We start from the raw sequence: 72,089 nt of genomic DNA on the forward strand, positions 1-72,089 counted from the left end.
ACTTAGTGATGAGAGTATTATTCTGGTCTTCAAACCGAAGTCTGAATTCGTAGTCATCAGAAGTTCAAGGAGCTTTTTATGTGTTTCTCTACGGTATGTCTTGTTAAATTATGTTTTTAATTTTCATTTTGGGGGGGCACCTGGGTGGCCCAGTGGGTTAAATCCTCTGCCTTCGGCTCAGGTCATGGTCCCAGGGTCCTGGGATCAAGCCCCGCATCGGTTCTTTCTGCTCAGCAGGGAGTCTGCTTCCTCCTCTCTCTCTCTGCCTGCCTCTTGCCTCCTTGTGATCTCTGTCTGTCAAATAATTAAATAAAATCTTTAAAAAAAATTTTTTTTTTCATTTTACGATTTACAGTCTTATACTAGATATTCTCTCTGCCTGGAATGCTTTCATCCATGATCACAGCTGGCTGGCTCCCTGTTGTTCAGTAGACCTTGGAGAGACCTTCCTTGATGATCTGTCTAAAATAGCCCCTGATCTCTCCTTTTCCCCTTTTCTGTGTTAAATCTCTGTGTAGCACTATGGTCCTTGCGTATTTTCCTTTCCTTTCTTCCCTCCTTCTTTCTAGTTTTAGATGTTTGTCCGAGTTGAGATGTTTGTCTCCCAACTACTCATGGGATGGTGTAAATGCCAAGGAGTTGGAAACTTGTCTGTGAGAGTCACCTCTGTTTCCAGTGTTTAGAGGAGGACCCAGAATAGGTCATTGTGAGACGTTAAATGAGTTAATGAGGAATGAATTGGAAGTCCCTGATTATTCCAATGAATACAATATTAAAGGAATTATAATTAGTGAACATTCTATAAAGCATCATTTAATATTTGAATGAGTGTCTGAATGGTGAACTTCTGTGTCCTTAGGAAGATGTTTCTTTGATCCCTTGTGTAAATGTTTAATAATTCTTTGTCATTGAAACAATTTGCTTTTTCCCAACATACATCTTCTCTCTTGATGCCATTCTTCAGTTTATTCTGAGCTCAGTCCCTTGCTCTTTTCTTACTTTAACTGGGCACATCTAAAATATGATTATTAAAAAAGATGGCTATAAAGGAAAAAGATAATAATAAATGGCTGTGGTTCTTCTCATATAACAAGAGTAACCTAAAACAATGATTAATTAATTAATTAATTTGCATGTTGAATTGCCTTATATTTTGGCAATTAACATACTCAGGTGATAAATTCATGCTTATGATGTGCTGGGCACTGGGGATACACAAATGAGAAACGTGAAGTTCTTACCTTTGAGAAGCTCACATACGGTTGCGGAAGATAAACTTTTTTTTTTTTTTAAGATTTTATTTATTTATTTGACAGAGATCACAAGTAGGCAGAGAGGCGAGCAGAGAGGAAGGGAAGCAGGCTTCCCGCTAAGCAGTGAGCCCAATGCAGGGCTCAATTCCAGGACCCTGGGATCATGACCTGAGCTGAAAGCAGAGGCTTTAACCCACTGAGCCACCCAGGCACCCTGATATACACTGTTCTTGAGAATTGCATGGACGTTCACAAAGAAGGGATGAGAAGAACATTCTTAAGCATGTGCCTGAGGTCTCTAAGGCAGCAGGTTCTAACCAATTCCAAGCCATTCTGCAACAGACGCCTACCCTGTGCCGGTACTTCTACGCAAGGGGGATGCTTCTTAACAGTATCTGGCATATGGGTCTCACTCAAAAAATATTCAGTGAATAAATAATAACTTTGTTCTTTGGATGACAAAGATCCATCAAGAGTTTCCTAGTGGGTATACATGAGTAATCATTTTGTTTGTTTGTTTGTTTTTTGTTTATTTATTTAATTTTTTAAAAAGATTTTATTTATTTACTTGACAGACAGAAATCACAGGTAGGCGGAGAGGCAGGCAGAGAGAGAGAGGAGGAAGCAGGCTCCCCTCTGAGCAGAGAGACCAACGCCAGGCTGGATCGCAGGATCCTGGGATCATGACCCAAGCCGAAGGCAGAGGCTTAACCACTGAGCAACCCGGGAGCCCGTTTGTTTGTTTTTTAAATGCTCACATGGATATGGGGATGGGAAGACCTAAATTTGGCAAGAGCCTGGTCCTTGTGGGACCTGTGGGGATAATCCAGGGAATCAATGACTCTGGCTTTTCCTTGGCGGATCTGAGCTGGAGCTCTCAAAGCACATATGTAAAATAGGGGGGTGTGCTGGATTCAGGAAAAAGAAATATGGAGTAGAGGAAGGGACAAGCACTGTTTTGTTCAAGAACCAGAAGCCAATGCCTTTTGCATTAGAATCATTGGGTTGTTATTGTTACTCTCTTAAGTTACAGCTTAAGAGAAATGAAACCTGATTTTCTCTAAGACCTGGTATTTGTCTCTTAGCTCCTGCTCTAGGGCAATTTGGTTTCTTAATTGTTTTTTTGTTTTTGTTTCCTAAGAAAGAAAGATGCTGCTCTATCCTCCTTCAGTAAGAACTTGTCTGTGATGGAAAATTGTCTCCCCTAGAACTTTTCCTACACTGACAGAGATTGAACTCAGGGCAGAATCCATTTGTCAGGGCAAGTTTGGTAAAAGGACTCTTGCTTTCCAGGCTGCCGCTGAAGTCTCTCCATTTAAGATTCTGTGGTGGTGCCCATCTGCAAGGTAGTGTTGCTTCCTGAATCTCAGGTAAAACCTCTCGCATATATGAGAGGTCCCCATGATATGATTAATGCTGTTTTTTATTTTTATTTTATTTATTTATTTTTTAAGATTTTATTTATTTGACAGACAGAGATAACAAGTAGGCAGAGAGACAGGCAGAAAGAGACAGGAAAGCAGGCTCCCCGCTGAGCAGAGAGCCCGATGTGGGTTTCCATCCCAGGACTCCGGGATCATGACCTGTGCTGAAGGCAGAGGCTTAACCCACTGAGCCACACAGATGCCCTAGATTAATGCTGTTTTTTAAATGAAACTTTAGATTCAGCAAAATGTATTAAAAAATTAGGCTGATTCTAAGCAAGCGCAGTTAAGGAATCACAGATTTTGTGTGCTACGTTTTTTCCTCCTGATGGACGTTAGCATTAATTCCTAACCCATAAACAATGTATGTTCTCTTATCGGATAAAATGATCTTGTGTTTCCCTAATGGCATAGGATTTCCATTTCAGGAAACTCTGGCATAGTGTTTCCAAGCTGCCACAAACCTTTGTGAGCCACAGCTCCAGCTAAAATCTAGAGATGAGTAAAAAAAAATTAAAAAAAAAAAAAATCTAGAGATGAATAAAGAATGGTGGAGGGGGCCCCCTACCTCTGCCCCCGGCAGCTGTTTCAGTCTGCTGATCTATTTGAGGGGAAGTAATAGGGTCCCTGTGGATGAGGAGCCAAGAGTACACATTTATCTTCCCAGAAAGAGGAAGGTAAGCTCCGGTTTTGGTGTGACCAAGGAAGACATGGTACCAGAGGCTGAGAGATAAGCTACAAAGAATGCCACAGGAGGGGGCGGTGTACAATGCTGCAGGTGGTGTGGGATTCTGGGAGGAACTCATGATGCATAAGAGGTCTGGGGTTTCTCTGAAACCCTGCCCCCCACCGTGGGATCTTAACTACTGGGAATTACCAGATCTCCAGGAAACTGGGGCTTACCCAGCCATGTTGGCCAAAAGTGAAGGACGTACAGCTTTTATAGCTCCTGTTCCAGTGAAAAATCAAGATTCTCAGGGACCGAGCCATCACTTTGTTACATGTGTTTTGAAAATTGAAAAGTGGAGAAAGTCTACAGCTTTTAGCTGCCAGCACAGGAAGAATTCAGAATGACAGAAATGTAGTTACAATGGCACTTCAATTAATAAAGCCCATGGGAAACATGACCTTTTACAAGGAAATCATCATGTTTGAGAAAATACAAAACAAAAACAACTATAAATCACAAAGTTGCTGTACGCGCTTTTATTTGACTGAGGAAAACCGACCCAACACACCCACAATGAAAAATCCAAGCAATCCACCAGAAACCTCTCTTTTGCAGCTTGTGTTGTTTCCTCATAGTTTAAAGTAGAGAAAGAATTCTTTGAGCAGAAATTCCTTTGAATATCCAGCCTCGTCTTTCTGCATTTGCCCCAGCAAAAGCCCGCTGGCTCCAGCGTGCCCACTGGCTCCAGCGTACCCCCTGCCTGAATTCCCAGGTTATTCCCTCCTCTTCCCCCCATGGGCAGGACCTCCTTTCATTTCTTCTTCTTCCTCATTGAAGTTGAGGAGAGCCTTGAAATCCAAACCATTTATCCTCATTGGTTATTGATTTATTATATTTTAACTCAGCATTTCTGTGAATATGCCTCAGGGACTACAGTTTTCTTAGATGTCAGTGAGTGCTTTATAACCAAAAGGAAAAAGTTGCAGGTCAGATTAATTTGGAAAAATGGGGGATGGAACACTTAAATGGACTTCTCAGAAACTTTATTGGGTAAATGTAAATCGATTAGGATAAGAAGGGTATATAGCATGCTCTGCTTCCCAAACTTATTTGATCGTGGTAGAAATTTATTTTTGAGCATCTCTGGGAACTTAAATTTGTCTAACATACTCTGGAGAATGCTGTTTTAGCTGAAACACATCTAAGTATGCCTAAGCAGAGTGTATCTAAACAATCTGTTTACATTTTACTCCTATAGTAGGTTGACTAGTGGCCCTAAAAAAAATGGGTCTAAGTCCTAACCCCTGGAACTTGTGAATGTGGTATGATTTGGAAATAAGGATTTTACACAGGTAATTAAGGGTCTCAAAATGAGATCATCTGAGTTTTAGGGTGGGCCCTGAACCTAATGACAGTGTCCTTATAGGAACACAAAAGGAGAGGACACAGAAAGAACACAAGGAGAAGGAGGTCCTGTGAAGAAGGAAGCAGAGACTTGTGGTACCATAGCCAATGAATGCCAGGAACCAAAAGAGCTTGAAAGGCTCAAGGAGGGATTTTTCCCAGGAACCTTCATTGGAAGCACGGCCCTAATGACACTGATTTTGGACTTTTAGTCTTCGGAACTGAGAGGGAATAAATTGGTCTTGTTTTAAGCCTCTTGGTTTCTGGTAATTTGTTGTGGCAGCCCTAGAAAAGTAGTAAGTAGTATAATGCCATTTATTTCTAATTGTGGAGTATGGCAACTAAGGCTTACTTTTTATTTTTTAAGAATAGATTAGGCATCAGAGAGCAGCAATGGACAGATATTTTTGAAGGCAGAGACAGACCCTTTGTTTTGATCCCTGAAAATAAAGTTGATTTCATCTTTTGATTTGGTTGATTGGTGGGCGGGAGGGTAGGTATATTAGAAGAAATAACCGTGATTTTTATTCAATAGACAGTTTCCTTCCTTTTGGGTCCCTTTCCGTTGTTTTCCTGTCTTGGTAATGGGCTCCTGCGTTCATCTGTTATGATGCAAGGTAATGCTCCTGCATTCATCTGTTTCCACACCTTCCGTCAGTTTCCACACCTGAGCAGTCAGAAACTCTGAAGATGGTAACTGACAAGTACTGCTCTGGTCCATCCTCTTACTCATCTCTTTAATGCAGCACCTGAGTCCAGGCTTCATCAGTTCTTGTCTGGGCTCCTAGAGCGCCTAACTGCCCTCCATGTATTTACTTCAGCTGTACTCCAAAACATTTTTATTCCCCAAGCATGTTATGTATCCTCTTCTCTTCCATCATTTTAAATACTGCCCACTTAGATGGCCTCCCACTTCATCTAAAATGGTCTTTTTAGATGAAGACCAATATCCTTAATATGGGCAGCAAGGTTTGCTATCACCTGATCTCTGACTCCCTAAACTCATCTCACACCCCATTTCCCTCTGCTCTCTTCTCCTTATTGTAGAGGATAGAAGGAGTCTGTATTTTTGAACCCACACTTAACTTCCATGCCTGCCTCCACAGCCATCTTTTCATGAACTCAGAGAGTAAGCATGGGTTGGTGAAGGAAGGAAGCTAACACAATAGCTGTTGAAGAAAGCCTCTTTGCCTCTGGAGGTTCTTTGGTCATTATTTATATGGGACAAAAATATCCTTGCACTGTGGGTCCGTTCTGATAGTCTCTATACATAGAGAGCTCTTTCCTGAATCCCCTTTTCCTGAATTTCCCAAGGAACTTCATCCTTTCAAGTTCCTGACAGTCTCGATCAACCACTAAACACTGTCCATGACCATCAGGACATGATGAATTTAGAATTCATAAAACTCAGAATTTATATATTCTCACCTTAGGTCTTGTCTGCTTCTAGGCAAAGTAACCCGCAGCAAGAGCTACTCGAAGACCTACTCTGTGCTATAGTCTGCTTCTGGTGCCAGCGGTATGGACAGAAGTGTCTCTAGGTCAGGCTTAAATGCCTTCTTGGTTAAGTGATCATAGAGCATGTTTTCCTGAACTTTAAAAGTAGGCTCACGGAAAGGTGGTTACATAGTCTTCAGGAGCAGCTAAAGCAGCAAAGTGAGCCGCCTGCTTAGGCGTTTAGGACGTGCTAAGCCTGATCTCATGGACACCATGTCCACCTGATAACTGGGTGCCGCTGGACTTACGTACATTTGTGGGTTGTTAAAAATCAAAGAACAGATAGTTCGCATGTCTCCTGGTTTTCCATTATAAGATAGTCTTCGGACACCTGGGTGGCTCAGTTGGTTAAGCAGCTGCCCTCGGCTCAGGTCATGATCCCAGCGTCCTGGGATCGAGTCCCACATCGGGCTCCTTGCTCGGCGGGGAGCCTGCTTCTCCCTCTGCCTCTGCCTGCCATTCTGTCTGCCTGTGCTCGCTCTCTCTCCCCCTCTCCCTCTCTCTGATAAATAAATAAAATCTTTAAAAAAAAAAAAAGATAGTCTCTACCAGGGCTCCATTGCAAGTCAAGAATGGTTTCTTAAAATGTGAATAGTTATTTAACAGAGTACGTGATTCTACTGTAAAATTCATGAGGCCATTTCCCCCAGTGGAGAGAACTGTAGTCTCCTTACAATATACTCTTCTGCTACAGACAGTCTAAATAGCTTTGGGTCTTCTGGGTCACAACACCAGGGGACCCCCCTGGGTCCCACTGACTGCACACCCTTTGGGAGCTCCCAGTTAGTGGCATAGAGAGAATCCTGGTATGGGTCTTTTTTTCTTCCCTCTTTCCATCCCTGTTTCCTTCCTTCCAACCCCTTTGCCTTTCTACCTTCCCTGCTACTTACTGAGCTCTCTCTGTTGCAGTCGGCCCTGCCTAACCACGGAAAGAAACTGTCTCCTTCTTCCTTCTCAGACTTAATGCTGTCCTTGCCCTTTTCTCCTTATACCCCAAGACTCCCAGATATAACTTTTATAATTCTGTCGCTTTTGACATTATAATAGTTAGCACTTAATTCATTTTTTTTTAGTACTGTAACTCTTCTTTATTCTGGAGTTCTGGAACACATCGTTGACTCTGCTACATCGTTTGACCTTTGTCAGAAACTTTCTAAGTAGAAAAAGTGTGTGGAAGCCACATGTCCTCTTTGCTAATGGCAGTGTCACAAATTAAGCTGAATTTGCCTTGGGATTTGGGTCGCTGCTGCAACTGGTTCTTGGGACACGTAATAACTGTAGGGAGCCAGGATTTTTGCTTTATTCTTATTTGAGAGATGTTCCCTCTGAGAGCAGGACATATGTTTCTTCCTATCATAAACCTTTTCTCAGGAAGGGCTTGATAGGTCATTTGGTCCATTGCACCAGCAAGACCATATCTCAGGAGGAAGGATGCTCTCTGGCATCCGAGCCCAGCTGGTTTAGAAGCCTGGAGACATGGCCTTGCCCTTGTTTCTTGGGCAGCACTAGATTCATGGCTTCACTCTTTGTGGGTTTACCAAGTTATTACACTTCATTTCTCTTTTGAAAATTCCTCCTCTTTCTTAATTTCTCTTCGGACAAAATGCCATCTCCCATTACATTTCGTTCTCACATATTTATGGACTAATTTCATGTGCTTCTCATTTTTTAGGAACCACTCAGCTGCCCTTGTTTATCTTCCTGGGAACTATCATTTCCCTTATTATAGCATTTTTTATTCCTTGTCACTCTTTTCCCTCACTTTAGACATAATTCTGTAACCTTCCGGATCCCTAAACTTGGTACTTCATGCTCAGAGCAATCTCAGTAGATGCATGCAGTTATTTTTCTTTTTTTTTTTCCTCAGTGGAAAAAGAATTTTGTACATGTACTCAAACAGTGGTGTTTATTCTCCTCCCTGGCAGAGCTCATAATAGAAACTTCTTTCTAATTTGCTATTCTTGTTTGCCTCTCAGTGTCTTTTTTCATTATTAGTTCCCTATGTCCTCTGGTCCCTTGGGCATCACAAGCTTCTCTGTTGAATGAGTTAGCATTTTTCACGTTGAGTTTTATATAGCTACAGCTTGCTTGTGTTTCCAAACTTATTTGATGTTTTCGTATTATTTTATCTTTGCTTACTGTTATTTGCAACATCCCTCAGATTAGTAATATCAGGAAAATCTCACTAACTTGCTGATAACTCTTGCTCCCAGATCTTTATTAAGATACAAAGATTTAACACCATTTCCTTGGCACCCAGCTAGTCATTTAGCTTTCACACCAGTCTTTGAGCCAAAATGAGAAAGGACCCTGGAGGTGTGTCTGTCAGTTCTATTAATATTCTACCTTGCGTGCCTTCTGAATCTGCTGATTTATACATGCTCCTTAGATTTTCTAACTCTTCTTTCACTTCTACTTTTCTATAAGAAACTCTGTCATTTATTCAATGTCTATATGTAGAGTCTTTCAAAGTTAAAGATGGATTCCCCCATCTCCACAAGTTGTTGTAGAAGGTGGGGGTTACCAACATGTATTGAATTCTTATTATCTATTTTAATCCCCTTAATATTATTTTATTCAATGGGCAGCACTCCTGTTTTTGTATATTTTGAAGCTGACTGCAGAGAACTTAAGTAACCTTATTACTGGCACACGGTGGAGAAGTGGCTGGGCTGGAATTTGAATACAACCAACTGTAGAGGGTCAGTCCGTCAGGCGGCCATGTTGGTCTGTGGTCTGTTGGCTCTTTGCCAACGGTTCTGGTGTATGTGGTGGAAGCTGAGATAAAATATTTGGTGACAGAGTAGTTAGGTTGCCACTGAGGGTGAAGCTACCATGATATGCTCTGGAAGGATTTCAGGAATCTTATAGGGAAAGGTGATGCAATCCTAAAAAGCACCTGTGTGGCAGCCTTTTCCTTTTGTGACCTCCCTTGGTGACCTCTCATCACTCCCTACAACTTAACGCAGACCTTCTGACTAGAAGGTGGCTCCCTGTGTCTGCTGCAGTGAACTTTCAGCCTGTTTAACAGAGGACCACCTTGGGATATGGTATCATTCTTTAAGGATCATGGCTCTCTTTTCCTACCCTGTCTCTGGTGGGCCATGAATTTGGAAAGACAGCCATTTCACTTTCTCAGGAGAAAGCTAGCATACAGCAGTGTGACGAAGGGCGCAGAGACAAGTCATGGTGAGTGTATAAAAGATTGACTTTAGTGAACTCGAGGGAGGAATTTTGTCCAAATGGACTCAGTATCTTGGACAGTCTCCCTGTTAGGAGTCTGGCTGGAGCTACTCTGTGGGATTCTCTCCGTCACACATCCTCTCCGCAACAGACCTTTCTCTTAAGACCTACATCTGATGGTTGGGTGGGGGCTTGTAGAGCCTGCTTGCCTGGGGCCTGGGACTTGCTGGCCCAGCCCTCTACCTTCCTCGTTGCCCCAAACAACTGTTTGGAACTAAGCCAGTGGAGCTGGATTCCTGATTATCCTGCTAACCCAGAGGAGAGGTCAGGTGGATCAAGGGTTGGTCCTTTGGAACAAGGGGGGAACCAGGGGCCACATGCCAGAGATGTGTTCTTTTTTTTAAAAAATTAATTAATTTATTTATTTTTAAAATATTTTATTTATTTATTTGACAGAGAGAGATCACAAGTAGGCAGAGAGGCAGGCAGAGAGAGAGGAGGAAGCAGAGAGCCCGATGCGGGACTCAATCCTAGGACCCTGAGATCATGACCCGAGCCAAAGGCAGCGGCTTAACCCACTGAGCCACCCAGGCGCCCCAGAGATGTGTTCTATAAGAGCCACCTTAAGGTTTGTTTCAATTACAGTGGCTCAGCTAATTAGCATATGCAGTTAAATTCACTCTCCTGGAGTATTGTGTTGAGCATTCGAAGTGATAGAAGTGTCCCAAAAAGGCTGCTAGATTTAGTGAAGAAAAATATAGGATACCTCGTTAATTTGAATTTCAGATAAACAGTGCTTTTTTAGTGTATGTTCTGAATACTGCATGGAAACTCTTCCTGGGCTGCCCTGGGACCTCGTGGGAGACGGGTAAGTGGCACAGCTGCAGCGGCCGTCTTCCACCCTGATGAGCTTGAAATATGGCATGGGACGTGTTTATAGTAAAAAAGTTATTTGTTGTTTATCTGAAATTCTAATTTAGCTAGGCATCCTATATTTTATTTGGCAACGCTAGTCCCAAAGGCAGATGCCATAACGCAAGCAGTAAACCCTTCACTGGGAGGAGGATCAACTCCCGACCCGGGGGGAATCTCTACAGCAGTACCGGGCTTTCCCTCATAAGGGGCCAGGGGAGCGCTATGAGGTTGAAAAAGCTCAGATAATGTGGAACTTCTGCTGGATTCTAAGACTCTCCAGGACTTCAGAAGGCAGAAATAAGGTGTGCTTGGAGACGGGAGTGGATTTGAGGTGGGCCAAGAGACCTGAGTGAAGGTCCACACCTTTGCTTCACGTGGGGGGAACCTCAAGACACTGCCGAAGGCTGATGGGTAGGGCTGTGGGAGAATGAACCGGGGAAGGCCTGAAGGGAAACGGATTTTGAACTCTGGTCTGTTGTTCGTGTGGAGACTTTAAAAATTGAACCAGAAGGGAGGTGGGGGTGCCTGGGTGGCTCCCTCAATTAAGTGGTTAGGCATCTGCCTTTGGCCTCTGGCTCACGTCATGATACCAGAGTCCCAGGATAGAGCCCCCACATCGGGCTCTCTCATCAGAGAGCCTGCTTCTCCCCCCAACCCTAACCCCACTCCTGCTCTCACCCACGTGCATGCTCTCTCTAAAATAAATAAAATCTTTGAAAAAGTCTTTTTTTTAAGCCATGGGGAAGAAACACTGTGATCGTATGTTTGGAAGATCACAGTTTCCTATAGGAGGAAGCTGAGGCAGAGAGAGGTTAAGTAATTTTCCCAGTGCCAGACTTGCGGTGAGGAAAGGGGAAAGGCCATGTGCATATGGTGAGACCTTACATATGAAAACCTGGCCTTAGGGTTTATTATTATTATTATTATTATTATTATTATTATTATTTTCTTTGTGCTCTTTCCCTAGATTGCATAGAAGTGGCGCAAGTGGCAGAGTTGTAAGTCGACAGCCTCTCCCCTGAGCGCACTTGGCTTCCGTCTTGGCCCCTTTCGATATTTGGAGCTTAGGAAACAAAATTCAGTAGCTCCTGAGAGTATGTGATCGCTGGGATGACAGCGAGGAAGTACATATGCACGTGCTTTAGTCCAGCCTGACCTGTCCTATCCAGGAGGGCCGTGGCCGCCTTTCCTCCTGCAAGAGTCAGGTTTAGTTTAATCTGCTAAATTGTTATCATGACCAATGTAGACCCTCCCCCAGCACCCGCCCCCCCATCTCTATTTCAAAGGGATGTGTAGTGGAATAAGAATGTGACCTCTTAGCTAAGCACTGCCAACGTTAGAACTGTTTGCAGTTCTAAATCTGTGAATTTTGTAGTGATTCTGCTATTTCTGCCTCAGGACAAAGGGCAGTGTTTTCAAGGAAGCTGCTTTGAGGCAGCTCTTTCGTTCGGGCCAAGCTCATATTTCTGTGTCAAATTAACATCAAGAAAACATGAGCAAATACCCATCCTTGTAATTTTCTGGGAGACTGAGATTGCTTTCACATACGTGTTTATAATTTTGGTTTTCATACACAGGTTTATATTTTGTTCTTTCTGCATTAACTAATAAATTCTTGTTTTCTGGATATGCCAGGCTATAAAATCACCTGTCAGGGGTGCTTTAGTAGGGATTCAGGCATTAGAGGAGATGGTGTACTGAATGACTTTCCATTTATGAGATTCTGTTATTCTATTTCCTTGGTGACTCAAAATCAAATTATACACTGATTTGCCCATAGTGCTCAAAAATTGTAGTTGACAGAAAGAGGGCTTACAAATATTGATTTATCACACATTCTGTTTTGGACACTTAATCAAGTGATATATTACTGAAATTTATATTTCAATAATAATGATTTAATTGCTTAGGAACTATTTAAATAATGTAGGTGGGTGAAGATTTCAGACGATTCTCCATGCTTTGGGCTGTCTGAAAGATTTCAATGTTAAGACCAGGAAAGAAAGAGATATCTAATACAGGTGTCATTCAAGTAAGATAAAATAGGATGCAAAAGTCTTTCTTTCTTTTTTTTTTTTTTTAAAGATTTATTTATTTATTTATTTGACAGAGAGAGAGAGAGAGAGATCACAAGTAGGCCGAGAGGCAGGCAGAGAGAGAGGAAGGGAAGCAGGCTCCCTGCTGAGCAAAGAGCCCGATGTGGGACTCAGTCCCAGGACCCTGAGATCATGACCTGAGCCGAAGGCAGCGGCTTAACCCACTGAGCCACCCAGGCGCCCGCAAAAGTCTTTCTTAAATGGTGGCCAGTGGTCTTGATAATTCGGAACAGCTGCGGAGCTTAAAAAAATATATAGGTTGCTAGACCTCACCCTGAATATTCTGATTCAGTAGATCTGGGGTATGACATTGGAATCCTCTTCTCCCTCAAGAAGGCGGGGCTCTGACCTTCTACCTGCTTAACAAAAACTGAGCACCCCGACACTTGCCAGTGTCTGTGAGTACGCATGTGGGCTGGGGTGATCCCGGGAAATAGTTATTTCTCAGAGTCCCAGACACAATCTGGGGCAACCCCTCTCCTCAGTGTCCAATGATTTCCTTTTTTTTTTTCCCTAGAACCCCACCCTCACGGTGCCAGATGTCATGCATCTCGTACACTGTTTCTTCCTGATGCTCTCTCCCTTCTCCCCAGGCATCAGTAAAATTAGAAATCCACCCATTAAAAAATATTTTTTTCCTTTGTGCCATACCTTCCTTCCTGAGCCCAGCCTCACAAGTAAGCCTTAAAATGGCAGATGGGATCTGGAAGAGAAAGACTAACTTCCTGTCTTGGGCCATTTGGGCAGCCATAACAAAAGACCACAAACCGGGTGGCATTTAAATAGCAGAAATTTATTGCTCAGAGTCCTGGAGGCTAGAATTCCAAGATCAGGGTGCCAGCATGGTCAGGTGCGGGCTCTCTTTGATCTCTACAAACTTCTGTCCTCATCTGGTGAAAGGGGCTAGGGAGCTCTGTGAGGTGGTATTTGTTATCATTGATTGTCGTTATTGTTTTAAGTACTAATCCTGCTCAGGAGGGCTCCACCCTCCTGACCTAATCATGTCCCCAAGACCCCTACCTCCTAATGCTGTCACCTTTGGAGGTGAGAATGTCAACATACGAATTTCGGGGGAACCCACAGACATTCAGACCGTAGTGCTTGCCATTGCGTGATACCAAACTGGAAGGTCTTTCTGGGATTCTGTGTGTATTTCAGGAGCTCCATAGATCTGCAGAATCTTTTCATTTTATAGTTGGGTCAATAGGTCCTTCCCATTCCTGGCAGCTTGAAATTAGTCAGCAAGGATTTTTTGCATGTTTTTGGGCTCTTCCCCAAACTACAAAATACATCGCTCCCACAATGCATCCTGTTTTCCAAGTTAGAGACGATTCCTGGCCCAGTCTAACTTCAACTGACAAAGGTGTTTGAAAGCCTGTGTTGACTTTGTTTGTTTACCTTTTGGTTCAGGTTTCACTTCTTTCTTAGTAATTGCTTTTGGAAAAGACACTTAACAGAAAAGCAAACTGTTGCACCTAAAGATTGATTATACCTTTTCTTCCATTACTCTGTCCTTATCAATTTTATGTGACATATGTGAAAGTCAATATAATGTTCATCTTTCATGACTACATGAGGAAAATGCTCAGCTCTGACAACCTTTAAAAAAATATCAGAGACTTTCCTCCTCCCTCCTTTAATCAGTATTGAACATAATGTTTACCATTAATAGTTTTCATATATACATGGCATGTTTTGAAAGTCTTTTTTCTTTAGCTGTGACTATTCTGTGTGGTTATTTTAGAAAATGTCAAAAAGGTTTATTTATTTATTTATTAAAGATTTATTTATTTATTTATTTGACAGAGAGAGATCACAAGTAGTCAGAGAGGCAGGCAGAGAGAGAGAGAGAGAGAAAGAGGGGGAAGCAGGCTCCCCGCCGAGCAGAGAGCCCAATGCGGGACTCGATCCCAGGACCCTGAGATCATGACCTGAGCCGAAGGCAGCGGCCCAACCCACTGAGCCACCCAGGTGCCCCTCAAAAAGGTTTATTAAGAAAAAATAATAAAAAAAGAAAACAAAACCATTTGCAATCTTACCATCTAGAGAAAATCACTATGTATGTTTGTGTGCGTATACATATGGGTCTACACATAAACATATTTGCAATTACTGATAAATTCTGTGCTGTTATGTGCATAGAATATATACTCTCCTTTTGTTGTTCTTTAACAAAATGAGAACATATTCACTCTATCTTTTTAAATTTACCAGTCTAGCAGTCATCTTGGGCTGCTTCATTCTTTTCAGACCTGAACACTATTCCATTGTGTTAAAGTCCCTGAATTGATTTAACTAGTCTCCTATTGATGTCTATTTGAGTTGTCTTACATGTTTGGTTTTTAAAAATGTGACAGTGAACATCCCTGAATCTATATAATTTTATCCAAATGTGAGTCTCTCTGCAAGGTAGAGTTCTAGCAGGCTGTGAAGTTTGATGCACATAGCAAATTGCTCTCCAGAGAGGCTATAGCAATGAATGCTTCCATCACCGTGTTCGACAGTGCCTGCTGTCCGACACATACAAACTGGGCAACACTTTGGACCTTGTCATTCTGATGGATGATCTTGTTGTCTCATTTAATTTGCATTTCTCATTATGAAAGAGTTTGAGCATCTTTTCCTTTGTTTAAGAGCTATTTTAATTTCCTTTTCTCTATATTCACTCTACATACCTATCATTTAGCTGTTTTCCTATATTTACTATTTCCTGTATTGTCTTCTTAAAATTTAATTTTATGGGATCTTTGAATTTAAAGTGCTTGCTTGTGACCTTTTTTCTCCCATGCAGCTACTTTTTTAATGTTCTCATGTCTTCAAATTTTTTAGTGTTCTCTCTCTCTCTTTTTTTTAAGATTTATTTACTTTTTAGAGATAGAGGGAAAGAGAGAGAGAGAGAGAAAGGAACAGAGGGACAGGCAGAGAGTCCAAGCAGACTCTGCCCTGAGCACAGAGCCCATGTGGGACTCTTTCTCATCACCTTGAGATCACCACCTGAGCCGAAATCAAGAGTTGGATTCCCAGCCAACTGTGCTATCCAGGCACCCCTATCAGTATTTTCTTGTGTGCATTTTAGACTTTGTATTTTCTGTAGACATAACTTCTTCGCTTTAAGATTATATATAAAAACTATGATTTGTGATTCGTGTTTTTATGCTTCACTTTTTGTTCCATTTCAACTTTAGTTAAGATTGGGGGCATTGGGGGCGCCTGTGGGAGGCTCAGTGGGTTAAAGCCTCTGCCTTTGGCTTGGGTCATGATCCTGGAGTCCTGGGATGGAGCCCTACATCGGGCTCTGTGCTCAGCAGGGAGCCTGCTTTTACTCTCTCTCTTCTCTCTGCCTGCCTCTCTGCCTACTTGTGATCTCTATCTGTCAAATAAACAAATAAAATCTTAAAAAAAAAAAGATTGGGGCCATTGATTAAAGTGCTTTTCCTCCCCCAGATGACTACCTGTTTGACTACATATTAAATTCTCTATCTTCTCTTCCTTATTTTGAATATTTTTAACACACATTCAATTTCTATACCTATTTTGTCTGTTCTACTCCACTTATCCACTTACTTATGTGCCAGTATCTTGCTGTTTTAGCTATTATAGCTTTAAAATATGTTTTATTTTTTAATTTTTTATTTTTTTAAAAGATTTTATTTCTTTATTTGAGAGAGAGACAGTGAGAGAGAGCATGAGTGAGGAGAAGGTCAGAGAGCGAAACAGACTCCCCATGGAGCTGGGAGCCTGATGTGGGACTTGATCCCGGGACTCTGGGATCATGACCTGAGCCGAAGGCAGTCATCCAACCAACTGAGCCACCCAGGCGTCCCTAAAATATGTTTTAATATTAGGATAGGACTAGTGCTATCTTATTACTTTCCTTCTGAAGTGTCTCCTTAAAAAAATCTTACTGGCATTTTTGTGTATTTTCTAGTATTTTGGTGGAATTTGGCTTATTTTGAAATTTTAAGCATTATTAAATAATAGTTTTAAGATTTACTCTCAAAAACAATGTTTAGATTTTCTTGTAAAAGGTAATATTTTACCAGCTACCAGTTAATTTGTTTATAAAGAATATTAGTTGTGCAATTATTGGGTAGAAATGGATAAAATTTCTACCAGGCTCTTGATACATATTGTCATACTAACTTTCTAGAATCTTAATGTGTATTAGAGTTTGTATTGGTTATTTATTGTTGTATAAAAAATCACCTCACAGTTTAGCAGCTGAAAAGAACAAGCATCTATTATCTCCCAATTTCTGAGGGTCTGATATCCCAGCATGGTTTATCTGGTTTTACTGGGTTAGCGTCTCTCATAGGGCTACAGTCAAGGTGTTGATCACTGCTGCTTTTATCTCAGGGCTCAAAGGAGGGAGTGCTTCCTTTCAAGGTCACTCATGTGGCTATAGGCACACCTCAGGTTTTTGCTGGCTTTTGGCCAGAGGTATCAGTTTCTTGCCCCACTGGCCTCTCTTTAGGGCAGCTCACAACATGGTAACTGACTTCTCTCTGAGTAAACAGGGGACAGATTGAGAGAGAGCAAACAATATGAATGGAAGGCACAGTTAACCTTGGAAATGATACACTTTTCCTGTACTCTATTTGTAAGAACCGAGTTATCAAATCAAGCCCACACTTGACGATGGGGATTACACAAGGTGAGACTACAAGGAGGTGGGAATCATGGCAGCCATCTTTGAGGCTGCCTACCACATGGCACTTCTGCTCTTGCATCATTACCAGCACTGAACGCTTTTGTATTTTAACATTTCTTCAGTTTGGTAAGTAAAAGTAATCATTTTTCACTATAATTTCATTTTTTATTTCTTTTGTTATTAGTGAATAAAAAGTTTTATTTATTGTTTATTGGTTGTTTCTAATTTTACTGTTTATCATTCTTTAGAGAGAGAGTGGGTGTGGGTGAGGGGGAGGGGCGGAGGGAAACGGAGAGAGAGAGAATCTTTTTTCTTTTCTTTTTTTTTAAAGATTTTATTTAAAAAAAAAAAAAGGTTTTATTTATTTATTTATCAGAGAGAGAGAGCACAGGCAGACAGAGTGGCAGGCAGAGGCAGAGGGAGAAGCAGGCTCCCTGCTGAGCAAGGAGTCCCATGTGGGACTCAATCCCAGGACCCTGGGATCATGACCTGATCTGGAGGCAGCCGCTCAATGGACTGAACCACTCAGGCATCCTGAGAGAGAATCCCAAGTAGGTTCCAGTTCTCAGTGTAGAGCCTGAAGTGGGGCTCCATCCCATGGCCCTGAGATCATGACCTGAGCAGAAATTAAGAGTTGGGTGCTTAACTGACTGAGCAACCCAGATGCCCCTCTAATTTTATTTAGATTATTTATTTTCTCCCATTTGCCCCTTTGTGGATCTTAGTCCTTCCCCCTCACACCACCATAGTTTTGTAATGCTAATTTAATTTGAAATTATAACCTATCTATAGAAGAAGGAGTTCCCTGTATATTTTCAGGAGTTAAGAAAAATTTTATCTCAGTTTGCTTTTTGGTTCAATGCAAGCCCTGTTTCTTAACAAAAAGATGGGACTATTAACTGTGGCTACCAGTGGCAGTTACTATTGAAACTCTGAAGAAATATAATGAAAAATTTGACATTTATTTCCCTGACTGCTGCTGGATTTGCAATGGCATGTTGACATTTAATAGTTTTAAACATTTGTTACAGATGATCTAGCAATTTGTAGGCTAATCATTAGCATCAAGCTTATTTGATTCAAAATTAGTTAAAACTAATTAAAGTGCTGTGCTTAAGAATTTGCAGAACTATAAAAGCCTTACCTATTAAAATGTTCCAAGTTGGCAGACTTTTATTTATTTATTTATTTATTAAGGATTTTATTTATTCATTTTTTGTCAGAGAGAGAGAGAGTACACCCAAGCAGGCAGAGTGGCAGGCAGAGGCAACGAGAGAAGGAGGCTCCCTGCCAATCAAGGAGCCGGATGCGGGACTCGATCCCAGGACCCTGGGATCATGACCTGAGCTGAAGGCAGCGGCTTAACCAATGGAGCCACCCAGGCGTCCTGGCAAACTTTTATTTTTATATTTTCATTTTTTTGAAGATTTTTTTATTTATTTGAGAGTAAAACAAAGAATGAGGGGGAAGGGCAAGGGGGAATGGAGAAGGAGAAGCAGACTCCCCCATGAGCTCAGAGCCTGATGTGGGGCTCGATCCCAGGACTCTGAGATCATGACATGAGCTAAAGTCAGATGCTTAACCCACTGAGCCCCCAGGTGCCCCAGGTGAACTTTTAGATATAAAAACCCAAGTTTTGGCTAGAGGATTATGAATCAAAAACAGTAAGTAACATCACCTGCAATTGCAGGAAGCTTATTATTTCTGAAGACAATAAATAAATGTTGTATAACAAAAAGAACATCAAACTCGTATCAGTCAATATGTGTGACCTTGGGTAAATCATTTAAGTCTGTTGATTTCTTCATCTACAAAGGAGAGACCTGTGGCTTCATCACATATTTCAAAATGCCATGAACATGGCATAATGAAGTAATATCTGTAAAACATAAATTTAATGAGAGTATTTCTTTTTATGACTCTTACTGAATTTTCTGTTTGTGACTCAGCCCCCTCAATTATTAACAGTGTCAGTAGCAGAACAGATAGTTCTTCCTTATTTTAAGCTAAAATCTGTCTTCTGCTGATTTTTACCCATATATTATAGTTTTATCATCTGAAGTCATGCTAAATTTAATTCCTCTGCTACATGCTAGCATTTTAAATATTTGAAACAAGCTCCTTGGTTCCCCTGTAAGATTAAAAAAAAAAAATCCATACTGAGCACTATTCAGTCTAAAATAAAATTTGCTTTTTTATTTAGGAAAATTTCAAAGAACCTGAAGGAATCGTCACTTTCTTATGTCAAGTCATAATAACTAAAACTACTCGATAAAAACTCCGCTACATGCAGTGCTTTACAATGAAGAGACACTTATACAGAGATATTTGGTCATTATTTTATAGTTGTTTATACTACAGAGGAGACAGGAGATGAGGCTGACAGAGAACAAAAGCATCTTGACAGCTGAGCACATGCCGTATTTGTAAGAGAATTGGCTCTCAGAGAGTGCTTTGTTCTGGCAGGGAGAAGACTCTTTGCAGAGTGGACTATAATGGGGGAATTGGAGGAGCATCTGCTTTACTTTTGGGGCTGGGTAGTGCATTAGATTAAAAGGTAGAGAAATTTCCTTTCTGGTCCCATGGCCATAGTTAATGCTCAGTATATTCATTGGTGCTTTTAGTGTGATGATGTTCTGTTTTAGTCTATTAGCTGGGGTTGATGAAAGTACAGAATCTATAGGGCTGCTTTGTTACAGGTCATCTTTAATCTTTCTTCATTCAGTTCAATTCTTTCTTATCAATTCATGTTTTAGAAGTATTTATTATGGATCAGACGTCCTGCAGGGCACTGGAGATACTAAAGCGAATAAGGTAAGGTCCTTTACTGAGGCAGCTTGTATTATAGACAAGTGACAAAGAGAAAGACAAGGGATTCACATAGAGAGGTCCGGGCCATCTCATGGTGATGGATCACAAGGCACAGAGGGGACCTCTCAAGGCTTTCAGAGAGACACTAAGGCTGAGTCATGAGGTTGAGTGAAGACAGAGAAGGGGATTCTGGTTTGGGATGGGTATATGCAATGACCCAAAGGAAAGAATCCACCGAGCCTGTTTGGGCAATTGCTAGTGGTTGAAAATGTCTTGAGTTCGGGAGCTAGAGAGGAGCAGTGGTGGGTGATGAATCTGGAGAAGGAGAGAAGGGCCATATTACACTAGCCACCTGCCAAGTTCTTCTTTAAGAAGAATTGTATCATGTACTCTTCTTGCTTCCACTTGTCTCTGGCTTAGACGAGTGTTTCATCTATTCCCCAAAGACTTGTTCCATAAACACCCTTGCTTTGTTTTTCCTGCAGGCACTCCTTTTTTTCTTTCTTTTTTTTTTTTTTTTCCTTGAGAGGGAGGAGGGGTGAGGGAGAGAGAGAATCCTAAGGAGGCTCCACACCCAGCCTGGAGCCCAGTGTGGGCTCTGTCTCACAGCCCGGACATCCTGACCTGAGCTGAAGTCAAGATGCTTAACCAGTTGAGCCAACCAGGTGCCCCTGCAGGCGCTATTTCTAAGCTCTTTTCCCCATAGGCTTCCTCCCTGTCCTCCTCCCCTAACTCTAGACCTTTGGTTTGGTCTTTGACTCCTGGTTATAAGCTCAGCAAGCCCAGGCTATTCAACCCTCCTGACACCTGGCAGAATAGGATCTGAACTTCATTGGCCAGGACTATGTCTTGTGCCCAGTTTTGAAGAAGTTAGTATGACCAGAGGGATGGAACATGGCTATGTGACAAGGTCACTTCACATGCTGTTTCAGGAGCTAGAGGCTTTGTGCTAACTCACACCACATGCATGATTAGAATGCCATTACAAGAAGGAGAAATGCATGCTTGGCAACAAAACCAGAATTACCTAGAATAAAGATTTTACAATTGAACCTTTTTTTTCCTTCTACAAAATTTACTGAGTGTCTTTGATTTTAATATACCATGATAAATAAACATGGTCACTGTCCTCACATTGGTCATAGCCTTCAAGTGGAAGAAGATATGTAAGATACCACATTAATCAACAAGCATCAATTATCTTTGGGTCCACTTGAGTCTTATCTTCAACGTTATCCTGAAAAACTTTGTAGAGACTTGGCTGAAATGATTATGTGTTGCAGATATTAGGAATGTCAGGCTTGATATGAAAATATAAATTGGATTTTTATTGCATTAAAAACATCCAGAGAAATGTTTTGAATACTATGCCAGAGACAATGAATGAAGACTTTGAAATCTTCACTACAAGAGAGCCAATGTGTGAACACCAGCTGTTTCCCCATTACTTGGGTGGGATGTTGGAAAATCTGGGGCTTCAGAACCTTTTGAAAGGATAAAAGAATATGAATTTGGCATTCGTTAGCTGTAGAAATTGTCTGTAGAGAAGATAGTTGAGAGTGATCATAATCTTAAGAGGAGAAATGATCCTAAGGGAAAATCATAGACAAGATACAAAATGAGAAAGAATATGAGCGTTCTAGGGGAGAACATCCTTACAAAATTCTGAGTTGAAATTCTTAATGGAATGCCAAGAGTTGAAATTCTTACTGGAATGCCAAGACACTCACATTAAATATACCACATATTTGAAGATATATGTTTTTAATAACTAATTGCCCCAAACAGCATGGCATTTTTACATTTACCTCAGCTCATTTATCCCCAGAGCCAATCATACCATCTAGAAAACTGCCAAATATAAGTGGCTTATTTAAGGTCATGCATCTTACCTTCCTGTTCTCCTCATAGTTTATTTATTTATTTTTTTAAAAAGGACGTTATTTATTTATTTATTTATTTGAAAGAGAGTGAGCAGAGTAAGAGCATGAGCAGAGGGAGAGGGAGAAGTAGATTCCCGTGCTGAGCTGGGAGCCCTATGCAGGGCTCTGTCCCAGGACTGTGGGATCATGACTGGAGCCAAAGGCAACTGCTCAATTAACTGAGCCACCCAGGTGCCCCCTCCTCACAGTTTGAATAAAATTCTAACCTTGTATTAGTATGTATTATAGCTTAAATTTAAAAAGTTTTTTTTTTTTTTTTTAATGTCAGGGCCTGTGACCCCCCCCTTTTTTAACGATTTTATTTGAGAGAGAAAGGGCACATGAGCAGGGGTGGGAGCAGAGGGAGAAGGATAAGCAGGCTCCCCACTGAGCAGGGAGCCCTTGGCTGCTTAGTCCCAGGACTCTGGGATCATGACCTGAGCTGAAGGCAGCCTCTTAACTGACTGAGCCACCCAGGCGCCCCTAAATTTAATCTTTTGTTGTTACTGGCTTTAAGGATCTGCTTCGTTAAGACTGAGGAAAAAAAAGCATAAATATAATGCTGTGGAAAGGCATAGGTGCTCTCGTCCAAAATCTCAATATAGGAAGCATAACCTGCTTTCTTTAATGTAGATTATTTGTAAGAAATACAAGTCCTTCTTTCTCTTTCTCTTTTATTATTAATTAGGTAGGTAGAAGAGTATTTAAAACTATGTGTACAGTATAAAAAATATGGTGAAAACCATATTTCTGCCAGCTAATTTGACAAATGGCCAGTAGTTTTGAAGGCTCCCTTGCTTTTCTTCCCCAATTCTATATCCTTTCCTTTTTTCTTCAATAATTAGTTTTCCATCTGTTTGAATGAATCAAGTTAGTTTTTGTTTCCACTCCATGTGCTTTTAATTTTTCTTAACATTATATTCTTGAAATATATCTAAGTTAAGACATTACTGTAGTTTGTTCATACTAACTTGTAGTTATTCCATTGTATGTGTGTGCAGTATTGTATTATATGAATATACCATAACTTACTTATCTCTTCTACTGTTGATGGCTATTTATGTTTCTGGGTTTTTTTTTTTTTAAGATTTTATTTATTTGACAGAGAGAAATCACAAGTAGACGGAGAGGCAGGCAGAGAGAGAGAGGGGAGCAGGCTCCCCACTGAGCAGAGAGCCCGATGCGGGACTCGATCCCAGGACCCTGAGATCATGACCTGAGCCGAAGGCAGCGGCTTAACCCACTGAGCCACCCAGGTGCCCCTATGTTTCTGGTTTTTGTTGTTTTAAACACTGGTAGGAGAATTTTTGTCCATGTTGCTTAGCCTGAGTGGAATTGGAGGGTCATAGATAGGTGCCTCACCAGATTAATGCCAAATTATTTTCTGAAGTGACATTAACAACCAATAGCAGTCTCTTAGAGTTTCTGTTGCTCCACATTCTTGCAACACTTGATATACAGGTATAAATATTTGTCAGTCTGTAAGTTTGGAATGCTTTTTACCCCCCCCCCATTTTATTTGATTTCTTTTCAGTGTTCCAGCATTTATTGTTTATGCACCACACCCAGTGCTCCATGCAGTATGCACCCACCATAATACCCACCACCAGGCTCACCCAACCTCCCACCTCTTCCCCTCCAAAACCCTGAGTTTGTTTCTCAGAGTCCACAGTCTCTTATGTTTTGTCTCTCTCCTCTGATTTCCCCCAATTCACTTTTCCTTTCCTTCTCCTGATGTGCTCCATGTTATTCCTTATGCTCCACAAGTTAAGTGAAACCGTATGATAATTGACTTTCTCTGCTTGACTTATTTCACTCAGCATAATCTCCTCCAGTCCCATTCATGTTGATACAAAAGTTGGGTATTCGTCCTTTCTGATGGAGGTGTAATACTCCATAGTATATATGGACCACATCTTCCTTATCCATTCGTCCGTTGAAGGGCATCTTGGCTCTTTTTACAGTTTGGCAACTGTGGCCATTGCTGCTATGAACATTGGGGTACAGATGGCCCTTGTTTTCACTACATCTGTATCTTTGGGGTAAATACCCAGTAGTGCAATTACAGGGTCATAGGGAAGCTCTATTTTTAATTTCTTAGGGAATCTCCACACTGTTTTCCAAAGTGGATGCACCAACTTGCATTCCCACCAATAGTGTAAGAGGGTTCCCCTTTCAGAATGCTTATTTTATTATGTTTTATTTTGTATTCTTTGATCACTAGTCAAGTTGAGTGTATCTTAAGTAGGCTTCATGCCCAGCGTGGAACCTGATGGTCCATCTCATGACCCTGAGAGCATGACCTGAGCTGAAATCAAGAGTCAGATGTGGGGCACCTGGGTGGCTCAGTGGATTAAAGCCTCTGCCTTCGGCTCAGGTCATGATCTCAGGGTCCTGGGATCTCAGGGTCCTGGGTCTCAGGGAGCCTGCTTCCCCCGCTCTCTCTTTCTGCCTGCCTCTCTGCCTACTTCTGATCTGTCAAATAAATAAATAGATAAAATTAAAAAAAAAAAAAGAGAGTCAGATGCTTCAGATGCTTAACAGACTAAGGCACTCCTCGTATTTCTGTATATATTGAATTAATGTTCACTTTTTCCTGACTTGCCTATTCACTTTGGTCTGTTAGTCTTTTGATGAACAGAAGATCATAGCTGTAATATACTTAAATGTGTTCCTCTTTTCCTTAGAGTGAACTTTTTGCCTGTGTAAGAAACCCTTCCCTACTCTAATGGTCAAATAGGCGATTTTCTGTTTTTTTTTCTTTTTTTAATTTTTTTTTTAAAGATTTTATTTATTTGTTTGACAGAGAGAGAGATCACAAGTAGGCAGAGAGGCAGGCAGAAAGAGAGGAGAAAGCAGGCTCCCCGCTGAGCAGAGAGCCTGATGCGGGGCTTGATCCTAGGGCCCTGCGATCATGACCCGAGCCGAAGGCAGAGGCCCAACCCATTGAGCCACCCAGGCGCCCCTCTTCTGTTCTTTTTATAAAAACTTATAGTTTTGTTTTTTCCCCCATGTGTAAGTATTTAATCTCTTGGAATTGGCTGTTCATAATGAGGGTCCACTTCCCCTTCCCTCATATGGACATCAGTGATTTCAGAGCCAGTTTATGAAAAGGCATCCTTTCCACACTTCCTGGTGTCATCTTTGTCATACTTCTGTATTACATATATTTGAGGGTCTTTTGGGGGGACTGTTTATGCTGTACCTTTGGTTTAGTTTTCTAGTCTGCCACTAGCATAGTGTGTTAACTGCAATTGATTCAAAGCAATATCAGCTGCTGTGGCATTCCTCACTTTATTTTCTCTTTCAAAATTTATCTATTTGGGGTCATTTGAGGGTAAGTTAAAGATATTATGAACTTTTGTACCTAAATACTTAAGTGAATATAATTTTCACAGTCATGGAATTTTATATTGATCTACTATTATTTACTATAAGATATATTCAGATTTTAACAATCATCCCAATAACGCCTTTTATAGCAACACTCTTTCCTTGATTCTGGATCCAGTTTGGGTCACGTATCCCTGTTACTTGTTATATCTCTTTAGTTTCCTTTAACCTGGAACATTTCCTCTATTATCTCTTGTCTTTAATGATAGTAACATTTTTGAAGAATACACAAGCCAGTTGTTTTGTGGCACTTACTTCAGTTTTGGTACAGTTGCATTCTTAATAGGAATGCTGTATAAGTTACACTTTTCCCTTTTCAGTGCCTGATACCAGAATGTTAATTTTTCTCATTATTGAAGCTATTGATTTTGGTCACCTGGAGTGTCAGCCAATTTCTCCACTGTAAAGATTTCATATTTCCCTTTGTAGTTAATAAGCCATCAGTGGAGAGAAATTTTAAATTGTGTAACTATTCTGTGCTTTATCAAACTTTTATCCAGTAGTTCTAGCATTCGTTGGTGATTCCTGCCTGAATTGATTATTTTTACTATGCTTTCCACTCAATTATGTTTTAGTCATATCATTCTTCCTTCATTATTTACCATTAACATTTTAGAAATAGACACCAAGTTCTATTTTGTTTTTTTCACATCTTCTTGGCTATTTAGAAATAATTTTTTAACTTATATTTTTACCTGTTTTATTTCTCTGTATGATAAAGTTGGCTATGCTTTTTATGTGTTTGATAATTTCAACTTCTGTTTCAATCTGATTTTTCTATATACTGTTTTGTTTCTTTGTATGTTTTATACTTTTTGACTATGAACTCAATTTTCTTTGAACTTTATCTGATTCACTTTGCATTTTTCCAGGCACTTCTGGGAACAGCCAGTATTCTAACTTCTAACTGCCAACTTCCAGGCACTTTACATTAAATTTTCTGCTGAAGTTTTTCAGACCATTCAGGTAATGTGAATTTGGGCTATAGAACTCATGAAGTCTAACTTATAGTTAAGAACTTTTAGAGAAAAATTTTTCTCTTGTCACTCAGTACTAAAATGCAACAGGCAATGTTTCTTGCTGTCTTTAGGATGAGGGAGATGTGGGTAGATGCCAAGTTTATCCTTTCTCTGAGAATGTAGTCTTTGGACAGCCTGCCTCATGGATGGGGTCTTCTATGCAATTCCCTGACTTTGAAGGACCCTGAATTTATCTTTTGTCCCCAGTGCCCTGGAAGCCATGCAAATGAAGCTCAAATTCACAGTTTTGGTCAGCGTCAGGGCAAAATCTGGCTTTTGCACTTTGCTCATCTCTCTGAATTCTTGTTTCCACTGAATTTTTGTCTTCTGTGTGTTTCTTAACATTTCTTTTTCTTTCTTTTTTTTTTTTTTGTTTTTAAAGATTGTATTTATTTGTCAGAGAGAGGGAGAGAGAGCGAGCACAGGCAGACAGAATGGCAGGCAGAGGCAGAGGGAGAAGCAGGCTCCCTGCTGAGCAAGGAGCCTGATATGGGACTCCATCCCTGGGCACTGGGATCATGACCTGAGCTGAAGGCAGCTGCTTAACCAACTGGCATCCCATGTTTCTTACCATTTCTGTTATCCATTTCAAACATCTTAAAAGAACCTTTAATAATATGTCCTGTTGTTTTAGTTGTTTTTAGAGACAGAGTTATTAAGCACTGTGCTCTTGGAAATGGATTCCTTTACACTCTCTTTACCTTCATATTGCAACCCATTTGCCTTTTACAAAGTCACACAAACATGAACATATTCAAATATGTTAGTGGGGTAGACTTCAATGTGCCTATTTGTTCTCCTCATGGAATAATGCATAAAAATCCATTAGAGGCTTAATGAGGTTATTTCATGCAATTGTAGTCTAAAATCCAGTTTCATAGGTGATTGATTCGATCACAGATGTTTCAACTTTTTGGCTGTGTTGATGAAACAGTAAGTAAAATGTTTTGGCAGGGAATTAAATTAGGCCCTACAGTCCAAACAAAATTCAAGAATTTTTTTTTTTTTTTTTTTTTTTACTTCTAAATATTTGTTTGAAGTGACTCGTACGTATAACAAACAGGCACTTAGTAAATATTAATTAGGTAGGGAAATAATGAATGCATGGATAAATATTGTTCAGTAGCTCCATCGCAGTTAAATGTACACTGGATAGCCATCAGTTGGCCATCAATGAGTCAGGTTTATACCTGGCTTCATCCATCTTTAGTACCTTCTACAAACCTGACAAGAGGGGAGGGTTGGAGAAAGAGGCTTTCTGTGAAACACTGTAAATACTTGCCTCACTTCAGCCACTAAATTGAATTTCTAGCATAAATCCTCCCCTAGACATCAACAGTGCGGTATTATTTGGAAAGGTACAATTGATGTAAATATAAGTGCTGGCTATTTATCAAGCCATACCTTTCTTTTTCCACCAAGAGCTAAACAGACTGTAGTATTCGCTGTCATTGAAATACATTGAATTTTCAAGTACTGCTTCCTAAAGTCTGGGTATTTTATTTGGAAACATTTTTGCCTGGAATTCTGGTTGCTGTTGCTCTGAACAGGTTGGACTGTGAGAGTAGTCAGAACTATAACAGAATTATAAAGACCTTAGATTCTCAGAAGAGAGCCCCACCCCGCCCTGGAGAGTTGCCTCAGCAGCAGAGAGAGCTTCTGTGTCATTGGTCAGAAAAGTGTCATCTCAGTAACTGGTCATTTGGTAGGTATAATCCTAGGAGCAGAGCTGGACTGGGTGTCTGGCATACAAGCAAGGGTAAGCATGGGTAGATGCAACATCTCAATATTAACTGAGAGACACATTATGCTATAGATCAGCTTCATCTAAGCTACTTCCTGAAAGGGTTATTCCTTCTAACCCATCTGCCACTCCTCTTTGAATAGGATAGAACAATTTTTCATTCTTTATGTTTTGAGTCTTTGTACCTCTTTAATGGTAATAAAAGCCTTACTAATGTATTCATTTAAGTGTATTCACACAGTGGCCTTTCCTAAGGAATCGTCCCAGGTATGCTAGAGAGGTGCCCAAGTCCTATAAGACCAGGGGTCCTGCATTCTAGACACCAAGTTTTAAAGCTTAGGAAAATCATGACTGCTAAGTATTCATTCTTTCATTTCCATTGTAAATAAAAATATTATTATTGCCTTCCTCTCCTACATTAGATAGAACCAGTGACTAAGTCTGAAGGGATCTCTTTGTAGGTTGCTTAATTTATATCATTTCTGAGCAAGTCATTCAACTAGACGGCTCATACTAAGTTTGGTTACATAATTTATGGAGAGTATGTTATTCCAAAGGTATTTAATTTATTCTTTATTTTTGCCAGTGACTGAACATTGGAGGAATAAAAATAGACATTTAAAATACCTATTTATGTTCAAATATTTTTGGTTCAATAACCAAGTCTGTAATCTGTTCAGTACAGAAAACTACTGGATGTTGCTTTTTGATAGCTGGCTGCTGAACACAATCGTGGTGATATATTCTGATAGATGCAGTAGACCTAGTGGTATAAAGATCTTCAAATTTTATCATGATCTTGTTCTCCATTACCATCTACTACTCTGGCAAATAAGCACTTATGGGTTACTTACCAGTTTTAGAGAAGAGTTCTGACCATGAGAGTGTTTAAATCACTTGAAAAAGCACCCATAGGGGCATCTGGGTGACTCAGTTGGTTCAGTGTCTGACTCTTGATTCTGGCTCAGGTCATGATCTCAGGGTCCTGAGATCAAGCGCCAGGTCGGGCTCCATACTGGATGTGGAATCTGCTTAAGATTCTCTCCCTCTCTCTTGCTCTGCTCCACCTCTCCTGCTAGCGCGCTGGCACATGCTTGCCCTCTCTCTATCCCTCTCTCTAAATAAATAAATAAGTAAAGTTTCACTTAAAAAAAAAAAAAACCAAAACACCCCTATAGATCATGTCTTGGCCCAATTTAAATTCAAAATAAATTAAACATGATTTGGGGTTTCCTAAGAGGTTGAAATGTTCTCATTGTTGACTGAAAATTCAAGACTCAGCAGCAGTGTTCAAGTGTCCGTATTACATCCATTTCACTTATTCTCTTGTATTTCCCTGATATGAACAGATAATTGCTATAGAGCAAGAACATCCCCAGCATTACAGGGTCTGGTATAATTTGGTTTGATTGCTTTAACTCTGATGTATAACCCCAGATTTTATGTGTTTTCTGGGAATCTACAGGTATAACTCCAAAATTTGAAAAGTAGTTGATACATATATTGGGCAGAAAGGCTAATCTAGGTGCTTTTAGAATGAATCTTTTAGTCAAAGAATAAATACTAATATGAGATCATACATATGGAGAACAGCATATATGGTGTGAGGAAAGCAGCAGAATCAAGGATTAACTCAGTAATTCTCAGGGGTTTGGAGAAAACTTAGATAACTGGGTTTAGGTGGTGTATGGGTGAGAAGCCGAGTGAATGAAAATTTTAACAACAAAAACAAGTGAGCATGATTTTCTAGTATTTCTATTGTCATAATTTGTGAGGGTTAGTTTTTCTGAAGAAGGTATTGAGTAGTGATAATAATAACTATAATACTAATAGTTATAGCTAGTTTTTATTCAGAACTTACTAAGTTCTACTCATGCTACAGTTTTTAAAAAAAGTATCCTGCAGTAGGCCCCCAATTTAGGTAATACCATTGTCTTTATTTTACAGGTGAAGAAATTGAAATCCATTTATTTATTTATTTATTTATTTATCTGACAGAGAGAGATGACAAGTAGAGAGGCAGGCAGAGAGAAAGGGAAGCAGGCTCCCCACTGAGCAGAGAGCCCGATGTGGGACTCAATCCCAGGACCCTGAGATCATGACCTGAGCCGAAGGCAGAGGCTTTAACCCACTGAGCCACCTGGGTGCCCCAAGAAATTGAAATTTAGAGATAACATGTAGCTTTTGCAGCTGGGGATAAAGAGCCAGGATTTAAAAACAGGAGCTTTATGAATCACTAAATTATGGGTCAATGGACTTAGAGAAGCATTTTCCAGGACTAGAATAGAATAAAACTGGGGGTAATAGTCATTTGTATAGGCGGCACATTCACAAGTATTCTGCAGAGTCTGGAAAATAATTATATGGGCAGTATTATTGGGTAGCGGATGGGTGGGTAAATGGGAGCAGGATATCCAAGGCTGTCTACGGTTGGTGAACTTGAGGTAGCCTGCCCGCTACTGCGGGACCTCGTTTCTTTGGTGTTGGGATGGCCCAGCTTTCAAGTGGAATGTTCTGGTTACCCCAGACCACTGATGAGATGGGGTGGGATTAAGTTCTAGAACAGGATAATGCCATTGAACCTTAACCTCCCAGAGGTTCTTCCCCTCCCCCTCCTCCACTTTCCTCACCTCTGCTTGAACTTCTCAGTCTCTACCTGCTTGTTTTCAGACATGCTGTTTCTTTCCTTTGGAGACAGCTCACCTCCTTTTCACACTCCTTTCTTTAAAGTCATTTGAGATGTGACTTCAGTTGCAAAGCTTTCCTGACTCCCCATTACGGGACGGCTTCCATATTCAACTTGAAGTTTTCACAGTCCTCCGTTAAAGCAATCATGTAAGAATATCATGATTCTTTGCTTATTTTTTTGACTTCCCACCAAGCCTGTATACGCAAAGGAACGAAGCATGAATTTTAATTTTTTTTTTTTTTTTTTGGTATCTTTGTCTCTTGCAAAGATATTATTAGTGATATTCCCTAATAAAAAGTGGGGCGCCTGGGTGGCTCAGTGGGTTAAGCCGCTGCCTTCGGCTCAGGTCATGATCTCAGGGTCCTGGGATCGAGTCCCGCATCGGGCTCTCTGCTCAGCAGGAAGCCTGCTTCCTCCTCTCTCTCTCTATGCCTGCCTCTCTGCCTACTTGTGATCTCTCTCTGTTGAATAAATAAATAAAATCTTAAAAAAATATATAAAAAGTGTATTAAAGCCCAACAACTGAATAAGTGAAGGAATCTATAGTAGCTGACAAGAGAACAGTGAAGTGGCATAGTGAAGAAGGTGTTCAGGTGACTATTCAGGTATCTAGGAGTAGAGCTCAGTAGAGAGGGGGTGAGGAGGAAAGGGGAGAGAAGGAGAAGACATCCTTGTGGGAAGAGGTGGCGGGCCGCCCAGCCTGTCCATAGATGGCTCAGATTTTAAAACAGGCCAGACAGCAACATGTAGCAGTCATAATACAATTCAGCTCTTTGGAGAGCTGCTTGGAATTTTACTGCGCTAAAAGCAGAATGCGTGATTAATATTTTACCATGCTAGCTCTCACAAGGCAGAGGGAGTAACACGGGGAAGGCTATTGAGGACTCGGTGTTCGCACAGTGCAAACAGGCATGCTGTGGAGGACAGAGGGTCTCCGGGGAAAGGACACTTGGCTCTCTTTGCACAAAATGAGCACGTTTACTTTTCTGACTACTAATGTTACACACACATTTGTGAAAAATGGAATGTAAAGAAATGTAGGTAGAGAAAAAAGAGAAATAACCCTAAATTTTCTTTGATCCCTACTACGTCTAACATTTGTAGTGCATAGGTCTTTAAAAATATAAATTTGCATATAATATATGCTGTATATGCTGTTTTTATGTATTTGGAAAATACAGTTTGGTAACATTTTTAAAAATTAATGCTATTTTGAGAATAATCTTTCTGTATTATTTCAGATTCTTTTAAAATAATACTTAATTAGATAAATGATTATCTATGGTTCTGTCATATCAGGAATACTTAATCTCTTGTTGGATGCTTAAGTTATTTTCAAGTTTTACAATAATAAGTAATACTGCAATGCATATATTTATGCAAGACTTAATTTGTATTGTTATGTATATGTTTTCTGGATGGATTTCTCAGAAATGAAATTACAGGCAGAGTAAGACTATTAAATATTAAGGTGCTTCATACATTTACTACAGTTCCCTTCCAGAATTATAGTCCCACTAGTGGAATATGGAAGTGATATTTTCTTTTTCTTTCTTTTTAAAGATTTTATTTATTTATTCAACAGAAACAGGAGAGAGAGAGAGAGGGCACAAACACGGGGGAGCGGTAGACAGAGGAAGAGGGGAGAGAAGTAGGCTCCCTGCTGAGCAGGGAGCCCAATGCAGGGTTGGATCCCAGGACCCTGGGATCATGACCTGAGCCGAAGGCAGACACTTAACTGAGTGAGCCACCCAGGTGCCCCATGGAAGTGATATTTTCACTTTACCTTGGCTTATATCCAAATACGTATGTATACCACATATGTATGTATATACATACATTATATAATATTAGTAAATAAGCAGTATATATCTTGATTTGCATTTTCTTGATTACTAAAGAGTTTCTTTGATTACTAAAGAAATTAAGTTGACAAAGACTTCAGTACACCTATCAATTAATGAATTGTTTCTTTAAGGTTTTCACCCATTTATTTCCTTATTTATTTTACTTATAAATCAGTGTGATTCTATAGGAAGTTTTTAGATTTATTTTCTTTACCCCTTACTTTGCTTCTACATATAATAGGAATAAACAGGAAATGACTAGGATGTAAAAGTCCTCACTCCTTACAGGAGCGGGGATGGAGTGGTGGCTGTTATAAATCTTTTCTTTTTATCATGGTCAGTTTTTCAGACATTTGTGTGGAGGTGGAGAAAGAAACTAATAGGGGAGAGATACAGAGGACTGCTGAGGACAGGTAAGGAACCAGGAGAGAGCAGTGGAGGGTGGCAGAGTAGGATACCCCTAAATATGCCACTTGAGTGTAAGGATTATTTTTGAGCTAAAGGCCCATGAAAAACAGGTTCAAAAAGGCCACTCTGACCTCTCCTTTTATTCCAGAAAGCAGGAGATATTACTCCCACATGAAACCAGGAGGAAAGAAATATTCTTACTATCAGAGATAATAGTCAAGGGCAAGAGAACTTTGTACAAAGAGACCTTGTCTAAATAACTCTTACCTTCCTTCAGTCTGTCCATATACTTTGGTTACTGGCTCATACTTGCCTCTCTTTGCTTAATCACATACATAAAGCACTTAGGTTTGGCATTTCTTTGGGTCTCTAGTTCTTTATGAGGGCCCCATGTCATGTAAAACTTAAATAAATTTGCATGGTTTTCTCTTACTACTCTTTTTGTCAGGGAATCCTAGCTGATAATCTAAGGTGGGTAGAAGGAGATACTTTCCTCTCCTCCAGCAATGTAGTAGAAAACAAGGCAAGATAGGGTTTGAAGAAGGAGTGTGGTCCACAGTGATAATGCCCCAGAGTAGTCACATAATATAAGAACACGACCAAACACACACTAGGATTATCAATAACAGTATCAATTAAACACATATTTTCCTTTGTTGTTTAGTGTTTTACATACTTGCTCCACTTAATCCTGATAGCAACTCTTTGAAATGATATTGTTATCTCCACTTACAGATTGGGAAACTGAGACTTACTGAGGCTAAGAATTTGTCTAAGGTCACACTACTGGTGTGAAATCCGTATCTAGGTTTTTCTGGCTCTAAATTTCGAATATTTCACCATAACAATTTATTGCAACGTGACGAAGAGCCATGGGACTACTTTGAAATGCTGAGCTCTCCATCATGATTTATTTAAGCAGACATTAGACAGTCATCTACCAGGATATTGTAGGGTTTCTTCAATCAAATGGGAAGGAACATACAAGGTTCTCCTGAAAAATTATACTTGTTGGGTTTGGTGGTCTTCCCAAAGAAGTGAACATTCCTGTTATAAGAAGGTAATATGTTGTCATTTCTGGCATCTCATATTTTAAATGATATAATGCATGACTCTGGTTTATATCTGGAGGAATTTTATATTTTATATAAATTAAATCTACATATGGATTTCTAAATAAGAGATACTGGTCATTAATATTCAGTTGCTGGTTATTAGACAACGTTTGACAATAATATGCTGTTGACTCCAGAGCTACAAAATTCTGAGCAGGAGAAAATATTTCATGCTTATATTCCCGGCTATGTTTATTAATTTGATCTCTGTTTTACCAAATCTGCAGCAGATCAAGTATTTCTGTCATCCTTGCATATTTCCCTATCCATGACCTTCATTATTTATGTAATGGTAAGTGATTGCTGGCCATACACTTACTGATATTTATAGCTGCATAGACCTCTGCCTTCTTGTAAGTGGCAGTACATTTCTTTAATCAATTTGAAGCACATTCTGGATTCACTGCTAATCTCCTCATTGTGGGCTCTGTTCAGTACAGGTCAGGAAAGTAATCATAACAGAAATGTGAAAGACATAATTATGGTACCATCCAATCCAATGCAATCAAAGCAAATAGCTAATTTCCATTTGTAAGTTCAGATGATACAATCTGTGTGTTCTGTCAAATACATTGAAAAGCTGTAAATTGTAGGAGATGAGTCATTCATAATGTATGGACCAGCAAATTCTTGAGGGCATAGATGTCTGCAGCAATGCCCACAAACTCTGGCATGAAATAAGTTCTCACTAAATATGATGGATCACGTAGTTGTGATTTAGAGTAATTAATGTTACCCGTGACTATCAAAAATTGTATTTAGACTTGTGATGTAAAATGAACTGAAGGTCTTTCCATTGAATTTGATTTAGTCATATGTTGGAGTGTTGATTTTTAGGGACGTTTGGTTAAATAAATAACAATTTTTTATTTTAGTGGGGATATTAAAATTTTTTTTTTTGTATCATTAATAGATTATAATGCGAAAACATTATAAGATGTTTTAAAAAACACTGTTGGAAGGTAAAACAAATTTTTTTAAGCCTGAAAGAAGTTGAAAGTCCTAAAGATTGTCCCCATTTCCTGGGGGATAACCAGGTGGATTGGGCTGGAAATTGTAGGTGTTTTTAGTGGCATCTTGGGGGCTTCCTAGTGGGAGGTTGGGGAGAAGGGGCAGGGTGAAGATTAGTGACCAGGGGAGGAGCAGCGTGCCAGGAAAAAGTGATTGCGTCCTGTTACCCCCCTCCATTCCCCTCATTCTCACCCTCACCCTCCCATCCTTCCTAACCTCACCTCCCTCCCTCCCTTCCTCTCCCCTCCTTCTCCGTCTCTCTTTGTGTGTGTGTATGTGAGGACTCTAGCACCATGAAAACAGATACCTCATACCTAGAGATAAGTAAATCTCCTGCCCCTCCTCCCTGCCCCCCATTTGATTGGGAGGAGAAAGAGTGGGAGTGAGCCCAGGAGACTGTGGTTCCAGAGCGAGGAGAAGCACAAGGTCTCACTGGTCAGGGCAGTTAGTTCAGTCACTGTGCAGATGAATCTGGAAGAGCTGAGACCGCTATGAAGTGAGTCTTGCTTCTGCGTCAGGTGTCCTGCTCGACTCTCAGCTGGAGAGTGTGAGTTGATTTTTTTTTTAGGCTTACCTAGTTCTGGTCCATGTGGGCTGTTTCTGCACCAAGAAGCCCTTTACTATTGCACAGTGCACGTCTATGGAGAGAAGGCACTATGCATGGGACCCTCTGGGGGCATCTCCTGAAGCATTATCAGATGCCCCGGGGTGGAGGGGCAGGACCTGTAGCTCTAGTTTATTCCTCTTAATTGCTGTTATATAGTATCCTGTTATATGAATCCTTAGAATGGTTATCATATTTATTCAAAGGAAGCTCAATTTTCCCTTCTGTTTTGTACCTTTTCAACCCTCTAATGCTCCCAGATTACTTTGCATTGCCATGGAAGCTATATAATTATGGACACATGTATGAGTGCCTTTGTTTGAGGAATATTTTTAAAGTGCCTTCAGCTTGTCAGGCCCCATGTTCAGTGCTGAGACAGATATAGCAGGACTTTGGTGTAAAGTGGAAGGCAGATATATATATATATGTAAATAAGTGGTGGTTCTGCCACCAGAGCAGGGTGGTTTCTGGGTGGGTATAGCCTGTTCTGGGACTAGAGGAGGTTATGGGTCAAGGTCAGTATGGGGATGGGCAGGGTGTGGGGAGCAATTAGGAAGCCTTCACAGAGGAAGTGGCTTTAAAAAGAATATTCAATTTCCTGGAAATGAAGGGAAAGGATTACCCCTAAAAAGGGATTAGCTCCTGAGAAGAAAGACCAGGGGATTTTTGAAAGGGAATCATTAAATCAATAAATTGTAAGTAGATTAGTTAGTGGAAGAACTGTGGTGGGTAGGGAGCTGGGCTGCCAGACTCTTAGAATTTCCCTTCCCTTAGAGTCTAATGGAAGAGTAGTGCCCACCACTTAGACCACTTGTAGCAGTCTTTGAATTACCACTGAGAAATACGGGTGTATATATACACTCCGCTCATTGAAATGGATTCCTAAAACTCTCCAGTGTCCCCTCCTTCAGGGATTAAAAGCAGGGTCTTTGTGGTCCAACAGAAATGCCTTTAAAATCCAGCTCTGCCCAGGTGATCTTAACTCTTCTGAACCTCAGTCTCCTTATCTGTGAATTGGAACAATAGCAGGTTCCCTGCTGTTGCAGGAGTTCAGAAAGATATGCTAATAGAGTCATCGCCTCTCCAGGCATTTACTCTTTCTTGGCTGGTGGGGCTCACGTTCTCTGCAGGGTTCTGGGGACATGGTTGGCATTCCTAAATTCAGTTCAGTCAGGTAGCAGGGTGGGCTACCTGTTACAGTCATTTCATAAATCTGAGTGAAGAATATTTATAGGGATCCCATGGAAACAGCCTTTCTTCTTCAAAGAAGGCTTTCAAAAAGCCTGATTAAGCAAAGTGAAACAACTTTTTTGACTGCAGGATTTCTTGAAGACTTACATAACTTAATGAGTATTTTGAATCTCAAAGGATGAGATCATGGTATGGAGCATTTTCCAAACTTAGCATACAAGGGAATCCCCTTTCAGGGTACCTCTGTTACCATCTTCTTGAACCCTGGTACTTCGCAGAACAAAGCTTGGGAGTTGACACAGCACATAGCCAAGACTTCATTCAGTGTCAGGACATGAAATGGATTCTCAGTTTCATCCTTGGATCTTACAGTTCCCTTTTTCTCCTCTGGATGTGATGGAGAGAATACATTATAGAAATCATGTTTATCTTGGGAGATGTTAATTTCCAAGTCTTTGTGATGCCTCAGAAAAATACCTCAGACTAATATTCCTTATTAGTCTGTTATGACTCTATTATCTGATCCTGAAATTTCTCTAAATCTTTCTTGAGTCTATTGGATTTCTTATTATGAGTCATATATATATTTTTTAATTTACTGTAGTTGTCACACAATGTTACATTAGTTTAAGGTGTAGAACATAGTGATTCAACAAGTTTATACATAAAGTTATGCTCACCGCAAGTGTAGCTACCATCTGTCCCAATACGTTACAGTATCATTGACTATATTCCTTATACTTCGCCTTTTGTTTTTGTGACTTACTCGTTCCTTAACTGGAAGCCTGATTGTTCCACTCCCCTTCACCCATTTTGCCAAATTCCCATTCTCCTCCCCTCTGGCAATCATCAGTTTGCTCACTGTATTTACAGGTACAGTTCTCCTCTTTGTTTCTTTATTCATCTGGGGTTTTTGTTGGGTTGTTTGTCTGTTTTTTGGGTTTGTTTGTCTTTTAGATTCCACTTACATGTGAAATCATGTGATATTTGTCTTCCTCAGTCAGACTTATGTCACTTAGCATAATACTCTCTAGACCCATACATGTTGTCTCAAATGGCGTGATCTCATCCTTTCTTGTAGCTGCATAACATTTCAGTGTGTGCGCGTACGTGTGTGTATGTGTAAATCATGTCTTCCTTATCCGTTCATCTATTAATGGATATCTAGATTGCTTTCATACTTATTATAAATAACACTGCAAGAAACATAGGGGTGCAAATATCTTTTCAAATTAGTGTTTCCTTTTCTTTGCATAAAATGTGCATTAGTGGAATTAATGGATCATAATGGTATTGCTATTTTTAATTTTTTGAGGAAACTCCATACTATTTTTAACAGTGGCTGTTTGAATTTATATTCCCACCAACAGTGAATGAGGGTTCCTCTTTCTTTCTCCACATCCTCACTGATAATTGTTATTTCTTGTGTTTCTGATTTTAGTGATCTTAATAGGTATAAGATGATGTCTCATTGTGGTTTTGATTTGCATCTCTCTGATGATGAGTGCTGTTCAGCATTTTTCCATTTGTCTTTTGGCCATCTGTATGTCTCCTTTGAGAATTGTCTTTTCATGTCTGCTGCCCATTTTTTAATTGGATTATTAGGGTTTTTTTCCTTTTCTTTTCCTTTTTTTTCCTGGTAAGCAAGTTAGGTAGTGTCAGGGCCTTGCTGATTTCCACAAGTGACCATGTGTTTTTGCTAGGGGTGGGGAAGGGAGATGGCCCCTGCCAGCTTCTTTGTACCTGGAGGGGTCTTCCTACAAATCTCTGCCCCTCTGGGACACATTCTGAAATGATTTAACTACTCTCCCTCTCATGTGCCCCAGGTGTTTTTCAAACTGCTGTTTCTTTACTTCAGATCCAGGACTGTTTGTTGTGTTGTCTTATTTTTTTATTGTGTTATGTTAGTCACCATACAATACATCATTATGTTGTGTTGTCTTTTTAAGGGTGAGACTCAACTTCCTCTAGTCCTCTAGGCTCTCGCAGAGTGGAGCTGGCTAATTTTTAAAATTCCAGATTTTAAGTATAACTCATTGTATGAACTCATGACATTCAGGCCCTCTTGCTTTCAAAGTCAAGTGATTATGGAGCTTCGTCTTCCTCCATGCAGGCTCCTTGGCATGATAGTCTGTTTCTCCCTGTTCTCTCCTGCGCCCCCCCCCCATCCTTCTCCTGAGACAGCCACAGTCCATTTTGCTCCCTGCTGCATTTTAGCTCTTCTTATCCTCTTTGATGTAGCCTCTTCTCTACCTTTTTTTAAAGTTTTTATTTATTTATTTATTTGACAGAGAAAGAGAGAGAGAGAGAACACGTGCAGGCAGAGAGAGAGGGGGAAGCAGGCTTTCCCCCAAGCAGAGAGCCCAATGTGGGGCTCAATCCCAGGGCCCTAAGATCACGACCCAAGCCAAAGGCAGAGGCTTAACCCACTGAACCACCCAGGTGCCCCTCTCTACCTTTAGTTGTGGAGTTTGTTCTGCCAATCTTTGGGTCATTTTCTGGGTTATTTACACTCATGTGAGTGTTACCTAGTTGTATCCCTGGAATGAGGTGAGCCTAGGGTCCTCTAACTCTACCAGCTGTCCAGCCTCCTCTCGTACTCCTTATTTGTCATCAAGTTTCTTGTCTCAGACTTCAGTTGTGCCTCATTTGAGCATTCTGGCATCCTCCACTGAAGTATGGATTCCTCATTATATCAATAAATGATTAAAAAAAAAACTGTGGCTATTCTAAATTTCTCTGATCTGGCATATCAATAATAGCAAAATTCCTTATTTCCTAATTGGAAATTCAGAAGTGAGTATACATGGTCAATGATGAATCTTAAAATAGGTTCTTTTTCTATTTAGAGTTTATGTTGTATTCCTTGTTTTCTTCCATAAAGGACTTGAGAAGTTTACAAGTAAAAGGCACATTTACAATATCAATTTTAAGCAGAAAGAAGACAGTTAACAACAACAGTAAATTATACAAGTGGGGGGAAATGTAGGTGCCAAAATGTAGGTTACTGTTGTCCCAGCAATTGAAAATTAAATTTGGATCAGGACTTCCTGGAAGCCAAGGGAAGAAAGGTGGTTGGTGGAGGAGAGAACAAAGCATTTTACAAGGTTATGACATTAAAGCTCTGATCAGCAAAATTTGTCTCTGAGGGCTTAGCTAATGGGATCAGAATGCGCTGTGGCCTTGTGGGTTAAAGGCTCCCATATCCCTTGGGCTTTGATAGTTTTCACTGGACAGAAAAAAACACATTGTCAAAGGTGCTTTAAAAAAAAAGAGAGAAGTATACTGTTGGATTGTTTAATCTCTTTACCATGAGGAACCTCACTGAAGCTGTGGGCCAATCAGCCAGGAAACAGCACGGATTGGATTGGGTGCTAGTTTAACCTCTGGTCACTGTGGGAAGGATGCCTTCAGCCTTTCCAGATGCGTGGGTCAGAAGGTGGCACCACGTGGGGCGTCTCTGGGTTTGCTACATCCCAGATCACGCCCTGAAAACGATTTAGAAACAAAGGTTCTCAGGTTGCCAAGCTGTTCACCTGTCTGAAACCCATTGCCGTGTCCCTCATGGTCCCTCGAATAGCCTCATTCCTGCGAGTCTGCATCTGCTGCTCAAAGCATTCTCATTGCTTTTTGAGAATGAAGAATGCTGTTCCCTGGCCGACCCTTCAACAAAGAGCTAATGTTTGGAGGCGTAGTGTCATCTGGGCATGGACGTTCCCCTGAGCAGGATGGATGAGTACCACAGAGAGGTCAATAATTTGATGTCCCTTGGAAATAGTGTTCTTCAACAAGTCATTCATTATTTATTTAGAGTGAAGGCAGAGAATCTATAAAAGAAGCAGGATAAGGAGATTCTGTGGTGGTGGCCCTCATTTTCTCCCCTGTGGTTAGCTCTGGCCCCAGACATTCATATCATGCTCGGCCAAGCACAATTGTGCCACTGACGGGACACATCAGAATTCCGTGACAATACTGAATGTGTAGGTTTCTGGAGGTCTCAAGTCCCATTTGAAGTGGCTTATCAGAAATTCTTTCCAACAACCTATAGTCTTTCTGAGAGGACTTCTAGTAAATGCAAGCTTCTCCATTTAATTACATTTCCAGTGATGTTTTAATGCTTCTTATTGATCCGTGCCCTGGTCAGCTGCCTGACTGGCCTGCCCCTTAATCTTGCTCTGGTAGGCCTCAATGGAAATTTCTTTGGGGTCTTTTACATACACATTTATGACCTTTTAGCTGTACTGAAAGCTACAGAAATCAATCAGACAAATTCTAACAAAGGCCAATAGTGAAGCCCCATTTCAGCAAATGAAACATTAAAAAATCTTGCCTGAGGAAAGTGTGGAGGAAACTTGGCCTTTTCTTTGCCCCCGGTTGCTTTTTCTTGGATGCACTTTTGACAAGGGAAAGGAATACAGAAATTTGTACAGTTTAAAAAGCAACCAGCGTGTACACAGGAGCAGGACACCCAGGATCATCTACCACAAGAATATTTCTCACATTAGGGTGAGCGCCACCTAGAGGGCGTTTAAAGTTCCTTAAACCATTTAAGTGAATGTGTCATCTTTGATGAATAGTACCTATTGTATGCTGGGAAAAGTAGTAATGCTTGGGAAAATTGAAATTGGTGAACATTAGAAAGAAGAAAAGAAAGGATATTGGAAAGAAATGTTAATTATGTGGGACTTGGTGTTCAGATGGAAAATGCCTTATTATCCTATGGCTTGTCGTCCATCACTGCCATCCAACCCTCTTTACCACTGGAAAATTCAACTTGTATGGTCTCAATGTCAGAAATAAAGGGTACATGTACCCTTAGTAACTTGGAGATGTGAAGAAACTGGGCTGTGTATCTTTTAAAAGGAGATTTGTGTACTTAGTTTTTTTCTCAATGTTTTACCTAAAAGCACAACTACAATTTTAAGAAACAGAGAAGACCCTTTTCTTTAATATAATGAATCAAGTTGACCAATGATTGGGTCTCCCACCCATGAGAGCCCTGAAGGTATTAACTCTTCTGTTCATTGAGGCACATACCCATCCAGTCCTTTTCTTAATCCTCATTTCCACTCACTGTGGTGCGCTGGGAGGCAGGTGTCAAGATGATTATGACACAGACCTTATTCTGTTATCAGTGAGAGAGCTCATGCTTGGAGAGAGCCAGGAGAGAACTTTCTCTGAGAGATAAGAAAAAATTAGGGTTGCATGTGGGGAGAAGGTGGTGGTGGTGGTGGTGGTGGTGGTGGTGGGACCACGAGACAAAGAGACTTTTTGAGGGAGGAAATAGGAATCTTGGTGGATGAACTACAGTTAGTCAAACTAAATTTGCTGTCTCTCTGCATGTGTTTGGTGTATGTATGTAACTATAAAAATAATAACTAATGAGGGAAATGTGGGAACAAATATTTTTTAAAAAGACTAAATGAAAGCATTATTCTCCAACTTGGCAGGTCCATGATATCCTCTAAACACAGTTACTTCAGTGATCACAGCCACTGGGCAGAGTTGGTGAAAGACCCATTTGTCCTCTCTGGTAGTCTGACCTCTTCATTTGATAGGGTTAGAAACTGGGTCAGGGGCTGGGGATCATAAAGAGGCATGTCTACTGACTCATTATGAATTAATAGCTCATCAGGGACCAAATCCTTTGTGTCCTCACTCCTAATCTGAAGTCCTTTCTGCTGCGCCACACACACTGCTTCGAATTCACTTTCAGTCAGAGAATCACACCGTGATGCGTATTCTGGAGACTTGATACGGGATGACTGTAGTTCCCATGATTGTCCCACATTTTCTGGGTTCTTTGTGAAGAACTGATATCAGAAAGGAACCGTATGTACCTAACTCAAAGGTGACTTCTGAGTGTGGTTAATCTCCTGTGTACAATGAGTTTTTTTAAAAGATTCATTTTATTGGAAGCTAAGGCAATGCAGAGCAGTGAGTCTATTTAAATGCAATACTGCTTTTTAAGGAATCAGGTCCAGCCAATTTCTGATTCCCGGAGGCTAAATTCTATTAGGCATTAAAACTCAAATTTCAGGCACCTTGCACTGATGAACACAAGGAACATCTGTAGCAAGTTTCTAGCATTATAACCACTGAATACTGATTACTCTCAGAAGACCTAGGTCTACAATGTTAATGGGCTAAAATGAGGAAGGATTTGTTTCTAAAAATACTGAAGTACCTTCTACTTTTCAACTGGTTGGAGAGAGGATGATGGGTGAAATTTTTGATAAATATAACCTGTAAGTTTTCTGTTTGATTTTTCCAACTCCAAAGCATATATAGGACTTACCAATAGACATGCTAATAGTAGGTACCATTAATTTGGTATCTGCCACTTTCTAGACATTTTATCTACATTATTCCAATCTTTATAGTAACCCTGAAAGTCAGTAGTATTATCTTCATTTTAAAGGAGAGAACATTAAGGCTCGTAGTTATTAGGTACCTTGATGCAAGTAAGACAGTTAGAAAGGCTAATCAAATGAGGCCAGAGTGACTCTATGCCTTTTACTCAATTCCAGGGATTGTCTAATTTGTTTTTACATTTCCACCTCCTAGCCAGACCTTAGTTTAGAATATATACAGTCAGTTTTTGAATTGTCTCTAGTTAAACGGTGAGGACTTTGGTGTTCAAAGAGTTTATATATCCAAAAAAGTCAGATAAGAAATAGTCCAAAAGTGTAATATGCTTAGCCTTGAACAGGAAGCTGCTTGCTTTCTGCCCTGTATTTGTATTACTTGCATTCTGGAGACAACCTGAGGCCCACGAATTTCCATTCCAGGTAGATGAAGTAAGAGACCCACAGGGAAATCTTTGTTTGTTTCTTTTTCTTTCTTCTTCTTTTTCTTTTTTTAAAGATTTTATTCATTTATTTGACAGAGAGAGAAGGCACACAAACAGGGGGAGTAGGAGAGGCAGAAGCAAGTTTCCTGATAAGCAGGGACTTGGGACCATGAACTGAGCCGAAGGTGCCCCCAGGAATCTTAATGACTGAGCCACCCAGGTGCCTCAGGAATCTCCTTTCTGACTGAGATGGAGTAGACTAGCCATCAGTATGGTGTCTTACTTGGCCTCAGAAGTTTTCTGTGTTTACCCTCTCTCTTTGTTTGCGTCATCTGATGCTTCCCTACTCAGACTTTATCCTTTCCCTTTCCTTTGCCGTGGTGGCCCGGATCAAGAGCTCGTGCTGGACTGAAGGTGGCCACATGCTCTGACCTGCTTTGTGAATTGACTTGTATTTGCTAAGAAATGATCGTTCTTGGCCCGTTTCCTCCAACTTGTTAGATTTGTGGCTTCAGCCATTTCTAGTTTGTTCTTCTCATCAGTTCCCCATGGCCTGATGTCAGGGGGGATCAGAAAGAAGGGTTGATGAACAGAGCGATCGGAGTAGGAGTCAGAGGGCTGGAATCTGTCCTTGAGTGGTAGGAGGCCAGGAATTGATAGGATGCAACCGGAGACTTCAAGAGGATGTGTGGGGTTGACTTAGGGGACAGACTGTATTCCCATTAGCGACTGAGGAATAGGATGAAAAGTGGGTATGAGGACATTTTTTTTTTTTTTTTGGTTAAATAGTCAAGTTTAGCTAAGCTCAGTAAAAGAGAATAATGCTTGGATATCTCACAGTATCCAAAGATGAATGCAGCGGCCCTCTGAAGTAGAAACGTGAATGGTACCACCGTTTTCCATATCTCTCTTATGTGCTTCTTTTTGCCTCGATACCTAATTTTTCTCCCTCTACAGGGAATATAGACACCAAGATGATCTTAGTCTCATATGTTACAGATACAGTGACAAAGAAAGAGACTAGTCTTTTTGTTTACTCTTGTATTTTTCCTCTCGTCTCTCACTTTCTTCATTTTTTCCCCTTTCTCTCCTTTCAAGGTCCATAGTTTTCAGGAGTGAATAATCAAACCAGATTGTGTCAGGTGTTTAACCCCTGGACCAATGAACTGTGGCAAATGGCACAGACATTATAGAAATATGGCAGGTTTTGTTGCTGTCATGTGGATGGGTTGGGGAGAGGCATTTTTTGGTGCAGGGATGACCGTTTTGATCACTATCCTCAAAATCCAGAATCTGACAGGAACGGGTAAGTGGTACAATAAGAGTGTTAATTAAAATGGTGATTATGTTTAATAATGAAAACAGCCGAGTTTTATTGGGCCCAACCGATACTATGCTGTGTATGTGTGAGTGTGTGTGTGATATAAAATCTCATTTAATCATTATGATTCTAAGAAGTAGTTAGTGGGGCATGTGGATGGCTCAGTTGGTTAAGAATCTGCCTTTGACTTAGATTATGATCTCAGGGTTCTGGGATCGAGTCCCACGTCCGGCAGTGGGGAGTTTGACCCCCCTCTCTCCGCACTTAAAAAAAAAAAAGAAGTAGTTAGTATTATTCTCACTTTATATATCGGAAATCAAGCTCAGTACAGCCCACACTATTAACTACTGTACAGTCCTGTCTGATCTGATGATTGGCAGCCATTATAGAAGAATAACTTGTGAGATATTTAATAAGGTTTACTAAATGATAGTGCAAATTAACTCTTTGTAATCCTTTTTTGTGATCAGCAAACCAGATAGGGAGTAGCTGCAAGAATGCAACATGCGCTGCAAGATACATTAATAGTGCTTCATTATCATGCAGTGTCTTTTGAGTAATTTTAAATTGTCAATTGTCTATTTTTTATCCCAACCGGATAAAGTAATACACAGTTACACAAAGTGACCTAATAAAGTCTAACATAAGCCCAGTGCCAAAGTGAAGAATACAATTTCAGTTTCTGATTGCCCAGGTTTTCTGATGCCCTTACTGCTTTTCAGTTGAGTAACTGTAGAGAGTTTTTATTTCTAGAGAGAAAAAAATTGATTCTATGGTTCTGAATAATAACATACCTTCTACATTGATCTTACAATGCTGGAGAGGAATTGATAATATATAAAGTTTCAGAAAACTAGGAAGAAAGAACTTTCATAACCTTGGACATAGCAGCAGTAACTCAATATTTTTTGTTTCAATTTTATTTAATGCAGTGTTAACACAAAGCAAGAAAAGGATAAACTGTGGGTAGTTTTTGCTTTGACTCTAAATTGATTACATTCTCACTGACCACATACTACCATATTGAAAGAAAGTGTGGTGACTTGGACCCCAGACACCTAGTTTTGGCCCTGCCTCTTTATTTACTATGTGTGGCATATTTATTGAGCCTCAATTTCTTCATTTATAAAATAAAAATGTTAATGACAATTACTTTCACTATTTCAAAGGTTTATCCTGCATGTCAAATGAAATAGTTTATATGAAAGCATCCTATGGACATTAAAAATATTATACTCTTTTTTTAACCCCTATGAGTAATATTTATTTCAGAAATTCAGAAACTTCAGAGAATTATAAAGTGAACATTCCTGTTTCTTTTTTTTTTTTAAGATTTTATTTATTTATCAGAGAGAGAGAGGGGGAGAGAGCGAGCACAGGCAGACAGAATGGCAGGCAGAGGCAGAGGGAGAAGCAGGCTCCCTGCTGAGCAAGGAGTCCGATGTGGGACTCGATCCCAGGACGCTGGGATCATGACCTGAGCCGAAGGCAGGTGCTTAACCAACTGAGCCACCCAGGCATCCCAACATTCCTGTTTCTACAACAAAGTTTAAGATGTAAAAGACATCTGATAATGTGAATTCTCCTATGCCATCCTGGGAAATTTCTGGAAGAGTAGAATCGTGTACTGAGTTGTTTCATATATTATTAAAAGTTTTCCAGTAATTGAGTATCAAAAATGATTTTCGTTTTGTATTCACACTTATGTTAACCAAGTTCATCTTTTTGGAAGAATTGAATTGATTTTGAAGCAAAAGCACGTCAGTTTCAATACTATAGGTATATTAAAATTAAATAACTTCACTATTTTGTCAACTCAGTATTATTAACATTTAATTGAACAAGTACTATATGAATTGATAAACAGTTGTGAATTTATCAATAGCAGCAAAGTGTTCTTCACTTTATATAATGGTGTCAATAACAGTTTAAATCTCTATTTTGACTCAAATATGGAGAATGTTTAAAATCATTTTTATTTATTTGTATCACATTTAATTATTTTATGTATTTATTTTAATTATTAATAAATTATTTTATTATTATTTTTATTATGAAATTTATTTTATTTTTATATTTTATATTTTTCTTATAGATAACATTTATATTTTTATATTTTTATTATGAAATTTTCAGCATGAATATTTATACCTGTCTAGGTAGGTCACAGATAAGCTTCTCTTTTCCTTCAGGTGTCACAGATAACTTTGTCACAGTGTGATAGCTGTGAGAGGATAGAAATCACACTATCCTGTGTGTGTGTGTGTGTGTGTGTGTGTGTGTTTGGTTATTGGATACTTGGGAAATGTATGTTTTATTTCAAGAAAACCTTAAATAGAATTTTAAAAAGATGTGCAGTGAAGTGTTAGCTCTGCAGGTTTGTTTGCTCAAACATTGCACATTCCAAAGAAAGTAATGGCCCTTAATCCTTTCCTGGGAGATAATTTCTAGGTCCTTGTAATAGTCTGCTTGATAAGAGTGTCTTTATATACCTGAGGCCTTTGGCCACACCAGATAGTTCATGCTAAGAAGTGATTTATGGTAGATGCCCGTTTTTGTTCACCTGGAACCCTGGTCCACGCTACATCTATTTGACTTTCAGGGAGACTGGAGATTGAGTAGGTAAGGTGCTCAGCCACAAAGATATTCTGCGCCAACTGACTAGCCCCTAATAAAAACTTTGGACACCAGGGTTCAGGTCATCTTCTTGGTTCACAATACTTTGCATGTATTGTGATACATTGTTGCTGAAAGAATTAAGCGTTGTCCATTTGGTTTAACTAGGAGTGGTTAACTGGAAGCTCACACCTGATCTTTCCTGATGGCTTTGTTTTTTGTTGATTTTAAATTTTTTTTAAAGATTTTATTTATTTATTTGACAGAGATCACAGTTAGGCAGAGAAGCAGGCAGAGAGAGAGGGGAAAGAAGGCCCCTAGCTGAGCAGAGAGCCTGATGTGGGGCTCGATCCGAGGACCCTGGGATCATGACCTGAGCCAAAGCAGAGGCTTTAACCCACTGAGCCACCTAGGTGCCCCTAATTAGTATTTTTTTTTTTTTTTACCATAACAAGGCATCATCATGAGTATAAGAGCTTCTCTGAGTTCTGTGACTTGTTCTAGTGAATCAGTAAACCTTAAGGTGGTCTTGGGGAACCCCTGATACAGTTTCGTGTCAGAACCGAGATTGGCTAGATTGACCCTGACTCACTAAAACATGTCGAAAACATAGTTTGGGAAAAGGAAGAGTGAGAGGGTAGGGGTTGACAGACTTTTGATTCTTATATGGCTGCCTGGTCACCCACGGTATGAAATAGCAGGTGTGCTGGGATATGTATAACTTCCCAGTCAAATTAAGGAATAATAAATCCAATTCCTGAGAAGGTGGTTCACTGATATCTATGGTGATAAAAAATAACAAGAAACAAGTTAACTATACAATCTCTTTGTTATCATTATCTGTAACAGCTAAAATGAAAGTAAAGGAGAGTGTTAGAGTAGATCCTGATGCTGGACAAAGCTTGGGTTTTGGCCAGTTCAAGGTAGAGCTCTAGCCTCAGGGCTACCACCAAAGAGAGAAATCACGCCGAGACATTAGAAACTTCATGACATCTCTTCACCAAGGAGATTCTTCAGGTAGGGGAGGACAAAACCAAGAAACTACTAAGAGCAGGAGGTTTGACATGAAGGAGTTGTTTTATCTTCTGGATTGGTATCATCAGCTTCCTAAAGATCTTTTACTAAAATGAATGTGAGAGTGGGCAATTTAGGGGCAGTATCCTGGTTTCAAATGGAGAGTAGAAGAGCATGTTGTCTTGGTCGATACAGGATGCACAGCTCATATTGAACAATTATGATGGCTGCATGTAATCCAGACGCATAGAAGGTTATTTCAGAGAGGATAGCTAGCCTGGGGGATTGAATAATGTAATGTTCATTTGCTCTGAGAAGGGGGAATATCTTTCTCTTCCTGTAAATGCTAAATGAACTCCCTAGATGAAACGTCTGCTATGCTTTGTATACAAGCCATGCTGGACTGACACTATGATGATTAAGGTATTCATTCACTTAATATGCCTTTTTTAAACCAGGTCATGGTAGGTGCTGTGATTGAGGAAGCTCCTTTTGCATGGGCACCCCTTGTATACTTAGTGCCATAAAATCAAGCAGTGGTTTGGGAGGCCTTATCAGATTTGTCTCAACTTCCCCATATGGGTCTTACAAATGCCAAGAAAATGAGAATGATTTACAAACAAATGGGGAAAAGACAACAAGGAGATTCAAGGAACTCACCTCAGTAGGGTAGAAATTATTAGAAGGGTATTAATAAATAGGATGAATGAAGTAGACATTGATGAGGTTGAAACAAGTCTCAATGCAGCACCATGGGAGATTGGGTGGAGTGTTGGGGGCCTTTGCTGGTCCTCAGCATTAAAAGACCCCAAATACTTATGTGGTATTTACCCTAGTTTAGAAGAATTTAAAGTGTTAGGAGGCAAAGATGACAATGAAAAAACTGACTTCTAATTGCTGAGGGTGTTGGTCTGGCAACTTAATCAGGATGAGGACTAATAAAAGAGCGAGGGTCCTTTAGTTCATCCCCTGGGAGGGACTGAAGGCCATATGCACAATACGTAAGGAAAATGGCCACGGACTGGAGAAGAAACTTTTCTAGGATTCCTTCATATGGTAGTCAAGTGCACTATGACTATAAAACCTGTTGGTGAAATCCTAACAAGGGCTGTAATTAGACTGGGATGATATGGAGATACATGGTTGATGGGATGTAGGTAAAACTGTGGATGAAATTGGAATATTTGAATTGGCTTTATATGAAGTGATTATGTCTCTTTTATCTGAATGCATTATTGGGATGGATGTTCTATATGATTGCAGAACACTTCTCTTTTTAGTATTATTATGCAAAAGTCATATAATTTTGTCTAGTTATATTCCTCTGCTTTTTTTTTTTTTAAAGATTTTATTTATTTATTTGACAGAGAGAGAAATAACAAGTAGGCAGTGGCAAGCAGAGGGAGGGGGAAGCAGCCTCCCCGCTGAGAAGAGAGCCCGATGCAGGGCTCTATCCCAGGACTCTGGGATCATGACCTGAGCCGAAGGCAGAGGCTTAACCCAGTGAGCCACCCAGGAGCCCCATTCCTCCACTTCTTTGTGTGTGTTTGTGGAAGTGGAAGTAGGTGGGAAATATCCTGGTACAACCATACAGTTCTTCTCATATCACCTCAGATTTTTTTTCTTTCTTTTTCCCTACCTAATATAATGATCCTGGGACCAGAATTGAAAGTAAACGTGCCAGATGCAGGCATGATTCCTATGTGAGAAACTGTAATGCTACCTTTAAACCTTTATGCCCAAATTTCTAGGGGCCTGATGGCATGAATTATTGCTATATCCTATCTGGCAAAATTAGGGTTGACAGTAAATGCAGCTATATTGCTCAGTGGTTGAGACAGTCTGGACCTAGATGTACTATCATGTATTTCTATACCTATGTATTCCTACCCTGTACGGATGGGAATGAATTGAGGGGAAGACTGGATTGTTGCTTGAATCTGGACCAGCACAGTGGCTGAACCTAACGTCCATGCCACAGGTGGAAAAGTTTTGGTAAAAATTAGTGACAAATGGAAATAAAGAGAAAAAGGAGCTGAAAGCAAATGAATGAATGTACATGTTATGAACCAAGGGAAGTCCAGTATGACACTGGTCCTTTGGGAGAGGCTCAAAGTAGGAAAACAAGACTTTCTCTCAGCACAGTTATACTGGGAACCTGAAAGGATGGAATCATGTATTTGCTGAGATCACTCTTGCCTTTTCAAACTACTTTTTGACAAGGCCAAACGGATGCCTGAAAACCGGAGTGGTATAGCTCTGGGAGATAGTTTGGTCATACAGTATGATGATGCACTGGATCCACTGTTAGTTCCTCAGTGGAAGTCTAGTAATATAAACCTGACATTTCAGGTTTCATCAACTACAAAGGATAACATTTGGGAGGGAATTTCCAGGAACTACTCCCTACCAGGCCATCAAACCCTGTGGTATACAACTCTTGGCAGACTGATTACTGTGTACCTATAAACTTTGATGATAAAATGCTTAGAAAGTTTGCTGGTTATGATGGAAAAAAATATAGCAGTGGTATGCCCAACCTGCCACAAATACATATTGCTCTTGTTTTTGTGGATGGAAAGCTATTAAATAGAATAGAAAGAGATCATGGGTTTCTGATGGGATTATAGCGGCAGGCATTATATGGAGGTCCTCATTTCCCTGGGGAACAGTCACACCCTGAGATGGAAGAAGGCTTTATGATCTAGTCAAAGTAAACTCAATCTAGCTGTGACTACTACTCATCTAACGCTAGTATGGGTGGCCCAACATTTTGGGGCACAGACCTATACCCTGATTGCACCCACCCCATTAGTACACAGTGGTAACATCATGCATGGCAGATATCACACTGGCCCACAAGACAGAAAAGGGTTTTAGGGGAGACAGATGCCTATCTGGGTATCATGGGACAAGCTAAATTCACCTTTGATGAGGCGCACCATTAAGAGGAAGACTTGTTAATTAGGATAAACAAATTAGGGGAAATTCTATGTGAGGAGGAAAGCAAGGAATGGGAGTCAGCCTGGAAAGATGATGAAGTTTAATGAAGTGGGATAAGCAGACTCAAAAATAATGCTGGGTAATTTCCACTGTGTTGGTAAAAAGCTTATGCTTCAACCTAATAGGGCCTCTTCTCTGTTTTAATGTAGTCAGAGGACGAAATAATGATGGGCAGTGGCCCCCATCTTAGCTGTTGAGGCTCAAGGAGCACACTGTGGCGATCTTAATCAAATCTATGGCAGTTCTCTGATGGCATTCTGTCCTGGCCCCAAGAAGACATCAGAAAAAGACATATCCTGTAGTATGTTTAGCAGGGTAGTACTAGAACTATTCTGAGTATTATCCACATCTTCAGAGTGAGGTCAGCTGTTCTGTATAACCACACACAATATAAAGCAGTTTCAATATGATTGTGAAGTGAAATAGGGTACTAGCTTTGTTTTCAGTGGACTTAGAGCCCAGAAATAACCCAGCTGTGAATTGTCTAACAATTCTTGTCTATAATAGTATCTGGTATATGGGCAAGGGCCAGAGATAACCTCTGTAATTCTTCCTAATTTGTTCTGTAATGAAATAGAATTGTACCATGACCGTACTGTGATAAGGCGTAACGCTGGGATTATTGGTGAAATTCATTGACCTTATGTAAATAAATCACTTGTATGGTAATACTGATACTGATGATCAACTCTATTAGGAGGTTTAATTAAAGCTGCCTCAGGATATAATACCCATGGAATATGACCAGCCTGGGCAAGAACTAGATTTCTTTAACTGTCAGCTAATTTCTATACTAAATAGTTTAGTACAAGTTTATCATAAGGTACCAACATTGGTAGATAAAGGGGGGAGTCTACCAGTCAAATTATCACAAAAATATAAAAATGTATGTAATAGCTTTATAGCCTGGATGAGTTGTTTCTTTAAATCTATCCCTTTAAGTCTAATCCATACTGGTCCCCCAAATTTTAGGCATATTCATATTGATACTATTGATGTATCAGTTATATAAATGCTACACTAAATGTAGCTGTTCAGAACAGCAGGAACATTTTGCTCTAAGAGAGCCTAGGACCAGGCTGGTGGTCTGTGCAGTAAACGGGCTACACATTCCAAAAAAAAAGAAAAAAGACTGACTGTTGACCATCTTCTGGAAGATAACCTCTAAGCCCTGGAATAGCCATTCTGATAAGAGTATGCTTGTGCATGAACAGACATGTCTGCAAAGAAGACAACCAGATGGCCAACAGACACATGAAAAAATGCTCCACATCACTCGGCATCAGGGAAGTACAAATCAAAACCACAATGAGATACCACCTCACACCAGTCAGAATGGCTAAAATTAAAAAGTCAGGAAATGACAGATTCTGGTGAGGGTGTGGAGAAAAGGAACCCTCCTACACTGTTGGTGGGAATGCAAGCTGGTGCAGCCACTCTGGAAAAGAGCATGGTGGTTCTTCAAAAAGTTGAAAATAGAGCTTCCCTATGACCTAGCAATAGCACTACTGGGTATTCACTCTAAAGATACAAATGTAGTGATCTGAAGGGGCACATGCACCCAAATGTTTATAGCAGCAATGTCCACAATAGCCAAACTATGGAAAGAACCTAGATGTCCATCAACAGATGAATGTATAAAGAAGATGTGGTATATATGGACAATGGAATACTATGCAGCCATCAAAGGAAATGAAATCTTGCCATTTGGATGGAACTAGAGGGTATAATGCTTAGTGATATAAGTCAATCGGAGAAAGACAACTGTCATATTATCTCCCTGATATGGGGACATGGAGATGCAACATGGGGAGCTTGGGGGGTAGGAAGGGAATAAATGAAACCAGATGGGATCGGGAGGGAGACAAACCATAAGAGACTCCAAATCTCACAAAATAAACTGAGGGTTGCTGGGGGGACTGGGGTAGGGAGAGGGGGGTGGGGTTATGGACATTGGGGAGGGTATGTGCTATGATGAGTGCTGTGAAGTGTGTAAACTTGGTGATTCACAGATCTGTACCCCTGGGGCTAATAATACATTATATGTTAATTAAAAAAAATGAAATTATATTAAAAAAAAAAAAGAATGTCCTTGTGTACCCAGGGCTTTGGGTCTTGACAGATAGGTAAGTGCCTCCCTCTTATAAGGACCCTTACCATTACATTGGGTCACTTGAATAACTTAAGAATAATCTCTCCATTTTAAGAGTCTTAACTTCATCATGTCTGCAAAGTCCCTCTTGCCATGTAAGGTAACACATTCACCGGTTTTGGAATTTAAGGCAGGGACATCTTTGGGAAGGCATTATTCAATCTACCCTATGTAACAAAGCAGGCAGGCTTAAGAAACTCCCAAGCAAGTCTTTTGGAAAAGTGACCAACTCTCTGTAAGTCTTGGGAGGTAACAGGATGTAGGGTGCCTGTAGGGTAGAACACGTGTTTTATCCAGAAGGGACGGAACTGCTTCTCAGTTCTGACGGTTCTTGCTGTGTAGGAGGTTTGGCTGCAGGAGAAGACAGGCCGTCCAGCGTGTGTATAAAAGAGCTCAGTGTTAAAATGCGAATGACCTATTCATTTTAAAGTTTAAAAATACACTGCAGAGGTCACGCAAAGCAAAGACAAATCCTGTCTTCTCTGCTGTTCACACTTTCACAATCATAATGAAATTGAACAAAGCGGTGGTTGTCCCACTCTAGGCTAGGGCTTTTTATTTTATTTTTGCCTGTGAGAAAAAAACCAATACATTATAATAATGAAAACGTAATTTAGAAGATGCTTCTGCATTTATTCCTTATGGTTGCTATGTGAGATTGGTTGCACTGTCCCTATCTGCAAGGGAAGAGTAAGGAATTTAGAGGGTGAAGGGGGAGCCCAAGGACCCCTAGGGAAGGCTGAGAGGCAGATCCAGGATTTGAACTCCTGTCTTTGCCTTTCAAATTCCATCCTTTTTTCACTTAACTTTTTTCACTCTCCGTTACCTAGAACTACGTGTTGTTAACAATTTAACTAAACAAGGAGGCCATTAGACGGAGGCGGCTCTAGCTCTGTGGACGTCTAGGAAGCAAACCAAAAATCTAAGTTATAAAATGGAAACCTAAGGTCAACCAATCACAAATAAGCTTTAAAGCTACAGCCAATCAGGAATCTCCTTGCCTTGCTCCCGCCTTTTCTGAGTAGAAGTCTCTCCCAGGGCGCCTATCCGCCAAGCATACCCCAGTACTTCCGGTTGGGTGTCTCCCCAATTTTTCAATCGATTTTGGCTTCCATAAACTCTTAAAACATGTTCAGTATGTCTCAGTTAGCTTTTAACAGTCGCATGGTGCACTACGCCGGTGAGCGTCTCCTAGGGTTATTCGTGCAGGTGATGCGCCAAATGCTCTCTCCCGGACTCTGCTTGTCGTGCACGTCAGCCGCGCGCGGCGGTGTGGCGTCCTCCCGGCTTCGGCTTTGCTCCCAGAGCGGCGGGAGCTCTGACCCAGAGCACGCAGATGTGGCGAGACGAAGCTTGTCCGAACCTGAGCTGCCCGTCCATGTGCCGCAAGAAAACACATTTCCCTTCGGTTCTTGCATGATAGGTAGACGTGCTAAAAGCAGCCCCCCTCCTCCGTCCTCCAAGAGAAGCTCAGAAAGAATCCACAGCTCCATTATTCAGGAAGGACCCAGAAGGAGGGAGGGAATGGGAGAGAGCAGTTCAGAGAGTGGCTTGCACAGGCGCTCTTCGAGGCCCTCTCATTTCAGTCTGACTTCCCATTCCTTTAACGGAGCAGAGCCCTTTTGCTCAACATTTGGACCTCCTTCCTTTCCCCTCCTGCAGCTGGGTATTGTGTACCTCACACACTTAGAGTTGTTAGCCATTAGCTGGCTTTTACTATTGATTCTTTTTTCTTTGTTCCTTCCCCCCCCCCCCCCTTGAAAGCTTCATTCAGTACTCTGGCATGAAAAAAGCTCGGCATGAATAAAAACAACATAATTCTCCCCCTTTCTGTCTCTGTGAGGAGCCAATCTCAGAACAAGTTGTGTCCCTTTTCTGTAGCTAGGGCGACTTAAAACTTGTGGTTGTGCTGAGGGTTCTGAAGCAGGATGTGCAGAACACTGGAAGAGGGCCATTAGTCAGTGAACCAACTTCCCCGGGCAGATAGGCAGGGAGGATCTTGAAGGCTGAATTTTTGTCTTTGTTTTTCCCTGTTTGCTGCCAACTGCAAGTTACAAATTGGATACAAATTCCTTAACCTTTGGCCAGCAGCACTCAATTTCATGCTTTCTAATTTATATGTAAACAGAATTGCAAATTTGAATTAATTATGTTTCCCTCAAGTTTTTCCATCCTATTTTGGGGGGGGATTGTTTTGTGATTTGTTTCATTCCAATTAACTCTTGACTTCCTGGAACATTCTTTTGTGTTACCCGGGAAATTCCAAACCTATAATAAGCACTCACAATCACAGATTGTTGCCTGAAGCTAGAAACAAAACCTTGAACCCCTTCAGAAATGTTTCCAATTGAAAAAAATAGTAATTAGTAGCGCAACCTTATTTTCTCTAAATTAAAAAAAAGTAAGAGAATTAAGTGTAGGCCTATATGGCTGTGAATACAAGTGATATCTAGAAACTTCTGTGAATAGAGTCAGTCTTTACATTTTTCCCACCCCAAGGAGAAGACAACTATTGCTCATTGATGTGGACTTATCCCATAGTTTATATTTGTTTTACATATTCTATTCTCAAGGAAAAAGCCTCCCAAAATCAGCCAGGGAACTTCTCTGGAATCTTTGTTGCTATATTAGTTTCTTGGGGTTGCCATAACAAATTGTCACAAACTAGATAGCTTAAGTCAAAGAAATTTATCCTGGGGCGCCTGGGTGGCTCAGTGGGTTAAAGCCTCTGCTTTCGGGTCAGGTCATGATCCCAGGGTCCTGGGATCGAGCCCCATGTCAGGCTCTCTGCTCAGCAGGGAGCCTGCTTCCTCCTCTCTCTCTCTGCCTCTCTGCCTACTTGTGATCTCTGTCTGTCAAGTAAATAAAATCTTAAAAAAAAAAATTATCCTCTCACAGTTCTGGAGGCTAGAAGTCTGAAATCAAGATGTTGGCAGCACCAGGCTCCCTCCAAAGGTTCCAGGCAGGGATATTTTCCCCCCATTTTGTAGCTTCTGGCGGTTACTGGCAGTCTTAGGCATTCATTGGTTTGTAGACACGTCACTCAAACATCTGCCTCGGTTTTCATATGGCATTCTCCTCTGAGTCTCTCTGTGTGTTTTCTTCTCTTACACAGACCCCAGCCATGGGATTTTAGAGCCTACCCTAATCCGGAGTCCTATCATCTTAACCAATTACATCTACAAAGACCCTGTTTTCAAAGAAGGTCACATTCTGGGGTTCTGGGTGAGTATGAATTTTGGGGCAAGCTATTAAACACAATAATTGCTGTTCATGGATTTAAACTAACTATATATAATGCCAAGTGCAAGAATTTCAAGCACATGTCTAGAAATTTTGTTTATTCAGTCATGTAATTTTGACATTTTGAGGATGGAGACCTCTATTTTTGGGGAGGCAGAGGGGGATGTCATAGGGTTTGGTAGATAGAATCCAGATCTTTTGTTCATTCATATGTGGACAGTCTTTTCCATATATCCTAAACAAACAGGTAAGATAGTAGAGCAGTCAAGCCAGAAAGAACTAAATCCAGAATGCAGAGGGGATCATTTTTGAATCCTCTCTGGTAAGGACAACACAAGATGCACCCCGCAAAGCCCTAGAGAGGGTTCAGGTTATGACCTATATTATTATTATCTGAAAATCATTCCTACTTAAGCTTTAGCTTATAATTGAGTTTTTAGAATTGACATTTAGCATATGACTTGCACTTTCAAGATCCAGTGGAAAGCCTATCTAGTTGATGTGGGATAATAACTTCTTGTCATCAGGATAGTAGGCCTGTCTGGGAGCTACTGAAATATTTTAGTGATATGCTAATACAGAAATGTACTAATTTAAAAATTCTGACCTTAAGTAACCTGTTGGTGCTAATGCCTGGTCCTTTGAATTTGACCCAATTCAGCAACAACCAGTATATTCTGGAAAAGGAGAAAAGAACAAAGGATAAGCATAAGTCACTGAGCTACTTTCTTTCCAGGTTTCTCAACTTAATTTCCGGTGTTTAATTAGTCTCTCACCCTCTCTTCTAAACAGCCAGACATCTGGTTAATAGTGTAAGCCGATGGTAATGAGGGGAGTTTATACAAGGAACAAAGTTCCTGAAGGTGTTGCTAGGTGTACAGGTGGGAGGAAGTTCAGAATCAGGGGATCTGGAGGATTGGGCTTGAGTAGAAAAGGGAAGAGTCAGAGAAGCGCCTTCCCAGAAAATAGCAAATGGATCTAGGCACACTGGACATCGGGAAGCTTGAAGCACAGAAATCCGATGAATCCCCAAACGTGCATACTGAGATAATTACAGTTAAACCATATCTTGAAGGCATTTGTTGACTGTTCAGCCTGCAGTCTGCCCTAATAACTACTATTTCCCCACATCTGCTAAATTCATGCAGCTATCCATGGATTATCCACAGGGAAGCAGGATAAATGAGAAAGATAAATAATTTTAACAGCAGTTTGCTTTATTGTAATGAGGAGGCATCATTAGTAAGAACTTGTTGACTCCTGGATTATCAATTGCTCAAGTGGATTTTAATTATTCTAGAGTTTTTAAACGAATTAAAAATTCTTTTCTATTTAAGAGTTGATAGGATATGGATTTTGAAAATAAAGAACATTTTTATTTTTTCTGCACACTGATCACTTTGAAGCTTACCGTGGTTTCTGAATTGTATTTATTTGTCATTCCTATAGCTACATTACCCAATACAGTAAATTTAGTAGATTAGCTAGGAAACTGAAACCTAAATTAATCACTATATTTTCAATCATCATAATGTCTGCAGTTTCAACCATCATAATATTTGTACTATGTGAAAAGATACCAGATGACTGCTAAGATTATTTGCTTTGAAGAGATTCATTAAATTTGCTTAAATTTGCTTACATCAATGTTAAATTAATTTATTTCAAAATCTCAGAAATAGACATATTTGTGAAGATATCATTTTTGTTTCCAGACATTTATGACAGATACCCATTCCACAAAAGCAAAAATACTTCAGACAAAAAATTAATTCAAGCTGTAATATAATATTTCAGTCTAATTTTCATTTATTCATTCACTCACTTAATCGATAGTTTTTTTTTTGTGTGAGAAAGTACTATATGTCACTGACTAGACACTGATGACATAGGGACAAAAGCAGCCCTACCCTAATAGTAGAGTTCATATTCCAGTGCATATAGTTGAGGAGACAGACAATAAGCAATAGTAACAAATACATAACATCTCAGGGCTGTCAAAATGGGTAAGTGCCATGAAAAATGGGGAGCAAGTTGGAGGACACTGAGTGAAATGGGATGGTGGCTTTCTGCAGAGAGTAGAGGGAGGCACAGGCAGAGCTAGACTTCTCATGAAGCAAATGAAGCTTAAGCTTCAGGAACTTTCACTGGTATGGGTCTCTTTGAGTGATGGGAGCTGCTCAGCCTGTAGAGTGTAAGTATGGAGAGGGAAGCTGGGGTTGCCATCAGGAAGCATATCTATGTATGCATTTCTGTTAAAATGCTGAAGATATCACCAAAGAAAGTGAACAGTTAACTCCAACGTAATCGCCAGAGCTCTAATAATATGCTATAATTTCTGCTCTCATTCTAAAAGAAAAGGAAAAAAGTAACCTAATTCTGTATTTGAGGTTTTATTTCTTTCTAAAAGAATATTCTCTGTCGGGGTGCCTGGGTGGCCCAGTGGGTTGAGCTTCCTGCTCTTGGTTCCAGCTCTTGGACCCCAGCATCCTGGGATGGAGCCCTGCATTGGGCTCCACGCTCCGTGTGCAGTGTGTTTGAGATCTTTCCTCTCTCTTCCCATCTGCTCCTCTCGCTATTCCTGTGTGTGCTCTTACTCTCTTCACCCCTCCAATAAATAAATAAAATCTTTCAAAGAGAAAAAGAAAAAGAACACTCCTTTTCATAATTGTATTAGTTTCAGGTCCCAACCAACCTTTATCCACTCAGCTTTGGGAATCTCAGGGCAAGGGGCAGACAGGGACACCAAGGAGGCCTTTGGCTGGAGCTCACAAGAGGGTGATAGGCATGAGGCCTTGCAGAGGTTGTGGGAAGGGGCAACGGACCTTTAAGAACTTTGGGTTTTATTCTTACTAGGTTGGGAAGCCAACGAAAATTTTGAACAGAGGAATGACTTGATCTGATTTACATTTTAATCAGGTCCTTTAAAAAGAATCACTCCTACTACTCTTTGGAGTTTGAGTGAAGAGGCAAATGTAGAAGCAAGGAGATACGATGGAAGGGCACAGGCAGCAGTGGTTGGGGTTTTGTGGGTAGCAGTAGAGGTGGTGAAAAATGCGAGCCTTTGGGATATATTTGTAAAGCAGAGCTGAGAATACTTACAAGTGGATTTGATGTAGTTAATAAGAAAAAGAGAAGAGTCAAGGAACATGCCAGGGGTTTTGGTTTGAATAATGAATAGATGCTGTTCACGGAGTTGGGAACTTGAATCAGAGTACAGCTTTGGAGATGCTAAGTTCAAGGTAGACATCCAAGTGGAGATGGGAAGTAGACAGTGGAGTATATGAGTCTGTCACCATTACCATGTCATTTAATCCTCGTTCAACCCTGCTATGGAGTATCATTATTCTTGTCTAAAGGTTAAAAAAAAAAAGTGGCTTATATGTTACCTAATGTCTAACAATATGTGGCGATTCTAAGATTTTTTAAAAAAGATTTTATTTATTTATTTGACAGAGATCACAAATAGGCAGAGAGGCAGGCAGAGGGAGAGGGGGAAGCAGGCTCCCTGCTGAGCAGAAAGCCCAATGCGGGGCTTGATCCCAGGACCCTGGGATCCTGACCTGAGCTAAAAGCAGAGGCTTTAACCCACTGAGCCACCCAGGCGCCCCACAATTCTAAGATTTGAATTCAGATCTTCTTAATATGTGAATCTCTTGTTCTTCCCATTGTATTATTTTTCATCTTTTCATTTTCCTGTTTTTCCTTCCTTTCTATTTCCCTCTCTCCCTCCCTTTCTTCCATCCTTCCTTCCTTCCTCTTTCTTTCGTAAATTATATACTTACTGAACAGCTCTTTAATGCTAGGTATTGGGATTCCAAACACAGGTAGCATATGGTTCCAGGCTTCAGCTTGCCTTATGATCCTAATAACTTCTTGGATATATTTAAGCGTGGAGCAAACAGAACCCAGTAACACTGATAACCTGATATTTTCTTGAGTCTTAGTAACCATGAGTTATAAAACATAGAATTCATAATAACTTTTTTGGAAAGATGGAAATACTAAAATTAATAAATACCAAGTTTAAGACACTTGCTGACTTTAGATAGGACATATAAAAAACATATTTTAGAGTAGAGAAAATATTATGCATAGTTAACATTTATTGGGCCCTTATATTCTAAGCCTTATTTTATTTAATCATCATAATAAGCCCTTGAGATAGGTAATATTATCATTCCCATTTTATAGATGAGGAAACTAGACATCAAGAGGTTAAGTGGTAAGTGGCAAAGCTGGAAAGCAAACCCAAGGTATTTGACTGAAGGGGGGCATTTAATCATTTTGCCAAACTGATTTTAAGAATCAAGAGCTTCAAAAAAAAAAGGATAAAAAGAATCAAGAGACTCAGACTCTAGTCCAGATTCAGTTTCCAGATTCGGCTTCATCTGTAAAGTTGGACTTGAAGATCTCTGGACATCTCATATACTCTGTTAAGATTCTCACAATAGTTATTACATTTTATCATGAGATACACTTCTCATCTCAAAAATGACTTAGACAAGAAATACATATAACTATCATTTATTCGGTACCTACTATGTGCTGGGTTGTTAAGTGCTTTATGTAGCTTATGTGCTTTAGACACAGGGTCAGATTTATTATGGGTGTTATAGATGAAGAGAGAAATTAATTTGCTGAAGGTCAAACAAAAATTCCATGGATTTTTATATCATTTTAGTTTTTCTCCAGTAAAGTAGGGATAGCCTTAAATGCAAATACTCCAAAAAATGTCAACTCTCAGAAAAAGAAAAAAAAAACTAGACATTTTTGGAAGTGTTGAGTCTGGTTAGCAGAAGAAGGTGCTAAAATGCTGAAGCTGTTTGCCGTAACTTCAGCCTAGTGAGAAAATCTCAAATAACTTAATGTCCCCGTTTGGCAAACTTTTTGTAGATAAGAACCTGCCAACATTCATCCATTATTAGAATCTAAGATTTCCTGAGGAACTCCTGCTGTCATTAATGCCATATTATGTAAATTATCTTGGAGACATCAAAATGTTTAGGAAAACAGACCCAGTGTGAGCCTTACTGGATGGAAATCTACATAACAACTTTAATTATCTAAATGACTACTTATGAGCATGAGCTGTCCTGATATTTTTGTATATCAGTATCCTAATTTCAAACATAAACAAAAGAAGAAAGGATAGTATAATGACCCTCATTATCCAATACCTAGTTTCAACAGTTACCAACATATTGCCAATTTTGGTTCATCTATAACTCCATGTAGCTTACTCCTTCCTGTTTTCCTCCATAGCTTTATTGAAGCATAATTTATGTTCTGTAAATTAATTCATGGTAAGTATATGGTTCAGTCATTATCAGTAAATGTGTAGAGCTGTTCAACCATCACCCACAATCTTGTTTTAGAGCCCTTCCTGTTGCCTCAAAAAATCCCTCATCTCCATTTCTAGTTAGTCTCCCTCCTACAACCCGCCCCGAGAAACCATGAATCTGTTTTCTATATCTGTATATTTGACTTTCCTGGACATTTAGTATAAACAGAATTGTACAATATTTTTTCTTTTGCAAATGATAATCTTTTGCATCATTTTTTCATTAAGCACAATACTGTTAAGATTCATTCATATTTTAATATGTACCAGTCGTTTGTTTTTAATTGTTCAATAATATTGCATTATATGGATATACCACTTGTTGTCTATCAGCTCAGCACTTGATGAACACTGGGACTATTTTCAGTTTTTGGCTGTAATGTGTAATGCTGCTATCGACATCGGTGTACATGTCTTTGCATGAGCATAAGTTATCTCTTTTTGGTAGTTCTGTAGGCATGGAATTGTCATGTTGTAAAATAAGTTACTATTCAGCTTTTCAAGTAACTACCAAACTCTTCCCAAAATGGGCATATCATTTTACATTCACACCAGCAGTTAATTATTATAATGGATTTACATTTCCTTATAAATTTTGAATCAGCTTGTCTGAATTTATAAAGTTTTCTGCATCTATTTTGATTGGAATAGCATTAAAAGAATCTGCTGGTCATTTTGGTGAGTGTTGACACTTCAACCATGTAGAATCTTCCTACTCATGAACAAGTATGATTCTTCACTTATTTGGGTTTCCTTTGATTTTTTTCACCAGGGTTTATGATTTTCACCATATAGATCAAATATATGCCTTTTAGATTTATGCCCAAGTATTACATTTTTCAGGGGAAATGCTGTATATGGTATTGTTTTTTGTTTTTGTTTTTTTTAAAGATTATTTATTTATTTGGCAGAGAGAGATCACAAGTAGGCAGAGAGGCAGGCAGAGTGAGGGAGAGGAGGAAGCAGGCTCCCCGCTGAGCAGAGAGCCCGATGCAGGACTCAATCCCAGGACCCTGAGATCATGACCTGAGCCGAAGCCAGCGGCCTAACCCACTGAGCCACCCAGTTGCCTGGTATTGTTTTTAAATATTAAGGTTTTGGTTGTTTTTGGTAACACAGAAACAGGATTAAGTTTGTGTTCTGACCTTGTATCCTATAGCCTTGCTAAATTAACTCATTGGTACTTGGATTCCCCTGCCCCCCACCTTTTTTGGTACAATTGGTATTTTCTATGTAGAGTTTCATGTCATCCCTGAATATGAGCAGTTTTGTTTCTTCCTTTGTAATTTTGTATGTTTTTAAATTTATTTTCCTGTTTTATTACTTGGGCTAAGGGTTCCAGTATGATAGTGAGTAGGAGTGAATAGAGTGGTCATCTTTGCTTTATATCTGATCTTAGGGCAAAGTGTTCAGTCCTTCGTTATTAGGTATGATGTTGTTTTTAGCTATTTTCTTTGTTTTTGTTGTTCGTTTTTATAGATGTCTACTTACTAGATTGAGTGAGTTCTCTTCTGTCTCTTTGTCGTGGAGAGCGTGTCTCATGGATGGATATTGGATTCTGTCAAATGCTTTCTGTTTCAATTGATGTGATCATATAGTTTTCTTCTTCTTCTTTTTTTTTTTTTTAAGATTTTTATTTATTTATTTGACAGACAGAGATCACAAGTAGGCAGAGAGGCAGGCAGAGAGAGAGGAGGAAGCAGGCTCCCCGCTAAGCACAGAGCCCGATGTGGGGCTCAATCCCAGGACCCTAGGGTCATGACCTGAGTTGAAGGCAGAGGCTTTAACCCACTGAGCCACCCAGGCACCCCTATAGTTTTCTTCTTTAGACTGTTTATCTGGTTGATCATGATGCTTTATTTTCACATTTTAATTTTTTTAAAAGATTTTATTTATTTATTTGACAGACAGAGATCACAAGTGGGCAGAGAGGCAGACAGAGACAGAGAGAGGGGGAAGCAGGCTCCCCGCTTAGCAGAGAGCCCAATGAAGGGCTTGATCCCAGGACCCTGGGATCATGACCTGAGCTAAAGGCAGAGGCTTTAACCCACTGAGCCAACCAGGCACCCCTATTTTCACATTTTACACTAGCCCCTGCATTTCTGAGATATCCTCTATTTTGTTGGGGGTACTTATTTGCTCTTTGATGTTGCTTGATTCTATTTACTCTTATTTTTTGAGGATTTTTGGTCATCTTGACATTGGTGGCTGCCAACTATTTTTCTCTTGCTGTTGGATTTTTTATGTTTTTTCATTTGTAGCATGATTTTGGATTATATCCTAAACATTGAAGTATTATGTTATGAGACTCTGATCTTGCTTAATTCCCACTGAGAATATTGCAATTTCTGTTTTAGCATGTAGTGAATCCAGTTTGGTTCAAGATGCAAGTTCTGAAGAGGTTTCAGTGGATTGTGGTTTCAGTATCAGTTCTATTTTCAAAGCTTCTGCAGTGTTTTTTTGGATCTATTCTGTGTGTGCACTACCTACTACTAGTGGCCAGTGTGTGATTTGGGCAGTGGGTCTGTCATGTAGTTCAGTTCTCAGTCTTTGCTACACTAATTAGGATCACTTATGCCCAATTTGGGATTAAGTATAGAATTCATGAACAACTTCATTGGTTGCTTTCTGTAGCTCTGACCTCTCTGTGATCTTTCCAGTCCTTACTGGCTTCCTGAGGCTTCTTTTGTTCAGTCTTTTGGCCAGTTATCTGGTTCTTTAGATACCCTGCTCTTCTGCATGTTTCCTGGGACTGCAGCTCCATCTTAGGCTAAGCAAGAGGAGGACAGAGATAGCAGAGTCTGGCTTCTCATGCTCACCCTTAAGAAAGATGGTCCCATCATTTTGGGACTATATCTCCTCCAACTAGAGAAGAAGGTTACTCTCTCTCAGAGTTTTAGATGCTTGTGAACTCCTGCTGCCTTGACTGGGGTTGCGATGGGATTGCCTCAGGGCAGGTGGAGCAGAATTGGGACCCACGCAGGATCAGTGTGTGCCTCATTGTGTTAGTGAGTGACCTATGGTTCCTGCTGTTGCTGTATTATGTGGGGCAAGGGTGTGAAGTGCACACAGGTAAGTACGCTATGCCGTGATCCACTGCTATGATTCCCTCTCATGTGGTTTTGATTTGCATTTGCCTAATGACCAGCAATGTTGGGCCTCTTTTTATGTGTTCACTGGCTATTTGTATATTTTTCTTGGAGGAATCTTGATTCAAATCTTTCCTCCATTTTTTAAAATTGGGTGGCCATTTTGTTATTGAATTATTTGGTTCCTTTATTTATTCGGTATACAAGTCCCTTATAGATATTTGATTTGTAAATGTATTCTTTCATTTTGTAGGCTTAAAAAAAATGTCTTCACTTTCTTAAGGGTAACATTTTTTTGAATCAGGACTTTTTTTGATTTGATGAAGTCCAATTACATAATTTTTTCTCTTTTGTTAATTAGGCTTTTGATATCCTATCCAAGAAACCATTGCCTAGTACAAGTTCATAAAGATTTGTCCTTATATTTTTACTAAGAGTTTTATAGTTTTAGGTCTTATATTTTGGTTGAGGATCCATTTTGAATTAGTTTTGTATATGGTGTGAGGTAAGTGTCCAACCTTGTTTTTTTGCATGTGAATGTTCAGTTGTTCTTGCATCATTTGTTGAAAAGATTATTCTTTCTACTATTAATTGTCTTGGCACCTTAGTTAAAAAAATCAATTGACTGTAAATGTGGGATTTTATTTCTGGGCTCTCAGTTCTATTCCATTGATCGACATATCTATTATTATGTTGGTTCTACACTGTCTTGATTACTTGATTACTGTAGCATTGTAAGTTTTGCAATTGAGAAATGTGAGTCCTTTAACTTTATTCTCTCTCTCTCTCTCTTTTTTTTTTTTACTTTATTCTCTTTTTAAAAATTGTTTTGGCAGGAGTGTCTTTTCACCCTAGGATAATGTGTATGTAAGACTTGAAGATCAAAGAAATGGCAGGGTTAGTTATTCTGGTTCTTATCCAGGTTATACTTTTTAAAAAATTTATTTAAATCCTGTGCTTTCCAACCAAGGAAATCTATCCAAATGGTAGTCATATTGTTAAAAATATGCTTTGCTAGCCCCATGTGCCATAGCAGTTTTGGACACACATATTTCACTCTTAGCTGCTAATGTCCATTCTTGAATCTGTGAGATACTTGATCTTTGGTTTTATCTCTTACGCTTCTCAGCCTCAGATTAACATTTGAGATTCAGATTTGGTTTTCTGAGTATATATTTTCAAATTGAGTTTGTTAATACTTGGACACTGTGTCTTTCTGTGTGTTCTGTGTACAATTCTGCTGGAATAGGATCATGCCCTACCTTGGGACCATGCCATGGCATCATAGGGGCCTTCTGGACAGACTTCTAAGGTACATACTGGTATTCTTTCTTGTGGCTTGGCGCTCAAGTCCATCCCTAGTACTAACTGGATATTTATTTATTTGTTTATTTATAATTTTTTGAGAGAGAGAGAGTGAGAGAGAGAGACAGCGCACATGTATACAAGACGGGAGGAGAGGGGCAGAAGGAAAGGGAGAGAGAATCTTAAGCAGGCTTCACACTCAGCAGCGTGGAGCCTGATTTGGGACTCCATCTCATGACCCTGAAATCATGGTCTGAGCCAAGGTCAGAAGTTGGACGCTTAACTAACTGAGCCACCAAGGTGCCCCACTAATTGGATATTTAAATCTTTCCAACCAGTGGGGAGCATCTTTGGTATTGGGGCAACACAATCCTATATGTGTCTATGCAGAGATATTATTTGTAGTGTTTCTTTTCAAATTCAGTGGAGACATTAAGGTAATAGGTTTATACTAAACAGTTAAGCCCTTTGTATGAAGCATTTAACAACCTTTTCAATTCTCTGGATCTTTACTTTGACTTTGATTTTGAGTTTTTAATCCATTTTCAGTGAAATGGTGAAGATGATGGAAAACAGGCATGTCCATTTACTTGGAAGCGTGTGTGTGTATATTTAGGCTAAATAATGGTTCCATAACCTGAAAACAAAGGCAACTGGTCTCACTTACTGATGTAACATATTCACAGGAGACATTCTTTAACTATTGAAAGAATGCACATGTTTATAGAGTTACAGAAACTCGAGCTTACTGCTTAGTAGATAAGAACCTGTGGGACTGGAGAGATTTAATCGACATTCAAACTGTAAACACACTCTGTGCCAATTCCAGGTTATATTTAAGTTTTAGGCTGATTTCCCAAGAAGCAAGAGGTTCAGCACTTGTACCAGGATGTTTCGATGTTTCTTTTTAAACCTGGAATCCCAGTTGCTTATTGTTTATAGAGGTCAATGGCATTGCTTTGGAAATGGGAATGGAAAATTCTCCAGAGTCCCACTGAGGTCAGGTCAGGCTCTCCCTGAAGATTTTTGGCGAGCCTGGGTTTTGAATCAGTCATATGAATACAATTTTGATTGTGCCAGGGTCAGGCCCTGAGTACCTGTTTGTCTATTTGCTTCCTACTTGTCTTTGAATTCTAAAGACTGGACTGAAGAATGGCCTGCCTAGGTTGTGTCTGAGTAACCCTGTTTCCAGTATTTATGGAGAGAGATGTGTTACATGCCTTAGCAAGGCTGTCTTTAGAGATTAACATACCTGGTTCTTTTTTATTCCTTTTTTTGATCAAGGCCTATAGCTTTAAAACATTTTTTAAAAGATTTATTTATTTGAGAGAGAGAGAGAGAGTGAGAGAACAAATGCATGTGCACACATGCACATGAATGGGGGGGAGGCAGGCGGGGAGAGAGAGAGAAAGCATGAATCCCAAGCAGACTCACTGCTGAGGGCAGAGCCTACTGGGGGGCTTGATCCCATGACCCTGAGATCATGATCTGAGCCAAAATCAAGAGTCAGATGCTCAACTGCCTGAGCCACCCAGGTGCCTCAAGGCCTGCAGCTTTTTAAATAGTTTCTGGAGTGAGCCTTTGTCTAGGATGTTCTAGCAATTCTTTGTCACCTCCTTCCTTCATTATTCTTGTACTTTAAAAAAATAATGAAGTTTTTATCCTTTGAATGGAATAATCTACAGTCTCAGGAACTCCAGCTCTTTAAGTTTCTCTCTGATTCTGATTTAATGAGTGGCAATTTGGTTTTTACTCCTTTGCATCCTTCCTGGCCATTTTAGACATACTGAAGTGATTGCAAACACAGGGGAAAGCCTCCTTAGGGGAACTGACTCAGCAGCCCTCTGCTGAGAGAAAAGGCTCTCCTCTTCCTCCTCTTCACTGGGATCAGGGCCACTCAAATTATTTGTCTACAGGAAATGCCCTGGCTTGCTGGGAGTTCTAATGGGCATGACAAGCAGTATTGCTTATACTAATACGTCACGTTCTCAGTAAAGGATTTCAACAGACTTTATTTTCTCTGGTGTTCAGTTAACAACTTTTATACAATACCCACAGCATGTAAAGCATGACACTAGACATGCAAAAGAAGGCAGAGAATGTCAAGGAATGTTTCCTGTTCTTTGGGAGCTTCTTAGTTGAGGGAGAGGTGTATATTAGTCAGGGTTTTCTAGAGAAAACCAGTGGGACACACACGCAGAGAGAGAGAGAAAGAGAGAGAAAGGGAGAGTGAGAGACAGAGACACAGACTAGAGAGGTTTATTATAAGAATTTGCCTCATGCAGTTGTGGAGGCTGAGAGGTCCCAAGATGGAGACCTAGGAGAACCAATGGTATAAGTTATAGTTCATGAACTAGAAGAAGAACTAGAACTCTAGAAGACTGACATTCCAGCTCCAACAGTGCAGAGATGTTCCTTCTCTTACTCTGCCTTTGGTCCATTCAGGCCTTCATTTGATTGCATGAGGGCTACACAATCAGGGACAGCAATCTGCTTTACTCTGTCTACCCTTTCAAATGTTAAATTCATCCAAAACACCCTTTTCATGAACTTTGAGGTTTGTAAGTAAAGAAGGGGTGGTTGAAGAGTCACTGGTATCAAATTTGATAGAAAGATGAGGATGGAGAAGAGATGTAGGTCATGGGCAGTGGTATTCTCAGTGACATAGCTAGGAGTATATACGACACACCTCAAAAGACAGTGGACAGAACAGAGCATATCTGTTTGAGAAGCAAGACTGGAAAGTGGATAGAAAAACAAACATTGTATAGAGCGCAGTAAAAACAAGTGATTTCTTTTGGAGTTTGGAACAACTCAGCATATTTAAATGACATTGTTCTTGTTATTAATGATGAAGGTTCTAAAGTAATTTGAGCTGGGATTTAAGTAGTTGTAGGGCTTCTGCCACTCAACAAAAAGTATAGATGTTCATCCCTATTCTTGGAAGGCTGATTGGGACCGAGCCTTCAAAATCTTCTAGACCCGTCTGTCTGTCATTCATGTAGGACTCCCATTTGAAGCATCTGGATGGTCAAATACTTCTAGGGGAAGGAAGCTCACAATTTTCAGTTTTGACCATTTCTTGTTGTTCTGTTGTTGTTGAGAAGCTTACTTTTAAAACAGAAAATTTCCTTATTGAGCATAGATGCCCTAACTAGGAGGAAGGACTCTAGGGGCCCATCTTTGGGGAAAGTACCCTTTACTTTCTTCACAAAACTGAAGTGCCTGTCCATCCAAGGATAGCAGCTCCTCCAAATGGTAGATCTCTGCTCCTTGTCATAGGATTTAATCAAGGAAGAATCTTCTTTGGGATGCTCATCTCTTCCCTTTTATCCTGAGCTTATTAAACTTGCTGGGCTCCATCTCTCAGTGGGCACCATTAGTCTCATTTCCTAAATGTGGGTGATGGTTTCGAGAATTATATACTCTGTATCTTATCTGATGGGCCTAATTTTAAGTGCCCTCTAAAATTCTGCATTTCTTCGCTCTGTTTGTATGGCCCATGTATAATACTAGCCCTAGCTTGAAGAATACAAACCCATTTTATGTATCTGTTTGAAAAATGAATATTGTGTTAGCTACTGTCACATCTGAAATCTACTGCACTCGAAGTCTGGAATTCAGAGAAAACTGCTCTAAAAATACAAATGCACCATTTTATTCTGCAGATGTTTCCAGAGTTGCTGAGTACGTAAGCATTAATTAATGTCATTAATGAATTTTAAACTGAATTAAAAAATCAAGTGAAAAATGACAGGAAATAAGAATTTGATTCTGAAGTATTACTTATTTTCACTATTATGTAGTGATATTTTTGCTAATGTGGAATAAAATGTGACTCTTACATAGCATATATCAGAACAATAGTATAATTTTCAGATTTCAGTAGAGAAGGATGACCCATAAAATGTTTTCTAACAAGTGCCAAAGTACCCTATGACAAACTTATTAGTACCAAGTGTTAATAATTATATTCCACAACTCTAGAGGCCAGGGATCATGTCACACTTAACTTTGTTTTTCTCATGGAACCCAGAACAGTGTGATTTTTAGTACTTGTTCAGAATGCATTTGTTGAATCATGTGTTTGTCTTAAAAGCCAAGTTTTTCTTCCCCAAAAAGGATACCGTGAAGTAAAAGGTCAGGCTTAAGGAGGACATATGTGTGTAAATGAGTGTGTGTGCATGTGAATAACTAAACCAACTCTTACCTGGAGAGCAGGAGCTTCCTATATGCTAGTGATACCTTGTGACTTCTTAGTGTTCTGAGTGTTAGAAAATATTTCTCCCCTTGTCCTAAGGTGCTTCTGCTGGTGGATGATATATAACTAACCTGCTTACCACTATTCAGTATATTGACTCTGCACTTGAAAAAAAATCCATATGCTTTCGCGTGCCCCCCAAGATTCCAGTTACCAACTTCTGTCTAGCTCATCAGTCTCCCTCCCTTGCTCTTCTCCCCTTCACTCATTCTGCCACTGTCTCTTCTGCCTCAAATGCTGTTTCTCTAAATTTTCGCTTTGGTTAGACCCTTATTATCCTCTTTGCTTCAACTCAAGTGTGATTTTTTCAGAAGTACTTCCCATCTCTACCCATTCTCGACTTCTTCTAACTCTATCCTGTTCTAATTCAGAACGGCAGCTGCCTCACACTCTCAGATCTACAAAATTGCTATTTATAAAAAGACTGATTTTGGGGGTGCCTGGGTGGCTCAGTGGGTTAAAGCCTCTGCCTTCGGCTCAGGTCATGATCCCAGGGTCCTGGGATCCAGCCTGCATCGGGCTCTGCTCAGCAGGGAGCTTGCTTCCACCTCTCTCTCTCTGCCTGCCTCTCTGCCTACTTGTGATCTTGGTCTGTCAAATAAATAAAATCTTTAAAAAATAAAGAGAGACCGATTTTGACTTTCAATCCAGGGAGCTCAGTGAATTCTAAAGGATTTTGCCAGTGTCATCAACTCATCTTATTCCACTGACATGGAAAAGAGGGTGAATGATAGAGGCAACCCGACACTGCCCGGGATGAAACCTGGTCCCCTTCTATTCTCTTTCACTCTTTTGTTGTCTTTGTGGCACTTGTTACTATAGAAAACTAATACTTATTTGCTTACTGGCTTATTGTTGATTTGTCCTTGACAGGTCTCTATGAGAGCAGAGATCTTGTTTGTTATATTCACAGTTGAATTTTCAGTGTTTAAAATCGAGTCCAGCACATGTAATTATTCAAATATCTGGGTAATATAGCTGAATGATGCATAATTCTGCATGTGATGTTTACATTAGATGACAAGTACACGGCTGGGCCTGGTACTTAGTACGAAATCTGCAATTGTCCCACCTCTCTCCAGCCTTCCTAATGAGAGAGAG

This window comes from Mustela putorius, unplaced genomic scaffold (genome assembly GCF_011764305.1).
Source record: "Mustela putorius furo isolate JIRA1106 unplaced genomic scaffold, ASM1176430v1.1 tig00000281_pilon_pilon_pilon, whole genome shotgun sequence".
Classification (NCBI taxonomy): Eukaryota; Metazoa; Chordata; class Mammalia; order Carnivora; family Mustelidae; genus Mustela; species Mustela putorius.